Here is a 72,089-nt window from a genome sequence, read left to right as displayed (position 1 = left end):
GGGGGACATTTCTGGTTTTCTTTTTTTTCTCTTTTTTCTCATTCATTACATAAAAAGTGGGATTTTCCTCATTGAGTGCACTGTAGGCCGATTCTGCAACTGCTTTAGGTTAAAGGGATAGTTCGGGATTTTTGACATGAATCTGTATGGCATCCCCATCAATAGTGTCGTGCAAACACACTGACTTACCCACAGCATCCTGTGAGTCCAGTTCTTGTCCAGTTTTGGTCCAGATGAAAGTAGTCCGGCAAGTTTGTTGGGGTCACGAAAGTAAAACGTTTTTCGTCTCAAAACAGTATGTGTTCAAAAGAGTGATATATTTGCATCACAAAACCGTTGCCAAATAAAAAGTCAGACCTCGAAATTGCTTGGCACTATTTTCTCTCCCTTCTTATCACTGCGCGCTGCCGGCTTCATCCAGCTGCGGCTCCAGCTTCAAGGATAAGCTGGAGCCGCATAAGTAGGAGTCCCGGCGGGTGGTTTGTATTCGATTCGTTTATATCCCGACCTTGTCAGCTGTCAGATTTATGTTCATGGACCCGGTAAGCTGGTAAATAATTTTTTTTTTTTTTTCTTTACCAAATTCTAACAGAAAACGAGAGCGCCTGAAAGGGAAAACCGAGCCGAGCCGCCTCACGGCTGTAATGCAAATTGCTTTCCTCCTCAGTATACAAGTGCGCTTCCATGGCAGGGAAAAAGAAACTACCACTGCTGCCTATGTAGTGCCCTATTTATACGTATAAATAGGGCACTACATAGGCAGCAGTGGTAGTTTCTTTTTCCCTGCCATGGAAGCGCACTTGTATACTGAGGAGGAAAGCAATTTGCATTACAGCCGTGAGGCGGCTCGGCTCGGTTTTCCCTTTCGGGCGCTCTCGTTTTCTGTTAGAATTTGGTAAAGAAAAAAATATATATATTATTTACCAGCTTACCAGGTCCATGAACATAAATCTGACAGCTGACAAGGTCGGGATATTAACGAATCTAATACAAACCACCCGCCGGGACTCCTACTTATGCGGCTCCAGCTTATCCTTGAAGCTGGAGCCGCAGCTGGATGAAGCCGGCAGCGCGCAGTGATAAGAAGGGAGAGAAAATAGTGCCAAGCGATTTCGAGGTCTGACTTTTTATTTGGCAACGGTTTTGTGATGCAAATATATCACTCTTTTGAACACATACTGTTTTGAGACGAAAAACGTTTTACTTTCGTGACCCCAACAAACTTGCCGGACTACTTTCGTCTGGACCAAAACTGGACAAGAACTGGACTCACAGGATGCTGTCAGGGGTAAGTCAGTGTGTTTGCACGACACTATTGATGGGGATGCCATACAGATTCATGTCAAAAATCCCGAACTATCCCTTTAACATTAATTAAAGACAATGTGAAAATCTCTGGTATGGGTACATAGTTTAGATTTATAGACTCTTAAATTGTAGGCTAGCTGAAATAGATGTTTTTGACCCATCAGAGTAAATATCTCATCTTATCTCATTATCTCTAGCCGCTTTATCCTGTTCTACAGGGTTGCAGGTAGCTGACTACGGGCGAAAGGCAGAGTACACCCTGGACAAGTCACCAGGTCATCACAGGGCTGACACATAGACACAGACAACCATTCGCACTCACATTCACACCTACGGTCAATTTAGAGTCACCAGTTAACCTAACCTACATGTCTTTGGACTGTGGGGGAAAACGGAGCACCCGGAGGAAACCCACATGGACAGGGGCGCAGATAGGATTTTTGAACTGGGGGGGACTGAGCTGTCAGCAAATGATTCCATTTTGTGTATATATGTATGTGTGCGTGTATATATATATATACACACACACAACCGTTCAAAAGTTTGGGGTCACTTTGAAATGTCCTTATTTTTGAAAGAAAAGCACTGTTCTTTTCAATGAAGATCACTTTAAACTAATCAGAAATCCACTCTATACATCGCTAATGTGGTAAATGACTATTCTAGCTGCAAATGTCTGGTTTTTGGTGCAATATCTCCATAGGTGTATAGAGGCCCATTTCCAGCAACTATCACTCCAGTGTTCTAATGGTACAATGTGTTTGCTCATTGCCTCAGAAGGCTAATGGATGATTAGAAAACCCTTGTACAATCATGTTAGCACAGCTGAAAACAGTTTAGCTCTTTAGAGAAGCTATAAAACTGACCTTCCTTTGAGCAGATTGAGTTTCTGGAGCATCACATTTGTGGGGTCGATTAAATGCTCAAAATGGCCAGAAAAATGTCTTGACTATATTTTCTATTCATTTTACAACTTATGGTGGTCAATAAAAGTGTGACTTTTCATGGAAAACACAAAATTGTCTGGGTGACCCCAAACTTTTGAACGGTAGTGTGTATACATGTTATTTCACCTCCCTCACTGCCATCACCAGGAACTACCTGCAGGCCAGGACAATGATAACATTTTAACATAGCCTATGGAAATCCAAAGTTTACACATTATCATCACGCACAGAAATTGCAAAACTGCAAAACTAGTTTTAAAACCGCTAAGTTCCAACTGTTAAACATAGCGAGAGGCTGGGCTACGTGTGTGTGTGTAAAGTGTAAACCAGTGCATCCTGACTTTCTAAGTATGCTTGTGTGTTGCGTGAGCGGCAGTCAGTCAACAACTCTTCGCAAAGTTTCCTTATGAAACAATATGCTCGCTGAAATTATGGCAGGGAACGCCAGATTAAACATTAAAACTGCCTTCTGAGCACTGTATCTACAGGCTACCACCGAAAGGAGGTGGCTACCAGAAAGGCATCTCTACTCTGTACGATTTTACTTTCACTACGACATTACTTTGAACAGACTATCAAAAAATTGCAAGGTGATATGATAAAGTAAGGCACAGTTTACTTACAGTCGTTGTTTTTTTTTTTGAAAAAACGATGCAATCGTTTTCTGCCTTTTGGCACCCTTCATCATGCCGTGTTGGGGTCCTGAACTAGGAGGCACTGTCCCCGATATGCCTGTCAAACTCGTTGTGGGTAACCATAGCAACCAAGCTCGAGCTCGCAACCTGTGCAGTCTGCGCAGTTGCAACTACACTGCTGTGCACCTCAATAAACCGAATGGTAATTAGTCTTTTGATTTTTCCGTGAGGTTTGACTTATGCAAAGAAAGACAGCATAGACGTTTTTTCCTCCTTATAAGTGGGGGGGACCGAACGAGGTGAATTTAAATCTGGGTGGGACGAATCCCCTCCGTCCCCCCTCTATCTGTGCCCGTGCACATGGACAACATGCAAACTCCACACAGAAAGGCCCTTGTCGGCCATGTGGCTCAAACCCGGACCTTCTTGCTGTGAGGCGACCATGTTAACCACTACACCACCGTGCAGCCAGTTTTGCTTCTTATTTTTAATTTTTTTTTCTTTCTGAGGACTCCTCATTATTCTTCTTCATGGCTAGAGATCTGTACTAAGAAATTCTGATTTGAAACATATCATTGTACATAGTGTGTCTTGGGGCGGTACGGTGGTGTAGTGGTTAGCGCTGTCGCCTCACAGCAAGAAGGTCCGGGTTCAAGCCCCATGACCGATGAGAGCCTTTCTGTGCATGTTCTCCCTGTGTCCGTGTGGGTTTCCTCTGGGTGCTCCGGTTTCCCCCACAGTCCAAAGACGTGCAGGTTAGGTTAACTGGTGACTCTAAATTGACTGTAGGTGTGAGTGTGAGTGTGAATGGTTGTCTGTGTCTATGTGTCAGCCCTGTGATGACCTGGCGACTTGTCCAGGGTGTACCCCACCTTTCACCCGTAGTCAGCTGGGATAGGCTCCAGCTTGCCTGCGACCCTGTAGAACAGGATAAAGCGGCTAGAGATAATGAGATGAGATGAGACAGTGTGTCTTTCCTGATTTCTGATTCTGTCTGGTTTCATGTTGAGGCTCTGGTGGAATTGGAATAAGGGGACTGTACAGCCCAGCAAGCTATTTATAGTGGAAATTGACTGACTCCTTGCTTTGACTGACTGTGTAATTTGGAAGACTAATGTATAATTAACTTTTATATGCAGCACAACAGCAAAAAAACAGAAATGCAGTCTTTGTTTATTTGTCTCTATTTTGGACCACTTGCTTGATTGCAGATTCGTAAGCCATTGATGTGTATGAGACTTGAAATGCATGATTTGCTTCAGTAAACCCTAATGTAGAACCATTATGGACTGAAATTAGCATTCAACAACTAGCATTACCAAGGCTTTGAATATGTTTAAACTAGCACCTGAGAGTTACCATATGCTTGCATTTCACTTCTCTCACAAGGTGCATTCATCAATTCCCAATCCCATTTAGTGTGTTGAGCTTGGCATGTCAACCCCAGCTTCAAAATTAGATTAAGTGAAAATACCTCTAAAACCATGACTGGAATAATACAAAAAGACTTTCACGCTTTCCTTATTCACTTACCCAGCTAAATCCTGAACCTGCAGTGAATTTGTAGTGCTAGTGCTCCTTTTTCGTTTAAATATTTGAAGTCAAGAGCAATGCAGTAAAATGTGCGTACAAAGGGATGTTCTTGGGCAAAAAGATGAACCTGCTTCAGATCTTCTACCAATATATGATGCAATATTACTCAAGAATGGTAAATGCATGATATGCACTAGAGATACACCAATACCAGTACTGGTACTGGTCTCATATCATGCTCATTTACTCCTACTCATGCACCAATGCCAACATCCAATACCATGTTCTACTGTGTGACATACATATGCCTGGTGTACATTGTTGTGCTAATGAGCAGATGCCAAGAAATGCCAGCGATCTGGATATACTTCATGATGAATGATGGCAATCAAAACAAAGCCGACTGCAGACTGTGCTCTGTGAAAATATCCAAGCAGGAACATCATCATCTCCCTGCAATGCAAGTGACCTGATAAAGCATCTTAAATGTAAAAATCAGCATGCTCAATCAATGCTACAGCAAACATTAGTTTATTGAGAACCGATCGTGTTAGATGAGTGAAAATAACGGCACATGCCCAGTATGATGTTCTTGATGAACTTCCATGACAGAGCCTTGACAACAAAGGATTCAGATGCAAATAAAATGATCAAAATTCACAGCTGTACAGAAACATTGCAATCCAAGATGACAAATGTACCTAATCAGCTACCTAACATTGTAAAAAACAAGGCTAGAGCCAAAGAGTGCATTGTTTATGACAACCAATGAATGGACTTGCATTCAATCATCAGTGACTGCAGAAACTGGTCCTGCATAAGATAGATTTCCAAACTTTGGCTCCAAATGAAAACAAACTGTCTCAGCCATTTAAGGCATACTTTGTCTTCAGTGGCTGCCAGGTCACTCACCCTGTGCCAGTCAGAAGCAGGGTGCCATCTCTGCATCTTCTCTACCACTATACTCCTGGTGACAGCTGTTCCCTCGCAGACTGCTGATACTCAGCATTCTGTAGTCCTTTAACACACACACAAAAAACAAAACAATACTGTGTGCCCCTGAGTCATAACTTTGGCATGCATGTCACATTCCATCTCCTTCACTCTGCATCCCTTCCTCAGCATCACACAGGCAGCCACACTCATGAGTGGACATGATTTGATTCTGGGACTGTAGTTGGTGCAGCTCTGATCACATGAACATGTGATCCTCAGTGAGTCCAAAGGTCATTTGTGACCCTGTCTCTCACAGGAACAAGAAAAAAGCCCAATTTTCACTTCTCTGACAATTTAGAAAGTGCAGTTCTAACCTAGAAGGCTAGAAGTAATTTCCTCTGGACAAATTGTCCCACTGCTTAGTGTGTATGGAAGTGCATTCAGCAATTCATTCCAGACAAAGATGGCTTCCTCGGTAGGCAAAGTGTCTTATTTTTGCCAAATTTGAAGACATCCAGTTGAGTAATCCATTCACTAGTCTAAGTGCTGTGAGGACTTTGACAAGTCAGAGTGGTGGAAGAAAGAATGAGGCAGAAAGTAAGGAGATGTAGACAGATGAGAAACAAAGCAGGCTAAATGTGCCTTTTTAGTCGAAATGACTGAGTCCGTACTGGTCTTTTCAACTCCGGCCTCCTTCCCCTTATTCAACTTTGGCCATTTCCAACTCCAGCCTCAGTAGCCTTTGAAACGACTCAGCAGGAGATGACATATCCCCCCTGGCCCCCACATGAAATACCACTCCAAATTTTCCTATGTTGAATTGGTTGCCATGGAAATATGGAAAAAAAATCACAGAAATCCCAAAATGTCAAAAGGCACAACTCCTCTAGTCACTTAACATACTGTAACTGTCAGGTTTCATAAAAAAAAAAATCCTAATAGTTTGAGTTATGCTCTGGAAACTAAAATGATTACAGACGGACAGAGCGATAGCTATAAACCCACCCATTATATGCCAGGGGGATAAAAATGAGCTGGGTTGCATCACTCTACACTAAGTGAATGGGGTCAGGAAGTGACATTCAACTTATGGTTCCAAAAGTGCTCTTTGACACATCCATCCATTACCACTTATCCTGTGCAGGGTCGCATGCAAGCTGAAGCATATCCCAGCTGACTATGGGCAAGAGACATCCAGTTGACCCTGGATAAATACACCCTGGACATCCAGTACATCCTGGATAAGTCACCAGATCATCATAGGGCTGGCACATAGAGACAAACAACCATTCACACCTACAGTCAATTTAGAGTAGCCAGTTAATCTAACCTGCATGCCTTTTGGGGAAACTGGAGCACCCAGAGAAAACCCACACAGACACAGGAAGAACATGCAAACTCCACACAGAAAGACCCCAGTCGGCCACTGGGCTTGAACCCAGAACTTTCTTGCTGTGAGACGACAGTGCTAACCACTACACCACTGTGCCACCCACAAGCCAACCCTGTTCAGCTTGTTCTTAGCAGCACATTCTGGCTCATTTGTAGATGCTACAGATGCTGCTGGAGTCTAAAATGGCATTTAAAAGGAAAAAAAACCCTTCAAAATACTGCTGGAGACATCACATCACATCACATCACATTCTCCATCCATTATGAAGCTATTCCACATGAGAACATTGAGAGTTTCCACAGCTTGTCCACATGAGTACATTGTAAGAATGTTTATGCCATTAAATAATGTAATATGATGTATAGAATTCTTATTTTGCACATGTATTGCACCAATTATTTACTTTTGTCATTAACAGTGCAGGCTAAACACCACTGAAGCAAGAAATGTAATGTGTAGCCTGCGTGTTACTGTTAACTGAAGTGCACTTTGACCTGTTCTTTGGTGCACAAATCAAACAGGTTGCAAATAGTGATGTCTTTAAACTTTTGGTTTAGTTATGGAAAAGAGGACTAGTCAACCACTCTTTGAGTTACTGGTTGACGAGTTAAAAATAGTGTTTGTTGATCTCAAGTTCAAAAGAACAATAATGTTAAGTCAGAATCTGATGATGTATTAATGTTAAAAAACAGAATGGTTTCAAAGAGAAATGCAAAATCTTTTCTTGTCATGTTATAACAAAAAAGAAAAGGCTTGTCTGTTCCATAGACTATCAGCTCATGTACGACTAGTACGAGTCGTACATGAGCTGATAGTCGACGAGGCGTGTAGCGACAATTTGGCTATAAGCCATGTACAATGAGATTGAGTGGAATAACTGTTTTATTCTATCCACATTCATTGGATTTTGAGAAACAGAGCATTTGAGTAGTTGAGTAGCCAATCAGAGTGCACGATTGCTCATATTCAGTGAATGTGGATAGAATAAGAATAGATATCCACTGGTCTTGATATCTATTGTACATATGAGCGGCACGGTGGCATAGTGGTTAGCACTGTTGCTTCACAGCAACAGTTCTGGGTTCGAGGCCAGTGGCCGGAGGGGGCCTGTCAGTGTACAGTTTGCATGTGTTCTCCATGTCTGTGTGGGTTTCCTCTAGGTGTTCCAGTTTCCCCCACAGTCCAAAGACATGCAGGTTAGGCTAATTGGTGGTTCTAAATTAACCATAAGTGTGAATGTGAGTGTGAATGGTTGTTTGTCTTTATGTGTCAGCCCTGCGATGATCTGGTGACTTGTCCAGGGTGTACCCCGCCTCTCGCCCATAGTCAGCTGGGATAGGCTCCAGCTTGCCCGCGACCCTGCACAGGATAAGCGGTTATGGATAATGGATGGAATGGATATGGGCAGCATGATGGAGCAGTCGGTACCTCAGCATTGCCATCTCACAGCTCCAGGGTACCCGGGTTGATCTGTAGCTTTAACTCTTGATTTCTTTTGAAGTGTCTCAACTGCATGTAATTAATACTCATTGATTCTATGCATTGTATGCAGTATCTTGAAATAAGTGGCAAGCTCTATTTTTAGCACATCTGGAAATGTAGTGCAACCGACAACTAATATACAGTAACTAGCTCTATAATTGTGTTTCCTGACAGCCATCAAGCACTGCTCTGGAGCCACCTACCTGGTCCTAATGAACCCTCCATACCTTCTATGAGCTCCACAATTTTCCCCAGAGTTTATGATACAGTATCTAAATCATTGACAGCAGGTTTATGCAAAATGATTAAATGGAACATGACTGTATGAATGTGAATTCATTTTTTTCTTCTTTCCAGTCAGTTTAGGGAAAATATTCTGATGGGTCTTGCATGGATCATCGCACTTTGGCTTATGTCTCACCTTGCACAGCACACAGTAACCTGGGTATTACATCATCAAAGTGACTGCTGGAGTGGGTGTTTGGAGCCATCATCTCTGCCAGACGATTTTGTCGTTGTGTCTCTCAGGCACACAAATATCCCACCTGCTTCCTCCTTTCAGCACTTTAGTCTTTGGGCCTTGATAGGATCGATATTTTACTCTCATAAAAGAAAGTCTGGAGTTTAGTGATAATAAAGAAAAATACTTCAAGATGAACTTACCCGTCTACTTTTAAATGACAGATTTTCCTCCTCTGTCACCTGGTTACCGAGGGAACCATGCTTTTCTTTTCTTTTTCTTTTTTTTTCTCCTCTATGTCTCCAACCTCAGGATGAATAATGCAAATCACCAGACTGAGGTCATTAAGACCAAACTGAACACCGCTGCCTTGTTGATTATCAGATTAGATATAAACGATATGAACTAAGATGTCATTAGTAGCGCTAAGCCTGCAAACGTCCAGATCGATTTTTGTGCAGTCCTCTTTAGAGATTTTTAAATATACACAGTGTTGTGATAGGTCCCAGAGGCAGTTCAGCCAGTATTAGGTCTAATTCAGTCTTTCCCTTCCTGAAAAACAAAACATGGTTGACAATTGACAGCTGGGTGACAATTAAAGAGGACAGATATTGGTAGTCCCCAGTGAGTGGGAGAATGTTGTTGGCTCTCACATGGCTTATTATATTCCCAGACACCTGGAAAGGACTTAGGGAGCAAATATTCAGTTAAAGACTTGAATGTTTGGCTTTATTATATTTCCTCTCAGATGGTGAGCTGTTCATTATTTATTTGGCTGTAAAAGATTTTTTTTCCCTCTGATTTGTTGGCCTTTTTTACTATTTGAAGTGTTTTATAATAATAATAATAATAATAATAATAATAACTAGAGAGGTACTGTGCCAAGGGCACAGTGGTATCTCATTTCCACACCTGAGGACAAAGGTCAAGGCCACAGAACTGAGAGAAATGAGGCCACTTGTCTGGAATCTGATGACAAAGGGGAAAGGATATAATACTTCCATGGTTAATAATATTAACTAATTTCCTATCTTTCACCAATTTCTTGATGCAGGCCAGTGAAAAATGTGCAGATCATTGATCTGACCTGTCAAGATCACTCCAGGGCAAAGCCAATGTTCCCAAATGAGAGTCCATATATGACTTCCTATTCATAGTTAATAGTAACTATGGCCTTATCTTGCTCCATTTTTGAGATATAGGCCATTGAAAATATATTACCTAATATTGACCTAGGTTAAAGGTCAAAAGAGTAAAACTATAAATATTCATTAAAACATGTTTTTCTATGGCAAAGGAGCAAGGATAGCTCAAAGACCATGAAAAATAGACAAAACTCTGATTTTTTGCTATAGAGTCACCAAATTGACAAGTTCAAGGTCATATCACTCAGTGAAAATAGGTCAAATTGCTTGACCGATGCGAAATATTTTGAAGCCCTCCAAACAGGTTCTCCGTACCCAATTTGGTGAAAATTCATGAAAAAATGAGGGAGGAGTAGCGATTTAATGCATAAGTAACCTTTGACCTAATTCTGGCAAAGGGTCAAGGTCAAAGGTCAAATGAATGCAAAAAAGTATTAAGGTATAAGTGACATGAAAGTATTTTGTCTAGTTTGTCCTGGTATTGTACCAGATGGTCCCATTCATAGCCATTCTTGAAATGTTTATGACATCATGTGATGTCATGAATGATATGGAGATCACAGATGGTCACTATCTATAGGCACACCAATTTTCATCCAGATATCTTGAAAATTGAGCAAGAAATGACCCTTGTCTAACTACTACTACAATGTGTACACTAAACCTAAGCAATTTCAAGATCCCATTTCCAATAATAATAATAATAATAATAACAGTGTGTAGAGGAATAGAACTGCCAGATTGTCAGTGCATGGCAGAACCTGACCAGGGTGCATACAAGTACCTTGGAATCCTTGAGTTAGATAACGTCCTGCACAGCCAGATGAAGAACAACATCAGCAAAACGTACCTGAAGAGACTGAAGCTTCTCTTAGGATCAAAACAAAATCTCATTCCTGCTATTAATGTATGGGCAGTAGCAGTTATTCAATACAGTGCGGCTATTGTGAGATGGACGCAGGCCGAGATTGATGAGCTCAATTGGACAATGCGAAAGACAATGACCATGAACAGGTGCTCCACCCAAAGGCAAATATACTGTGGCTGTACATGAAGATAGAGAGGGGTGGGCAGGGTTTGATCAGTGTCAAAGAGTGCATTGAGAGCGAGAGGCGCAACTTGGCAGAGCATCTGACCAAAAGTGATGAGAAGCTGCTGAAGTTTGTTGCTGAGCAAGAGGCAGTGAGCAGGCAAGATGTTGAAAGGGCAGAAGATTTTAAAACCCAAGTAGCCAAGGAGAAGGAAGAGATGAAATTGCATGGACAGTTCCACAGATACACTGTGGAATAAAAGGAGGCAGAGTTTTCATGGCTTTGGTTAAGCAAAGGTGATTTGAATAAAACTACGGAGTGCTTAATAATGGCTGCACAGGACCAAGCACTTAACACAAAGTCAGTACAATGTGCCATATACCACACAAGTACGACTAACCTATGTCATTTATATGGAGAAGGAGTGGAAAATGTCATCCACATTGTGAGTGCATGTAAGTGCCTGGTACAGAAAGAGTACAAACGATGGCATGATAAGGTATGCTTTAATCTCCACTGTCTTCTATGTAGACAAGATGGGTATGAGGTTGGTGAGAAGTGGTGTGAGCACACACCACAGAAAGTGATGGATGATAAGGGTAAAGCGAAGATTCTGTCGGATTTCGATTTTCAGACAGATCGAGTACTTGAACACTGTAGGCCTGACTTGGTGCCTTACAAGAACAAGCAGCAAGAATGTCTGATTATAGATGTAGCTATCCCAAGTGATCATAATATAGCAGCCAAGGAGATTGAGAAAATAATGAAGTATGCAGAACTTAAGGTGGCGATCTCATGGGATTACCAGAGTCGAAGGTTAAGGTCATCCTTGTAATCATTGGGGCTTTGGGATCAGTCCTGAAGAAATGGAAGACCTATCTTGATATGCTTGATGTTAAATATGACATAAAAACCTTGCAAAAGTCAGCACTGGTTGGAACAGCACACATATTGTGGAAAGTGCTGTCTGTCTGAGGTCCTTGTTGTGACTTGACAGACGGCAGAAAATACCAGGACAAACTGACGAACCTAAAAAATTATGCACTGCGCAATGTAGTAATAATAATAATAATAATGGCGCCACGGTGGTGTAGTGGTTAGCACTGTCGCCTCACAGCAAGAAGGTCCTGGGTTCGAGCCCCGGGGCCGGCGAGGGCCTTTCTGTGTGGAGTTTGAATGTTCTCCCCGTGTCCGCGTGGGTTTCCTCCGGGTGCTCTGGTTTCCCCCACAGTCCAAAGACATGCAGGTTAGGTTAACTGGTGACTCTAAATTGACCGTAGGTGTGAGTGTGAATGGTTGTCTGTGTCTATGTGTCAGCCCTGTGATGACCTGGCGACTTGTCCAGGGTGTACCCCGCCTTTTGCCCGTAGTCAGCTGGGATAGGCTCCAGCTTGCCTGTGACCCTGTAGAAGGATAAAGCGGCCTGAGATAATGAGATGAGATAATAATACCTCATGGATAATCAACTTCCATTTTTTAATATATAAAATTTTCTGTCATTCTGATTCTCTGCATTGAAACATCTTTATCCCACAACACTGTTGAATTCTCGATTGCTCACAAGTTCTTGATTACTTTTTCATAACAGTTGCTCTGATAATCCTTCTGGCTGCAAATCAAAACACAAGTTATACACAGTATTAATTCCCTTGTTGAGGCTACTGCCTCATAGAGGCGAAGCGAGGCAGTAGCTACGATATCATCATGTTGTAAGAATGAGTGGAACAATAGCGCACTGTGCATGCACATACACATCTTCTTTTGGTTGCTCCTGATTAGGGGTCACCACAGCGGATCTTTCGCCTCCATTGCTCCCTGTCTTCCACATCCTTCTACACTGAGTGCAGAATTATTAGGCAAGTTGTATTTTTGAGGATTAGTTTTATTATTGAACAACAACTATGTTCTCAATCAACCAAAAAGACTCATAAATATCAAAGCTGAATATGTATGGAAATTAGAGTGGGGCGTTTTTAGTTTTGGCCATTTTAGGAGAATATGTATGTGTTCAGGTAACTTTCACTGTGCAGAATTATTAGGCAACTTAATAAAAACCAAATATGTAGCCATTTCACTTATTTATTTTCACCAGGTACACTGATATGACAACTCCAGATTTGCAAATAAACATATCTGACATTCAAACACAAAACAAAAACAAATCAGTGACCAATATAGCCACCGTTCTTCATGAGGACACTCAAAAGCCTTCCATCCATAGATTCTGTCAATTTCTTTACCTGTTCATGACCAACATTGTGTGCAGCAGCAACCACAGCCTCCCAGACGCTGTTCAGAGAGGTGTACTGTTTTCCCTCTTTGTAGACCTCACTTTTTATAATGGACCACAGGTTCTCTATGGGGTTTAGGTCAGGTGAACAAGGGGGCCATGTCATTATTTTTTCACCTTTCAGACCTTTACTGGCTAGCCACGCAGTGGAGTATTTGGACGCATGAGATGGAGCATTATCCTGCATGAAAATCATGTTCTTCTTGAAAGATGCTGACTTTTTCCTATACCACTGCTTGAAGAAGGTTTCTTCCAGGAACTGGCAGTAGGTCTGGGAGTTGAGCTTGAGTCCATCCTCAACTCGAAAAGGTCCAACAAGCTCGTCTTTGATGATACCAGCCCATAGCAGTACTCCACCTCCACCTTGCTGGCGTCTGAGTCGGAGTGGAGCTCTGTGCCCATTACTGATCCAGCCACAGGCCCATCCATCTGGTCCATCAAGAGTCACTCTCATCTCATCAGACCACAGCACCTTAGAAAAATCAGTCTTAAGATATTTCTTGGCCCAGTCTTGACGTTTTATCTTGTGTGCCTTACTCAGTGGTGGTTGTTTTTCAGCCTTCCTTACCTTGGCCATGTCCCTCAGTATTGCACACCTTGTACTCTTTGACACTCCAGGAATGTTGCAACTCTGGAATATGGCAGAACTGGATGCTAATGGCTGCTTGTTAGCTTCATGCTTGATTTTCCGCAGATCATGTGCAGTTATTTTGTGCCTTTTTTTTTCCCCACACGCTTCTTTCGACCCTGTTGACTATTTGCAATGAAACGCTTGATTGTTTGGTGATCATGTTTCAACATCTTCGCAATTTCAAGAGTGCTGCATCCGTCTGCAAGACATCTCACAATTTTATACTTTTCAAAGTCTGTCAGATCTCTCTTCTGACCCATTTTGCCAGAGGAAAAGAGGTTGCCTAATAATTATGCACACCTGATATAGGGTGTTGATGTCATTAGACCACACCCCCTCTCATTACACAGATCCACAGCACCTGATATACTTAATTGGTAGTAGGCTTTCAAGCCTAAACAGCTTGGAGTGGGACAACATGCATTAAAAGGATGTTGTGGTCAAAATACTCACTTGCCTAATAATTCTGCACTCAGTGTATACCACACTTGCTACTTTCATGTCCTCTCTCACCACATCCATGTATCTCCTCTTTGGCCTTCCTCGTTTTCATTTGCCTGGCAGCTCCATCCTCAACATTCTCCTTCCAACATGCTCTGCATCTCTTCTCAGGATGTGCCCATACCATCTCAGTCTCATCTCTCTTAGCTTAATTCCCAAGCTCTCCACATGTGCTGTCCCTCTGATGTACTCGTTCCTTATCCTGTCCAACCTTGTCACTCCCATCGCAAACCTTAACATCCTCAACTCTGCCACCTCCAACTTTGCCTCCTGTCTCTTCGTTAAGGGTACTGTCTCCAATCCATACATCACAGCTGGTCTCACTATGGTCTTATACATCTTACCTTTCACTTTTGCTGGGACTTTCCTATCACAAATGACTCCCAAAAGCCTTCTCCAACTGCTCCACCCTGCCTGCACTCTCTTTCTCACCTCACCATCGCAGCCCCCATTTTCCTGCACAGTTGACCCCAGGTACTTGAATTCACCAACTTTCTTTATGTCTACTCCTTGCATCTTCACTACACTCTCATCCCCATTCTCATTGATGCACATGTATTCTGTTTTGCTACTGCTCACCTTCATTCCTCTTCGTTCCAATGCATACCTCCATCTCTCCAAACCCAGCTCAACCTCTTTTCTACTTTCACCACATATCACAATATCATCTGCAAACATCATGTTCCATGGTGACTCTTGCCTCACTTTGTCCGCCAAGCTGTCCATCACTATGGCAAACAAAAAAGGACTTAAAGCAGATCCTTGATGGAGTCCCACCTTCACCTTGAACCATTCAGTCGTTCCAACTGCACACCTCACTGCTGTTTCACTGTTCTCATACATGTCTTGCACCACTCTAATATACTTCTTATTCACTCCACACTTTCCCATACAATACCATAACTCATCTCTCGGCACTCTATCGTATGCCTTCTCCAGGTCTACAAACACACAATGTAGCTTTCTCTGGCCTTCCCTGTACTTCTCAATTAACATTCTTAAAGCAAAAATTGCATCCGACGTGCTCTTCCTTAGCATAAACCCGTACTGCTGTTCACAGATTGCTACCTCTCTTCTCAATCTCGCCTCTAATACCCTTTCCCATAGCTTCATGGTGTGGCTCATCAATTTTATCCCTCTGTAATTACTGCAGCTCTGTACATCTCCCTTATTCTTGTATATTGGGACAAGCACACTCTTTCTCCATTCATTTGGCATTTTCTCATTCTCTAGGATCTTATTAAACAATCTCGTTAGGAACTCCACAGCCGTCTCACCCAAACATCTCCAAGCCTCAATCGGGATACCATCTGGTCTGACTGCTTTCCCAGTCTTCATTCTTTTCATGGCTGCCCTCACCTCATCCTTACTAACCAACTCTTCCTGATTTGCTGTCTCCAACGAATCTGACCTTTTCTCTCTTGGATTCTCCTCATTTAATAAATCCTCAAAGTACTCTTTCCATCTTCTTAATACACTCTCTTTGTCAGCACATTTCCATTTACATCTTTCATCACTCTTACCTGCTGTACATCCCTCACTTCCTAGTTTCTCTGCCTAGCTAGTCTTTACAGGTCTTTCTCCTTCTTTGGTCTCCAGTCTTTCGTATAACTCCTGGTATGCATCTGCTTTTGCCTTCGCTACCGCTCTTTTTGCCTTCTGTCTCATCTCTCTGTATAACTGCCTGCTTTCCTCATCTCTCTGATCATCCCAATTCTTCTTTGCTAGCCTCTTTTATAATTTCCTGCACTTCTTTGTTCCACCACCATGTCTCCTTGTCTTCCTTCCTCCTTCCCGATGACCACCCTAGCACCTTCCTTGCTGCCTCTCTTACTAGTATAGCAGTAGTATCCCAATCTTCTGGCAGACTTCCATTACCACTTGATGCTTGTCTCATTTCTTCCCTAAACTCCTTCTGATGTTCAACCTCTTTTAGTTTCCACCACTTAATCTTTGGCTTCACGATTTCACACTTCCTCTTTTTCACTTTCAAGCTCATCCTGCACATGACCGCTCGATGTTGTCTAGCTACACTCTCCCCTGCCATCACTTTACAGTCTCCAGTCTCCTTCAGGTTACCCCTTCTGCAGAGTATGTAGTCCACCTGTGTAGATCTTCCTCCACTCTTAAATGTCACCCTGTGCTGCTCTTTCTTCTCAAAGTATATTTTGACTATTGCCAAATTCATCCTCTTTGAAAAATCAACCACCATTTGCCCTTCCACATTTCTCTCTCTCACACCATATCTGCCCATCATGTCCTCATCTCCTCTGTTTCCCTCGCCAACATGTCCATTGAAATCTGCTCCTATCAGCATGTGCTCCTCCCTCGGTATATATTCATCCATCTTTTCCTAGAAATACTCTTTCTCTTCATTCTCACATCCAACCTGTGGGGCATACGCGCACACAACATGTGCTCATTAGTACTAAATAATGCTTCTAAAACAATTCATGAACAAGTGCTTTCTTACGACTTTGAAAGTAGATATAGTTCACAGCACTGTATTTTGAACAAAACACAGTCAACAAAATTGGTAACCAAAATACTACAAGCCCTGATGCTGCTCACAACTTGGTGATGCTTGCAAGAGATGAGGCGAGTAGAATTGATAACATGTATATATGCTATTGTAGTATGTTGAGCAGGTGGGTGGAGCACAGAAGCACGGCAGGCCAGAACTGAGTTTTCAAAAACTCTTTTATTTAGCTTTTCAGCTTTTACTGACATTCTCCCAGTCACACACGCGCACATACACTCAAGCGTTCTGGTTGGGGAGAGAGCTCCCTTCCTTTGCTCTCTCTCTCCTTATATAGGGCACGGTCACTGGGGAAGACACACAAACACAGGTTAACAGACATCAGGTGCAGTGATTCTGCCACTTACCTTCCCTGACTCCGCCCTCCGGTCACAGACCAATGCTTGACCACGCCCCTGCTGCCACAGCTATATTTACTGTATGGACATGGGATCAGAAAAGTATTTTATTTATAAGCAGTAGCCACATGTACCCATAGGGTACCTATTTTTTTTTTAATTTGTGCTCATTTCTATACTAAAGGTTAATTCAGAGGAACTTGTATGGAGGCACGCCACGTAATCTAGGACTAATAATGAATGAATGAATAAAAAATACGATTTAAAAAAATTGTACAATCACTGATATGGTGAAATTTGGAGATTTATTGAAAAATACACTCACCGGCCACTTTATTAGGAACACCCATTCACCTGCTGTTTTATGTTGTTATTGCTTATAAGAGAGGTCAGAGGAGAATGGCCAGATTGGTTTGAGCTTTTTTTCTCAAGAAGGATATAGCAACTCATAGCAACTCTTTACAGCTGTGGTGAGCAGGAAAGCATCTCAGCATGCAACAGCAGAAGAGCACATTGGGTTCCACTCCTGCCAGCCAAGAACAGGAATCTTAGAATCAAGAACAAGGTTGTATTAAAGTGGTCAGTAAGTGTACTTTTACTTAGTGAGGAGGAAATAGTCTCCAGTGTCTTCAGTAAAACTTTTTGGTTTCCTTGTAACATGACAAGCTGTGATAATAATCAACACAAGTGATAACAGGCGCTGACTTGTTTCGTGGATATTCCACAACATTAGATGTGACTATAAATGGATAAAAAAGTACCATGTACTGTTCATTAATAAATACAAAACTGTAATCTTTGCTAAATTGGTGTGGTATTAGAAGGTGGGATATTCTGAACATGCGGTTATACAACCCGGATTCCAAAAAAGTTGGGACAAAGTACAAATTGTAAATAAAAATGGAATGCAATAATTTACAAATCTCAAAAACTGATATTGTATTCACAATAGAACATAGACAACATATCAACTGTCGAAAGTGAGACATTTTGAAATTTCATGCCAAATATTGGCTCATTTGAAATTTCATGACAGCAACACATCATCTCAAAAAAGTTGGGACAGGGGCAATAAGAGGCTGGAAAAGTTAAAGGTACAAAAAAGGAACAGCTGGAGGACCAAATTGCAACTCATTAGGACAACTGGCAATAGGTCATTAACATGACTGGGTATAAAAAGAGCATCTTGGAGTGGCAGCGGCTCTCAGAAGTAAAGATGGCAAGAGGATCACCAATCCCCCTAATTCTGCGCCGACAAATAGTGGAGCAATATCAGAAAGGAGTTCGACAGTGTAAAATTGCAAAGAGTTTGAACATATCATCATTTACAGTGCATGATATCATCAAAAGATTCAGAGAATCTGGAAGAATCTCTGTGTGTAAGGGTCAAGGCCGGAAAACCATACTGGGTGCCCGTGATCTTCGGGCCCTTAGACGGCACTGCATCACATACAGGCATGCTTCTGTATTGGAAATCACAAAATGGGCTCAGGAATATTTCCAGAGAACATTATCTGTGAACACAATTCACCGTGCCATCCGCCGTTGCCAGCTAAAACTCTATAGTTCAAAGAAGAAGCCATATTTAAACATGATCCAGAAGCGCAGACATTTTCTCTGGGCCAAGGCTCATTTAAAATGGACTGTGGCAAAGTGGAAAACTGTTCTGTGGTCAGACGAATCAAAATTTGAAGTTCTTTATGGAAATCAGGGACGTTGTGTCATTCGGACTAAAGAGGAGAAGGACGACCCAAGTTGTTATCAGCGCTCAGTTCAGAAGCCTGCATCTCTGATGGTATGGGGTTGCATTAGTGCGTGTGGCATGGGCAGCTTACACATCTGGAAAGACACCATCAATGCTGAAAGGTATATCCAGGTTCTAGAGCAACATATGCTCCCATCCAGACGACGCCTCTTTCAGGGAAGACCTTGCATTTTCCAATATGACAATGCCAAACCACATACTGCATCAATTACAGCATCATGGCTGGTAGAAGAAGGGTCCGGGTACTGAACTGGCCAGCCTGCAGTCCAGATCTTTCACCCATAGAAAACATTTGGCGCATCATAAAACGGAAGATACGACAAAAAAGACCTAAGACAGTTGAGCAACTAGAATCCTACATTAGACAAGAATGGGTTAACATTCCTATCCCTTAACTTGAGCAACTTGTCTCCTCAGTCCCCAGATGTTTACAGACTGTTGTAAAGAGAAAAGGGGATGTCTCACAGTGGTAAACATGGCCTTGTCCCAACTTTTTTGAGATGTGTTGTTGTCATGAAATTTAAAAATCACCTAATTTTTCTCTTTAAATGATACATTTTCTCAGTTTAAACATTTGATATGTCATCTATGTTCTATTCTGAATAAAATATGGAATTTTAAAACTTCCACATCATTGCATTCCGTTTTTATTTATAATTTGTACTTTGTCCCAACTTTTTTGGAATCGGGGTTGTAGAAAAAAAAAATCACTTTAGGGTGGTAGTAACAGTCACAGTAGCAGTAACTCTGGCTTTTTGTACCAGGCAACATCCCACCACCCTGTTATTGATTATTTTCCTATAACAGCACTCCCTGCTCTGTTTTATTTCTTACTTCAATTTAAGAAGGCATAGGCTGCAAAGTAGAAGGAGAAACACTGAATATTGCTTGAGTAACAAGTATGTAATTGCTTGCAACATGGTTTCAATATCATTTTATTGATCCATTCCTGAAAGAACCCTCATTTTCTAGCCACAGCACTTTCACTTCAGTAAAATTCAGTAAATTATCCCCAGCTTTAAGACATGCTCACCCTGCACCCTACTCTCTCTCTCTCTCTCTCTCTCTCTCTCTCTCTTTCTCTTTGCATAGAATGCAAAAACCAAGTTATCCGCAGAGTTCTATAATTAATCACTTACTGTCAAGCACAAATAAACAGCGCTAAAAACATGCCAAGTTTTTCAGGGCCTCTCCTGCTCGCCATCTCTACTTAGGATGATTCCTCTTTCCTAACATCTCCTCTCTCTCCTCACTTGCTAGCTCACTGCATAATGAGAAATTATTTATAATTTTCTGTTGAAGATCTGTATATTCTTTTATTCATCAGTTCAAGCAGCTAGTAAAGCAAGTCTTTCCTTTCCAATTACACTTTTGCTGCAAAACACAAGTCTCGTATGAATTAGTTGGTCAACAGCAAACAAAGTTTGCCCAGATGCACTGATTAGCACTTTTGCTATGATTATTTCATCATCTTTTGTTATTTCAGAACAATAAAGCAATACACCCGATGAACAACTCAACAATTCAAGGTGGGATCAAAGCACGAGAGATTATATTTAACAGAGTCACTCATTAGACACTTCAGAGGCTTCCATCTTCCACTGAGGGTGCTGAGGAACTTTTACTCCTGTACCATCAAGAACATCCTGACAGGAAATATCTCCACTTGGTTTGGGAACAGCACGAAGCAGGACAGATGGGCTCCCCAGAGAGTGGTGCAATCATCCACACCAAGCTCCCTGACCTGGAATCTATTTACACCAAGCGGTACCAGACCGAGGCCAGGAAGAAAATGAAAGACCTCTGCCACCCCAACCATGGACTTTTCTCTCTGTTGAGGTCAGGGAATCGCTTTCGCTCCCTCAAGGCCAATATGAAGAGAATGAGGAGGAGCTTCTTCCCTCAGGCCATTTGGGCTCTTAATCAGGACAATTGCTGGGTTTCACGTGACATCACATTGGCCTCATTAGTTATTCAAAACTTTAGCTGGTGGTCTACCAAAGCTGAGTTGACAAAGCGTTTGTATGAAGAAGGTGCATTGCTCACATGAAAAATGCCTTACTCTTGCATTGTTTTAGGTTGTTCGATTCGATCAAACCATGAAACTGATAAAAGTTTCTTCAGGGTTCCCCGTGAACTGATAAAAAAAGGGTGAACGAACACACGAGTTCACAAAAAGACATTGAGAAAGGTGACTTTTAAACCTCTCACTAAAATCGAAGGGAGCCGAGTCGAAGCATGCTTGAGTTTGCAGTGATCACTTCGTGAAAGGTTTGTATATCCCTCTCAGCTATGTCGTTAGTGTTTTCCAAGTACTTTTCTTGCTATGTGTCGTTATTTTACAGTACTTTTTTTAGTCATGAAGCGCTAAAGTCCCCCGCTGTTTCTTTTGGCCCTTTTCCACTACCCTTTTTCAGCTCACTTCAGCTCGCTTCAGCTCACTTCAGCCCGACACGGCTCGCGTTTCGACTACCAAAAACCAGCACGACTCAGCTCGTTTCAGCCCTGCTTAGCCCCTAAAACTCGCACCGTTTTGGAGTGGGGCTGAAGCGAGCCAAGCCGTGCCGACTGAGGTTGGGGGCGTGAGCAGACACTCCCCTGTGCACTGATTGGTGAGGAGGCGTGTCCTCACATGCCCACACACGCCCCGCGAGCGCGCTGGGATCTGTAAACACCGCAAACCCGGAAGAAGAATAATTACGAATTGCGAGAATTTCTGAAGCCTTATGCGCCTCGCCTCATCTATACGCTCTTGCCAGTATCTGTTGGCGTTGTCGGTGACAACAAGCCACAGCACCAAGACCAGCAACACTAACGACTCCATGTCATCCATGTTTATTGTTTACTATTCGGGTCGTGAGACTACCGCTTAAAAGATCACTGAATCAGTGACATACAGAGCATCGTGGACGAGTTCGCGGAGTGCAAGGCTCGTCGTATGCCCTTCAAATAACAAACAATAACAAACAATAACAGTAACAATCATGAACAATAAAGGACAACAACGGACAACCACTAGGTATCGTCACCACGTCACCCTCATCCCCCCATCTCTTACACCTCTTAATTTTATCTAACTTAAGTCATTGGCTGCCCATCGCTAGTGATGATGACTGCTTCATTAGGATGTGCAGAAACAGAGATGGGCCATGAGGCCCGCACCAGAACTCCTCTCCTAATGAACCGCTTTGCACAGTAAGGTAAGATAAACAATGTCTCTCTCTCTCTCTCTCTCTCTCTCTCTATATATATATATATATATATATATATATATATATATATATATTCATTCATTATCTCTAGCCGCTTTATCCTTCTACAGGGTCGCAGGCAAGCTGGAGCCTATCCCAGCTGACTACAGGAGAAAGGCGGGGTACACCCTGGACAAGTTGTCAGGTCATCACAGGGCTGACACATAGACACAGACAACCATTCACACCTGTGGTCAATTTAGAGTCACCAGTTAACCTAACCTGCATGTCTTTGGACTGTGGGGGAAACTGGAGCACCTGGAGGAAACCCACGCGGACACGGGGAGAACATGCAAACTCCGCACAGAAAAGCCCTCGTCGGCCACGGGGCTCAAACCCGGACCTTCTTGCTGTGAGGCGACAGCGCTAACCACTACACCACCGTGCCACCCCATATATATATATATATATATATATATATATATATATATATATATATATATTCTACAGTGTATATTGTGTATATTCTGCAGCGCACTCCATCATCACGTTCTTATTTTCTTTTTATTCTATTTATAACATAGTATTTTACTCCTCTTTTTTTTTCTATCACTCCCCCTCAACTATCCTCATGACCTATGGAGCATTGCAATAAGCTTTTCACTGCATGCCATACTGTAAATGATTGTGTATGTGACAAATACATAAGTTTTTTGAAAATTTGAATATATGGACTTTTACAAATTCTCGAATTATGAAATGTCATAAATCAATGGCATTTGCTATATAATGATGATACTGACTAGTGGCCTAGTGGTAGCATGTCCACCTCTCGATCGGGAGATCGTAAGTTCTATTCACGGTCGGGTCATACCAAAGACCATCATAAAAATGGTACCTACTGCCATCTGGCAAGGCACGCTGCAATACAGATGTGCATGGGGAGTTAAACTCTCGTGGTTACCAGAGGACTAGCCCCCCACTGTAACCCTAGCTATGTAATAGGCGAGAGGCCGAGGGCTATGGAAACGGAGATCGACGCCGCCCGATGCGCCACATACAGGTTGGGCCTGGTTAGTACTTGAGTGGGAGACTGCCTAGGAATACCAGGTACTGTAAGGCGTGGGAAGGACTTTAACTTTTTTAATATAACGATGATTATAAATGATAAAATGTTCTCATATTTTGTATAAATATCCATAGAATTTGCAATAACAAGCATGAACATGAATAATGCAATAATACAATGGGACTTTAGGGAATGGGTCAAAGTTAGTGTGTCCAGCTTTTCTACAGCCTCATGTGTATGAAATCCCAGGACATTTGATGTGCCTTATTTGAATTTTGCCTGAGATCAATTGCAGCAAAACATAAAGACGTATTTTCTCGGATCACACATAGTGATATATTGTGATTTTAAAATAAGAAGCTAAATCGAACTGAATGAAAGCAGATAACACATTAAAATGTAAGTATCCTTCAAATTACCTCATTCTTTTTCACAGCTACTCTATAAGAACTACGAAATGCACATTCAGTATCTTGAACATTCAATGTCCTGTCAGTCCCTTCCTCCTGCTCCACGGAATCATTTCCTGAGGCTTGCCGCAGGTCCTGCGAGTCCAGCATCTCTTCTGGAACTTGGATGTATGCTATTAATTTCATAATAACACAGCATCTTGCACAGCCATATTTTTCCACCTAATGTGGCGTTAGCAACGACGGACATGAATTGCAAAATGTCTGTGAAGGATAGGAGGCTTAGCTGACATGGTCTTGCAGAATAGTGATTTTTCAGCTCGTTCAGCCTCTCCTGGGAAATGTCATGTTACTGTGTTTGATGAGAGAAAGATGACTGAGGGATTTTATCCACCAGTGAATTCACACGGGCATAAAGGTCTATAGGAATATAGGAATCGAGCTTGGGGACTGCAAAATTGCAGCTCAGAAATATCACCCCGCGTCTTTAACTAGCACCAGCTGGTGTGGACTTATTCTGACCCCAGCATATGGTTAAATTTCGTGACCCCTAGAGGTGGAGTTTCTTTATTGAATATAGCGAATGCTCAGCTTCATGTTTAGTTTTTCCTTGTAGAAACATTATCTTTAAAGTGACACTGAAGAGCTGCTTTGAGGTGCCTGACAAGCCTGAAATTCACAGTCAGAATTGATTCATTTGTCTTCATGAAGCACTTTATCCTGGGAAGGATAATGGTGCATATTCTGGGAACAGTGATCATGAGGGGGAATAAACTCTGAATGGGATGTTATTCCATCACAGGGCACCATGCTTTCATATTGTAGGGGGCTGTGAGAAAACTGGATAGCCTTGAAACACCCCACACAGACATGGAAGAGCATGGGGCAACTCCAGATAGACACGAAACAGAGCTTTGGCTCAAACCAAGGGACCCTGTAGCTATGGCATTGCAATGTTACCCACTGTACCACCATTGTACACTAAGGAACCCTTCCTGATACTGGAGCATGTGCACAGATACACTGCAGCATCTATATCGTTTCCAAGTTGCACTGTAATGTTTAACGATTTCATGCCCAGCAATGTTAAACTGCCTGACAAGCTCTGTTTCTATTTAAAATGTTCTACTGTTGTCATTGTCATCATGATCCACTTCTCAATTCAAAAGCCCTGACCAAACACCCGAAAATATTACTGAAAGTACATAGCGTTTAAGACACAGTGCCACATGGTACACTACTGTATTGCCTCTCCAAGTAGTATTTAGGTTGGCATTGCACCACACGAATGTGTGGTGGCCATTTTGCATATGCATATGTGTAGTTAACAGCAAGTATAAATCAGTTTTAAGAGATCAGCGACAGAACTCAATCAACTAATATAGCATAATAGCTAGTTTACATGAGCTAAAAGTCAAACTCTTGTTGAAGGTGTAATGTTCTACATCATCACCTAGAAGGTCATTCTATGATTGCGGAGCTATTTGGTCCTTTTAAAAATGACATTTCAGCATTGAATCTCAGAAAATATTAATTTAACCACTCACGAAATGTGTTAAACCATCTCAGATAAGGTTTCTTGTGGGTATTTTGCTTTTATATGAGTAACAGGGTTGAAAGTAATCATTGATTGGAGTTTCATAGAATTAGAAATTCACAAAATGTGGTTCAAAAGCATCCATGTGAACAGTGTGAGAATATTAGGACCATTCTAAGGATTTACATGAAACATGTATTATTAGTAGTAGTAGGAGGAGGAGGATATACTATAATTGGCATAAAGGTATTATACTTGTGACGTGATCTAATCAAACATTCATATTGGAAAAAAATTGAATGAGAGAAGTTAGTTACTTTTTCTTCCTTTCATCCTTAGGAAATTCAGGAGATGCAACTTCCTGTTCAGTGTGGAACTTGTGGAATATTCCAGACATTCCCTAGCAGTGAAATTGTTCAGATGACAGGGTTGAGCAAATGTTCTGGGACACTAAAATGTACATTTTCATCATCTGCAGTATAATGGATGATACGTTAAAGGGATTTGCATATTAACCCAAAAATATATTAGTTCTGAAGTATTTTCAAGATTCACAATAAAGTCAGTAATATAATTATAATACTAAAAAACGTGAGTACAGCAGTGGTGTTATTATTACTTCGAAACACTACTCAATACGTATCATATCATGCATTATTCTATCCACATTCACTGGATATGAGCAATCACACGCTCTGATTGGCTACTCTACTACAAAAATATCAGTTCATATACTGTGAGTAGAGAAAAACAAAGTGGCGGAACATGTTGCTGAAACAAACAAGGACGAAATAAAAATTCTACTCGAAAACACAACAAAATATGGAATAAAAGTATTTGATGGTAAGTGTTTTTTTTCAAGAATTATTATTGCATTTTTTTCACAAATTGCTACTGTTATTTAGCCTGTTTGTTTACAATCTAAGTGGAAATTATTTTGTCGGACATTTTGTATGAAGTTTTTATTTATCGAATTTGTAATGAATAACAATAAAAAGGCTCTGTTTCTCAAAATCCAGTGAAAGCGAATATGATAAAACAGTTATTCCACTCAATCTCGTCATACATGGCTTGTAGCCTATTCAGCACTATGTGCCTCATCGGCTATCAGCTCATGTATGACTCGATTTTGTGGAATAACTGTGAATTATGGGACACATATGCAAATGTAGTTAGGGCAGAAGATTTCTAATTTATTAGCACTGATGACATGGAGGCAGATGGTCTGTGCTGTTCATGACAAAATATGAAATAATCAGATGATGCCAAGAATAAGTTACAGTGGCGCTTGAAAGTTTGTGAACCCTTTAGAATTTTCTATATTTCTGCATAAATATGACCTAAAACATCATCAGATTTTCACACAAGTCCTAAAAGTAGATAAAGAGAACCCAGTTAAACAAATGAGACAAAAATATTATACTTGGTCATTTATTTATTGAGGAAAATGATCCAATATTACATATCTGTGAGTGGCAAAAATATGTGAACCTCGAGGATTAGCAGTTAATTTGAAAGTGAAATTAGAGTCAGGTGTTTTAAATCAATGGGATGACAATCAGGTGTGAGTGGGTACCCTGTTTTATTTAAATAACAGGGATCTATCAAAGTCTGATCTTCACAACACATGTTTGTGGAAGTGTATCATGGCATGAACAAAGGAGCTTTCTGAGGACCTCAGAAAAAGCGTTGTTAATGCTCATCAGGCTGGTAAAGGTTACAAAACCATCCCTAAGGAGTTTGGACTCCACCAATCCACAGTCAGACAGATTGTGTACAAATGGAGGAAATTCAAGACCGTTGTTACCCTCCCCAGGAGTGGTCGACCAACAAAGATCACTCCAAGAGCAAGGCATGTAATAGTCAGCATGGTCACACAGGACCCCATGGTCCTTCTAAGCAACTGAAGGCCTCTCTCACATTGGCTAATGTTAATATTCATGAGTCCACCATCAGGAGAAAACTGAACAACAATGGTGTGCATGGCAGGGTTGCAAGGAGAAAGCCACTGTGCTCCAAAAAGAACATTGCTGCTCATCTGCAGTTTGCTAAAGATCACATGGACAAGCCCAAAGGCTATTGGAAAAATGTTTTGTGGACGGATGAGACCAAAATAGAACTTTTTGGTTTAAATGAGAAGCGTTATGTTTGGAGAAAGGAAAAGACTACATTCCAACATAAGAACCTTATCCCATCTCTGAAATATGGTGGTAGTAGTATCATGGTTTGGGCCTGTTTTGCTGCATCTGGGCCAGGACAGCCTGCCATCATTGATGGAACAATGAATTTTGAATTATACCAGCAAATTTTAAAGCTAAATGCCAGGACATCTGTCCATGAACTGAATCTCAAGAGAAGGTGTGTCATGCACACAAGTTGTTCACAAGTCGCTCTACCAAAGAATGGTTAAGAAGAATAAAGTGAATGTTTTGGAATGGCCAAGTCAAAGTCCTGACCTTAATCCAATGGAAATGTTGTGGAAGGACCTGAAGCGAGCAGTTCATTTGAGCAAACCCATCAACATCCCAGAGTTGAAGCTGTTCTGTATGGAGGAATGGGCTAAAATTCCTTCAAGCCGGTGTGCAGGACTGATCAACAGTTACTGGAAATGTTTAGTTGCAGTTATTGCTGCACAAGGGGGTCACACCAGATACTAAAAGCAAAGGTTCACATACTTTTGCCACTCACAGATATGTAATATTGGATCATTTTCCTCAATAAATAAATGACCAAGTATAATATTTTTTGTCTCATTTGTTTAACTGGGTTCTCTTTATCTACTTTTGGGACTTGTGTGAAAATCTGATGTTGTTTTAGGTCATATTTATGCAGAAATATAGAAAATTCTAAAGAGTTCACAAACTTTCAAGCACCACTGTATCAATTCATGTCACAAGGCTACAACTGGGTGTCAGAAAATCCTCCAACAAAATGGGTAGGTTTCCCAAAAGCATTGCAGCAAAAAGATCATTGTTAAATGGTAGAGCGAGCAGCACAATGAACACTCTCTCTCCTAGTTAAGATGGTCTTAGTGTTGAGAGGCTTTTGGGAAACCCAACGCAACTGATGATGAAGTATGAAATAAATACTTAATTGCATGGCAGCCTTATTATATCTCATCTCATCTCATTATCTCTAGCCGCTTTATCCTTCTACAGGGTCGCAGGCAAGCTGGAGCCTATCCCAGCTGACTACGGGCGAAAGGCGGGGTACACCCTGGACAAGTCGCCAGGTCATCACAGGGCTGACACAGACAACCATTCACACTCACATTCACACCTACGGTCAATTTAGAGTCACCAGTTAACCTAACCTGCATGTCTTTGGACTGTGGGGGAAACCGGAGCACCCGGAGGAAACCCACGCGGACACGGGGAGAACATGCAAACTCCACACAGAAAGGCCCTCGCCGGCCCCGGGGCTCGAACCCAGGACCTTCTTGCTGTGAGGCGACAGCGCTAACCACTACACCACCGTGCCGCCCCGCCTTATTATATTATTTATATTATTTAGGATCTTTGATTACAAGGCTTGGGGGGAACAGTCAGATTTTTTTTTTTTTTTACTAAAATCGTGATGAAATACAATTTGAGTGCCTATGTTGGATAAAATGACTTGTTTCTCACTTAAGATACAAATCCAAGATACAAGTGACTCAAGATACAGGCTTGAGGAGTGTGATAATTCAGCCCTAAAGCATCTAATACATGCTAATAACCTGACACTATGCATAAAGTACAATCGTATGGGCCCATTCCAAACCTTATCCTAATGGTTTGCTATTAAGCTGGCTATTAAAAGTATGAGCACTCTGTATGTCAGCGATCAAACATATACAAATATTTTAAAGGACAACTCTTAAAGGCCAGAGTGCTCTACGATGATCATTTAGTTTAATTACCATGATTGCCATGGCCAAAAGTTGACTAAATGATATCACTTAGCAACAAGGAATGGCAATTTAGTCCATTTAACTCCCTGTTGAACAAATCTATGCAGCATTATTGAACTTTCTAGAAAATCAGTGAAGGTTATATATCATCATCATCATAGAATTTATGAGCCACAGTGCTGCCCTCTAGATTTATAATAGCCATTGCAGGATGAGGGTGGAGTACGGAAGGGCATGTTTAGTATGCCAGAAATCAATCAAGGTTGCCTTAAAGCATTCATGGTCAAGGGGGAAAAAAACAGGCTAGAGAAATCATTTGCAAAAACTCAAACGAAAATTTCTACTGAGAAAATGCTTCTTGTTTTACTGTCATTCAGTGTGATTATTTATATACTTTACATAAGAGGACGATTAAGTGTGACACCTGACATTAAACTTCATCTTATGTGAGTGCCAAGCTCAAGGGAGAAGTAGTGAGAGAGTAAATTGCCCAATTAGATGGTGGGACACACTTAAGGCAGACAAGTAGGACACTCAAGGGTTTGCATTGCTGCTCAGAGGCATAAATGGGAGCTTGGTGAAATTGTGTGTTGTGTTTTAAGTATATAGCTAATAACCAAGCATGGCTTATGTGGTTTCATTACACCTCCATGGAGACAGCAAGCTGAGTGACAGATGCAAGTCATTTAGATACAGTATGTCATGACAGATTTGATAAACTGTAGCTGAAAGTCTGGTCTGAGCATATGTTGCATTTTCTGCCTTGGGTTTGTGAACATTTTTTGGAAGTTTTAAAAAGAAAATGTTTATGCTCTTGTTCTGGGTCTACGCAATTCAATTGTAAACTGTTATGCACTGTATAGAGCATTGGTGAACCGTTACTATTAGAGCTGGGACTACAGCTCAGCCAAAACTTAGCCAGACACACCAAAAGGGTAAAATATTTTGCAAGGGATTAGCAGCAGGCTGCCAGGTAGCTCCGCTGTGTGTAGTTGTTGATTTTAGAAGTAACTCAGTAAAAAGTTAAAAATACTGAATAGAAAAATACTGGGGTGAGCGTGCGTGGAAGAAGAGTTTGGAGACAGAAATCTTAGATTCTTGGTCGTTGGCCTGTGCTACTCGCTCTCGATAGCACTGGCTTGACCACTTTATTAGCATTTGCGAACACTACTGATGAGTGCTACATCGGCTGGAAGGTGACTTCACTGCCGCGCTAACAGCACCGACTCACGGTTAAGCTAACATTGGCATTCGAGAAGGCTGAGGGCGATAAATTTTTGGTCCCATCTACTATAAATCAAAATCTGATTGGTTAATTCATCTTTCACTTCCTACATAAACATACACTGCCATGGCCTTCTGTCCCAGCAATAAAGTCCTAACCAATGAGTAAGCCAGCTCGAAACTCTTCTCAGCCTAGAGACAACAAACAAAAAAAATCTCACTGGATAACTCAATTTTAATGTTTTTAGGACAGTGACCCTTTCATTTCTGAAGAAATTTGATAGAAAATGAGGCCGAATTAGTATCTGAAGAGAATAATTATTATGAAAGAAGATAAATATAATGTTTGAAATGTTGATATGTTTGGGCCTTCTCTGAAGGCCTAGAAAGCCATGATGGTTCCCCTCTGGTATACAGTATATGAGGCATCTGAGAAGACAGTGCTGCTGCTGAATTTTAAAATGTATCTCTTGATGCTGAACTAGAAGTTCAGAAAGTCAAGTCAGACTCCATCCAACTCCTTCTACTTGGGGTGGAGTTAAACAAAATGGTGTGTTTCAGGCTGTATACATAAGTGTGTTTGTTGTTCCATGTTGTACAGTATACTGTGGGTTAGGTTGAAGGATTATGCTTGAACATGCAATTGATTCAGGTCCAGATCCACCCCCTAAACTTTTGGTTCTGCAGAAAGGACTGTCTTAAAGATTAAAATTTTTCTGCCGATAATATACTTTGAGGCGGCACAGTGGTGTAGTGGTTAGCACTGTCACCTCACAGCAAGAAGGTCATGGATTCGAGCCCAGCAAACGATGAGGGCCTTTCTGTGTGGAGTTTGCATGTTCTCCCCGTGTCTGCGTGGGTTTCCCCCACAGTCCAAAGATATGCAGGTTAGGCTAATTGGTGGCTCTAAATTGATCATAGGTGTGAATGTGAGTGTGAATGGTTGTTTGTCTCTATGTGTCAGTCCTGTGATGACCTGGCGACTTGTCCAGGGTGTACCCCACCTCTCACCCATAGTCAGCTGGGTGAGTTGCAGAGCTGCAACTCTGCACAGGATAAGCAGCTACAGATAATGGATGGATGGATAATATACTTTGACACACATAAATGCTATATTATTATTACCATTATTACCTATTACCATAGGTGTGAATGTGAGTGTGAATGGTTGTCTGTGTCTATGTGTCAGCCCTGTGATGACTTGGTGACTTGTCCAGGGTGTACCCCACCTCTCACCCATAGTCAGCTGGGTGAGTTGCAGAGCTGCAACTCTGCACAGGATAAGCAGCTACAGATAATGGATGGATGGATAATATACTTTGACACACATAAATGCTATATTATTATTACCATTATTACCTATTACCATAAGTGTGAATGTGAGTGTGAATGGTTGTCTGTGTCTATGTGTCAGCCCTGTGATGACCTGGTGACTTGTCCAGGGTGTACCCCGCCTCTCATCCATAGTCAGCTGGGATAGGCTCCAGCATGCCTGCGACTCTGCACAGGATAAGCAGCTACAGGTAATGGATGGATGGATGGATAATATACTTTGACACACATAAATGCTATATTATTATTATTATTATTATTATTATTATTATTATTAAGTTTAACTTGTATTGCACCGTTCTCGCACCCAAGGTTGCTTTACAATTACAAAACAAACAGGGGAAAAAATAGTCCACCAAAAGAGAGTCAGGATGTAAATTCAGTGGCATAGCTGTCCACAGTCCCACCAAAAGGCATATGAAGACATGTTCCAAACTGCCTGCACAGTCGCCGCAACACCACCGGGCAACATCGCTTGGAACACCGCGCCATGGATTCACAAAGCAATCACAGAAGCACTGCTGCACAGAGTGCTGGACAACCATGATGTTAAAGAGAGCGACAAGCTAATTCTAGTCCATGGCAAATAGAACAGACATCATCCATGGCAGACCAAGGCCTGAAGGAAACCCACGCCCAAAACTGGGTGTGGATCAATGCCACAAACCATACAAACGCAAAAAGAAAAAAAGTGAAAAAAGCTCTGGGGAGGGGCGGCACGGTGGTGTAGTGGTTAGCACTGTCGCCTCACAGCAAGAAGGTCCGGGTTTGAGCCCCGTGGCTGGCGAGGGCCTTTCTGTGCGGAGTTTGCATGTTCTCCCCGTGTCCGCGTGGGTTTCCTCTGGGTGCTCCAGTTTCCCCCACAGTCCAAAGACATGCAGGTTAGGTTAACTGGTGACTCTAAATTGACCGTAGGTGTGAATGTGAGTGTGAATGGTTGTCTGTGTCTATGTGTCAGCCCTGTGATGACCTGGCGACTTGTCCAGGGTGTACCCCGCCTTTCGCCCATAGTCAGCTGGGATAGGCTCCAGCTTGCCTGCAACCCTGTAGAAGGATAAAGCGGCTAGAGATAATGAGATGAGATGAAGCTCTGGGGAGAAGCAGCAGTTAAAATGTGCACAACATACTCTCAAAACAATGTGGAAATGTTTTTATTTAGTCCACTTTCTAACTGTGCCATGACTCTCAGGCTTTCAAGATTTCCTCCTTAGTTTTGTCTAAGGAGTCAGTTGAACAAAAACACAGTTCACACAGTTATAACAGAGTGTGCTTTTATAAGAAAATAATTAACAACAATGTTACTGTTACCATCCTCAGGGCTTTTCCTATAAGAGTAACATGCAAGTGCTTTATTCCTTTTCCATCCATTTTGGCATATCACTGCAGTGACGTGGCTGCTCTCATAGCTTCAGCCGTCAAAGTGTCTAAGGAACATTACAGTCGTGGTTTCCCGTTGCCTTCTACTGGATTATTATAGAGGTTTTCTCCTCTCAACCATTCATACACAAACATTCACACCTATGGACAATTTAAAGCCATAAATTAACCTAACCTGCATGTTTTTGGACTGTGGGGGAAAACGGAGCGCCCGGAGGAAACCCACACATTCACGGGGAGAACATGCAAACTCCACACAAAAAGGCCCTCACCGGCCACTGAGCTCAAACCCAGAACCTTCTTACTCTGAGGTGACAGTGCTAACTACTTACACCACCATATTCCTTTTAGGCTACACTAATTTGCCAATGCCAGCCTTTTTTTTTTTAATATACAGAAAGACACATCAATTTTTATTTTTACTTTTGGTTTACAGTTTCTGTTATGGGCGGCACGGTGGTGTAATGGTTAGTGCTGTCGCCTCACAGCAAGAAGGTCCGGGTTCGAGCCCCATGGTCGACGAGGGCCTTTCTGTGTGGAGTTTGCATGTTCTCCCCGTGTCCGCATGGGTTTCCTCCGGGTGTTCCGGTTTCCCCCACAGTCCAAAGACATGCAGGCTAGGTTAACTGGTGACTCTAAATTGACCGTAGGTGTGAATGTGAGTGTGAATGGTTGTCTGTGTCTATGTGTCAGCCCTGTGATGACCTGGCGACTTGTCCAGGGTGTACCCCGCCTTTCGCCCGTAGTCAGCTGTGATAGGCTCCAGCTTGCCTGCAACCCTGTAGAACAGGATAAAGCGTCTAGAGATAATGAGATAATGAGATGAGTTTCTGTTATCACTTGCAATAATGCTAATAGTAATAATAAGAAGAAGAAAAAGAAGAAACATTTCCTTCCAGAAACTTCACCATATCAATCATTAAACATGTACACATCTCACAGTGTAACTTGTAGTAGAGCCCTGCAGTAAAAAACAATTAATCAATATCTCCTAACCAATAAGAATCAAGGCAATTCAGCAGCGCTGTGCTATACAAGGTGACTGATTACCAGAGGTGGACAAAGTACCCAACTTCATTACTTAAGTCAAAGTACAGATCCCACTGGTCAAATGTTATTCTGATACAAGTGAAAGTTCTCCAGTCAAATTTTTACTTCAGGTAAAGTACTGAAGTACTGTTAGGGACCAACCCAGTCTGAACGGTCCTTATTTCTCGAGACCCCGATGCCTTCGTGCCCCTCGGATCCGGGACGAAATACCGCAAAAGAAACAGACCAGGAAAACCAGAAAGGTTTCACAGCCAGTTTATTCACAGTCACTTCGTCGAAATGAAAACATTTTTGAAAACATTTTATAGCATCCATTTATCTCTGTGTTTATATTTTGTCTACATATGTATGCAAATGTGTATATGTTGTGTGTGTGTGTGTGTGTGTGTAATGTGTCTGTGTGTGAGCGTGTGTGTTATGTGTGTGCATCTGTGTAGGAATGTGTGTGTGTTATGTGTGTGCGTGTGGGATGTCAGCCTATGACATCAGCTATGTTCGTCTCCTCACTTCCGTGCAATTGAGGGGACCTTGATCTGGAAATAATAATAATAATCTCCATCAGTGTGTGTGTATAAATCTTGAATCAATCATAACATAATCACATATTTCTGATCATATGACATGATAGCAAGGTACAGACAGATTTTAAAGGTCTCTGCTTACGTACACCCCTTCAGGTCAGATATAACATAGGGCATGGAATTTTTAAACACAGATAATATGTCTAGTCTATGAAGTCTTAGTCAAAGAAAAATACATCAGAAATTAATGCCAAATTAAACAGAAATAGTTTAACGGATCTAAAAGCTAAAATATTAAAATCATAATTTCTTAACACATGAATGTGTGCTAAGTCAGCAAATTACATCTTGATTTCATCAATATGTAGTAAGACAATCATAAGCAAAATAACAAATAAAAATATGTCTAACAATGTTAAAACAAAGAATGTTATAAGAAAGTAAACAAAAAATAAGAACAAACAAACAAGAAAGTCATACGAAACATAAGAAAAATGAGAATATGTCTGGCAAACCAACTAACAGGATTCAGAATTAAACTCATAACAAAAACTAAAAACTAAATTAGTTTAATGCTTTTAAACTAAAACCTTAGAATCATAAAGTCTTAACAATCCTAAATTATATTCTGTAATTATAAAACTAACTTAAAACTATAAAACTAACATTAATCACTAAATGCAGCTTTAATTCTACCATTACAGATTCAGATTCAACATTAAAGTGTGTGTGGGTCGATCTGACATCAAAACAGACCTTGGCGTTGTTCAGACACATCTCTGATCAAAAATACACATTTCATATCAAAATAAACAAAATGTTCCCAAACAATGTCCAGCCGAGACATAAGGTCATTTCAACTAATAATATAATTTTGTCACAAAATAATTTGCTAACTTCTTGGCCAAGAATTAATACTTATATAAACCTACATATAATAAAACCTAACAAGTACTTACTTTTAAAAATACTTAAGTATTAAAAGTACATTTTCTGTCAACTAATTGTTGTATTATTGCCACAATGCTTACAAAACCTAATGCTGTTACCAAAGACAGAAATGTGAATTCACAAAATGAATGCATGCTGTGCCATCATGGTGGTTTAACGTTAAGCTAGCTAGGCAGTGAAACTACACCTGACATGCTAGCAAACTCTTTTCAAATTCAAAATCATATTGGGTAGCTAATGTTACTAGAAAAGAAAGGTCTCTACATTCTGTTTATTTGGCAAGATTATGCTAAAAGATATTTCTGAAAGGACTTCAGATCAGTTAACATTATTCATATTAGTGCAACTCCGTTTGTACATGCTAACTAACAGTGTCCAAGTTAACTAGCTATATGTAAACGTTAGCCATGGACAAGGTGATGGCAACTTGGCAGGCGTAAAGGCTGCATAGCTATTGCAATGTTATCACTAGCTCTAAAAGCACAGACAACTTTGTTGAATGAATCTTTATTCCTTTCAGAAAACTGAAACATGAGTTCTAGATATGGCCATGAGTGCATGCATTCCCCAGAAGAACCACCTCCTTCCATTCTGCCATCAACTGATTGTGTTCAAATAACACTGCTGAGAAAATATTTGAACTTGATTTTATCCAGTCTATGGACGTGACGTGACCCTAGTGGTTGCTGATAGGCTGTCTCGGTGTCACCTGTGAAAAAACATCATGTTTTAGAAAAGAAAAGAAAAAAACATCCACTTTCAAAGCTGCTTCATAGTAACAAGGACCTTGACAGAAATGTAGTGGGGTGAAAAGTACAATATTTGTCTTTCAAATGTAGTGAAGTTAAATTCATAAGTTTCCAAAAAAAATACTCAAGTAAATGTATGTGGCAGCGGGGGCGTGGTCAAGCACCGGTCTGTGACAGGAGGGCGGAGCCAGGGAAGGTGAGTGGCAGAATCACTTCACCTGACGGTAATTAACCTGTGTTTTGTGTGTTTTCCCAGTAACCGTGCCCTATTTAAGGAGGCAGAGGGAGAGCAGAGGGGAGCTCATCCCGGGACAAGAACACAATGTGTGTGTATGTGTGTGACGCGATCAGATTAATAACTGGCAAAAAGACTGAAAAGTCTGGGAATAAAAAGCCTTGTTATATCTGAAGCATTGTCCTGCCGTCCTCTGTGCTCCACCCACACTTCAAAGAGATTTACAGTGGTGCCGAAACCCAGGAAGGTGGAGCACCAACCTTGCAGCCCCATGGAATCCTCCCCGTTCGCCGACCTGGTCCACGCCCTCGCCACGGCTCAGCAAAGCCAGCACCAGGCGCTCGTCACGCTCCGAAAGGAGCAAGAGCGGCGCTTCGAAGCCCCGGTGCTGGCCCAGCAGGAAGATCGGGAGGCGTTCTGGCATCTCCTCGCGTCGGCGGGGTCCACCAGCGCCCCGGCCGCAGGCCCGTCTCCCCTCACCGTGACCAAGATGGGCCTGCAGGACGACCCCGAGGCATTTCTCACCTTGTTTGAGCAGGTCGCCGAAGCCTCGCGGTGGCCGATGGAGCAGCGCGCGGTGCGCCTCCTCCCCCTCCTGACGGGAGAGGCGCAGCTGGCCGCGCTACAGCTCCCCGCCAACCGCCGGCTGGCCTACGCAGACCTTCGCTGGGCCGTCCTCCAGTGCGTGGAGCGCATGTCAGAACAACAGCACCAGCGCTTCCACGCGCTGCAATTGGAGGAAGTCGACCGGCCGTTCGCGTTTGGCCAGCAGCTCCAGGACGCCTGCTGGCGGTGGCTGAGGGCTGACGATCGCGACGCCGAGGGAATCATCGATCAGGTGGCGCTGGAGCAGTTCATCGCACGCTTACCAGCCGGAACCACGGAGTGGGTCCAGTGCCACCGCCCGGCGTCGCTGGATCAGGCAGTAGGACTGGCAGAGGATCATTTGGCGACTGATCTGGCGGTAGGACGGCCGACGATGTCTTCTCTTCTCTCCTCTTCTCTCTCTCTTTCTCCCCTCCCTTCTGTGTCCCGTCCTCGCCCCATTCCCCCACCACGGAGGCGGGGGCCGGCTCCACCCCAGCCGGCCCGCCGCACCCGTGGTGCCCTCCCGTTTCTCCCTTCTGTGTCTGTCTCTCCCCCCCCCTCAGGTGAGTGAGCCCCAGAGCACAGGTGCAGAGGGAAGGCCCGGGCCGGTTTGCTGGCGCTGTGGGGAGCCGGGCCATCTGCAACAACAGTGCGCAGCAATGGAGGTGGGCGCGGTGGTACGGATCCCCGATGCGCCAGAAGCTGCCCTCGATCGGGCCGGAGCGTATTGCATACCGGTGAGTGTCCAAGGGGCTACATATCAGGTGTTGGTGGATTCTGGTTGCAATCAGACCTCGATCCGCCAAAGCCTGGTGCAAGACGAGGCATTGGGGGGAGCACAGGGGGTGAAGGTGTTGTGTGTGCACGGGGATGTTCACAGCTACCCTTTGGTGTCGGTCCACATATATTTCAGAGGGGAAAAATCTATAGTGAAGGCGGCGGTTAATCCTCGCCTTACCCAATCTTTAATTTTGGGGACTGATTGGCCGGGATTTCGGGGTTTAATGATGCACCTAGTAAAGAGTGGGTCCTGCCATTTGACAGAGGGAGGTCCCGGTGTCGCTTTGGCTGGAGCTGCTGTCACAGAGCCGTCTATGTCATCTACGCGACAGAGTGAGGAGCCGCCGGCTCCTCCTCTTTCTGTTGGGGAATCACTCGCGGATTTCCCATTAGAACAATCGCGAGACAAGACTCTGCGACATGCGTTTGACCAAGTGAGAGTAATCGATGGTCAAACGCTCCAGCCGAATGCCACCCCGTCCTTCCCCTATTTTTCTATTATGAAGGATAGATTATACCGAGTGACGCAGGACACTCAGACGAAAGAGCGAGTCACACAGCTGTTAATTCCAAAGAGCCGCCGGGAATTGGTATTTCAGGTGGCTCACTTTAATCCCATGGCTGGACACCTAGGGCAGGATAAGACACTAGCCCAGATAATGGCCTGATTCTATTGGCCGGGGATTCGTGGCGACGTCCGTAAGTGGTGTACGGCGTGCCGCGAATGCCAGTTAGTAAATCCAGCGGCCATTCCAAAAGCGCCTTTGCGCCCCCTACCATTAATCGAGACCCCATTCGAAAGAATTGGGATGGATCTCGTCGGGCCATTAGATCGGTCAACACGAGGGTACCGCTTTATATTGGTTCTGGTGGACTATGCAACGCGATACCCGGAAGCGGTGCCTCTTCGCAATATCTCTGCACGCAGTATTGCAGAGGCCCTCTTCCACGTCATCTCCCGGGTTGGAATCCCGAAAGAGATTCTGACTGACCAAGGCACCTCGTTTATGTCACGAACACTGAGCGAACTGTATGGGCTATTGGGTATTAAGCCGATCCGCACCAGCGTTTATCACCCACAAACGGACGGTTTAGTTGAACGGTTCAATCGCACCCTCAAGAATATAATTAAAAAATTCGTAAGTGAGGACGCATGTAACTGGGATAAATGGCTCGAACCCTTGTTATTTGCAGTGCGAGAGGTCCCCCAAGCCTCCACGGGGTTCTCCCAGTTTGAATTATTATACGGGTGTAAGCCGCGCAGCATCTTAGATGTGCTGCGGGAAAATTGGGAGGAGGGACCTTCACAGAGTAAAAACGAAATTCAGTACGTTATGGACCTGCTGTTAGGACTAGGACTGTTTTGGCCTCTAGAGGCCGCTGTTATTTCCTTTTCATGTCGTGTTTATTTTGGCCTCTAGAGGCCGCCACTGTTCCTGTGTTTTGTGTTTGTGTTAATTGCCTAATTATCTTCACCTGTGTCCTTAATTAGTTTGTCTATTTATACCCCTGAGTTCAGTCCTCTTGTCATGGAGTCTTTGTGCTGTTATGTTTATCTCCAGTTTCCTTTGTACTGTGTTTTTTGATCTTCTTAGCTTTTGAATTTTGCACTTTGCTTTTCTTTTGGATTATACTCTTTGGTTTTTTTTTTTTGTCTTTTGTTTTGCCCTGTATATAGTGTATATAGTTTAAATAAACCTTTTGATTCTTTTTCTACTTCCGCCTCACGCCTCTGCATTTGAGTCATCCCCCTGGTGGCCTAGTGGGGGTTTGCTGGATTATCACACCAACGAACCAGGTTCGAATCCCAGCAAAACCCTAACAGAAAGACTCCGTCATGACCGACTCAGCAGAGGCTGCTTCAACTGTCTACCCGGCCAACCTTCAGGGAATTATGGCAGCTTTGACACGCTTCGGAGCGACCATGGACGCTCATGGACGTACGCTCACCAGCCAACGTGAGGCCCTCGCTCGCCACGAGGAACTGCTTCAGCAAATTGGGAAAACCCTGGCACAGCTGACATCTCTGCCTGCATCTCCTGCTCCTGATCCAGTTCCTGCTCCTGATCCAGCTCCCACTCCTGCTCCAGTGCCTCCTGCAATGCTGCCTTCTTCACCTCGCGAACCCAGCCTTCCTGCACCACAGAGGTATGACGGCAAGCACAGTGAGTGCCGAGAGTTCCTTACCCAGTGTCAACTCACCTTTGAGCTTCAGCCTACCACCTACACTACGGATCGCCGCAAGATTGCCTTTGTGATCACCTTATTAGCTGGTAAGGCGCGAGCCTGGGCTACTGCTATCTGGCAAAGACAGGGACCTGAGTGCTTTGATTTCCAGCTGTTTTCTGAAGAGATGCTTCGGGTCTTCGATCAGGCAGACATCAGTACCGACGCAGCCCGAAAGCTCATGTCCATCCGGCAAGGAGGAAGCGTCGCAGATTACGCCATCTCGTTCCGAACACTCGCAGCAGTAAGTGGATGGAACGAGACTGCCCTGGTGTCAGCCTTCCACCATGGTCTGTCTGACCCCATCAAGGACGGTCTGTCCTCTATTGGATGCCCAAGTGACCTCGAAACCCTCATCTCACATGCTATTCGTCTGGACAACAGGATGAGAGAACGCCACCAAGCCTTGAGCCCCCCCAGCCTCCCTACCTCTACCTGGAGACCGTCTACCTCCTTCAGTGACTGTCCAGAACCCATGCAAGTGGGTCGTACTCGCCTCTCCGCATCTGAGAGGGAGCGCAGAAGGAGAGACAAGTGCTGCATCTACTGTGGCAAGCCTGGTCACTTCCGAGCATCATGTCCCGAACTCTTGGGAAAAGGACCGCCCCGTCCAGCCGAGGGAGGGTTGTGACGGGGCCTACTCTCTCTCCCGGACTCCCTGGCCAAGGAATCTACATCCCGGTCTCCATCTCCTGGGGTGAGTCTGTCCACTCTTGTCAAGCTTTGATAGACTCAGGGGCGGCTGGGAACTTTATGGATATTCACTTCGCCCAAAGCATCAATATACCTACTGCACCTCTTGAAGTCCCTCTGTCTGTGTCTGCCCTCGATGGCCAAGCGTTAGGTGATGGAAGAGTCACTCAAGTTACTTCTCCAGTCTTCCTCCAGTCTCAAGGTCACAAGGAAGAAATATCCCTGCACCTGATTCCTTCACCTGAGTTCCCAGTTATTCTAGGCCTTCCTTGGCTTACTCGCCACAACCCTCGCATAGACTGGGTAACTAGCCAGGTTGTGGAATGGGGCCCTGCATGCCATGCCTCTTGTCTGCTCTCTAGCTCTCCTGTGTCTCCTGCCGAGCCCCCTGATCTCACCGAGTTATCTCAAGTTCCCACAGAGTACTGGGATCTCAAGGAGGTATTCAGCAAGAGCAGGGCCGCCGTTCTTCCTCCGCACCGGGCCTACGACTGTGCCATCGACTTGCTCCCTGGGACTACCCCTCCTCGTGGCAGACTGTTTTCACTCTCTCAGCCAGAACGCAAGGCCATGGAGGAATACCTCAAAGATGCCCTGGTCTCTGGGTTTATTCGACCCTCCACTTCACCTGCTGGAGCCGGCTTCTTCTTTGTCGGCAAGAAGGATGGGGAGCTCCGACCATGTATTGATTACAGGGGCCTGAATAAGATCACTGTGCGCAACCGATATCCCCTTCCGCTGATGTCCACAGCTTTCGACCTGCTCCAAGGCGCCACCGTCTTCACCAAGTTGGACCTACGGAACGCATACCACCTCATCCGTATCCGACAGGGAGACGAGTGGAAGACTGCCTTTAACACCCCGTCTGGGCACTACGAATACCAGGTGATGCCCTTCGGACTCACCAACGCACCAGCTGTTTTTCAGTCCCTAATCAACGACGTCTTAAGGGACATGATTAACCTATACGTTTTTGTCTACCTCGACGACATCCTTATCTTTTCCAAGACCGTGCAGGAGCACCGCCACCATGTCCGCCAGGTTCTCCAGAGGCTGCTACAGAACAATCTGTTCGCCAAGGCCCAGAAATGCGAATTTCATGTTCCCGAGGTCTCCTTTCTGGGATTTATTGTACGGACAGGCCAACTCCAAATGGACCCTGCCAAGACCCTGGCCGTCTGGGACTGGCCTACTCCCAAGTCCGTTAAGGAGGTTCAGCGGTTCTTAGGATTCGCTAACTTCTACCGCAAGTTCATCAGGAACTTCAGTTCTGTGGCAGCACCCATGTCAGACCTCACCAAAGGGACAGGTGGATCTTATGGCTGGTCTCCTCAGGCAGAAAAGGCGTTCAAAGACCTCAAGGACCGCTTCTGCACGGCACCCATTCTGGTTCTCCCGGACACCTCCCAACCATTCATCGTGGAGGTGGACGCCTCGGACAGTGGTGTCGGCGCGGTGCTCTCTCAACGTTCGGAAGGAAAGCTGCACCCCTGCGCTTACTTCTCCCACCGCCTGAGTCCTGCTGAGTCCCGGTACGATGTGGGGGATCGAGAACTGCTAGCAGTCAAACTGGCCCTTGAGGAGTGGAGGCACTGGCTGGAGGGAGCACAACATCCATTCCTGGTTTGGACTGACCACAAGAACCTGGAGTACCTCCAGCAAGCCAAGAGACTGAACCCTCGACAGGCTAGGTGGGCCCTGTTTTTCAGTCGGTTTGACTTCACCCTCTCATACCGTCCCGGCTCCAAGAACACCAAACCTGACGCACTGTCCAGACTGTTCTCTGCCACTAACAGGGAGAATGAAGTCGGGCCTATTATCCCTGTGTCCCGGATTGTGGCCCCTGTCCGCTGGGGTATTGAGGAGGCTGTCCGACGAGCCCAACGCCAGGACCCCGGTCCTGGGACGGGGCCACCAGGCCTCTTGTACGTCCCACATCAAGCCCGGGCCAAGGTTCTCCAGTGGGGTCACTCTTCCCCTCTCACCGCCCACCCGGGAGCTCGGAGGACCCTGGACTTCCTGAAAAGACGCTTCTGGTGGCCTAACATGGAGAAGGAAGTAAGGTCATTTGTCCTGTCCTGTGAGGTTTGCACCAGAACCAAGAACCCACGACAGCGTCCCCAGGGTCTCCTGCATCCTCTGACCATTCCCCGGCGTCCCTGGTCCCACGTGGCAGTCGACTTTATCACGGGTCTCCCTGAGTCACAAGGTAACACGGTCATTTTGGTCTTAGTTGACAGATTCTCCAAGGCCTGCCGCTTCATACCACTGTGCAAACTCCCCTCTGCTCTTGAAACTGCGAAACTTTTGTTTAATCATGTCTTCCGAGTCTTTGGTCTTCCACAGGACATCGTCTCAGACCGAGGGCCCCAGTTCTCCTCCCGAGTGTGGCACGGATTCTGCAAGGTCATCGGAGCCACTGCCAGCCTTTCCTCTGGGTTTCACCCACAGTCCAATGGTCAGACGGAGAGGCTCAACCAGGACCTGGAAACCACCCTGCGAGGCCTGGCTATGGATAACCCGACATCGTGGAGCACCTGGCTGCCATGGGCGGAGTACGCCCACAACACCCTGCAGTCATCGGCCACCAAGCTGTCGCCATTCCAGTGCCAATTCGGGTTCCAGCCACCTCTGTTCCCGGACCAGGAGGAGGACGCGGGGGTGCCCTCGGTCAACCAATATGTGAGACGGTGTCGCAAGACCTGGAGCAAGGTCAGGAAGACCCTCATACAGACCTCCAGAACCAACCAGACTCAGGCCAACCGCCATAGAAGACCTGCACACGCTTTCCGCCCTGGGCAGCGTGTTTGGCTGTCCACTAAGGACCTTCCACTGCGGGTGGAGAACCGCAAGCTTGCTCCTCGCTACATTGGCCCCTTCAAGGTGGTGCGCAGGGTGAACCCTGTCTCCTACCGGCTCCAGTTGCCCCGGACTCTGAGGATCAACCCCACTTTCCATGTTTCCCTGTTACGGCCCGTACTGACATCTACGTATGCCCCTGCCCCTAGGAACCCCCCACCCCCCCGCATCTTCCAGGGGCAGACTGTGTTCACTGTGAATCGCCTGCTTGACTCCCGCCGGGTCCGCGGCGGGTTGCAATATCTGGTGGACTGGGAGGGCTATGGTCCTGAGGAGCGCTGCTGGGTTCCTGCTCGGGATGTCCTTGATAAAGAACTATGTCGGGACTTCCATTCGGCCCATCCGGATCGCCCTGGGAACGTCAGGAGACGCTCCTAGAGGGGGGGGTCCTGTTAGGACTAGGACTGTTTTGGCCTCTAGAGGCCGCTGTTATTTCCTTTTCATGTCGTGTTTATTTTGGCCTCTAGAGGCCGCCACTGTTCCTGTGTTTTGTGTTTGTGTTAATTGCCTAATTATCTTCACCTGTGTCCTTAATTAGTTTGTCTATTTATACCCCTGAGTTCAGTCCTCTTGTCATGGAGTCTTTGTGCTGTTATGTTTATCTCCAGTTTCCTTTGTACTGTGTTTTTTGATCTTCTTAGCTTTTGAATTTTGCACTTTGCTTTTCTTTTGGATTATACTCTTTGGTTTTTTTTTTTGTCTTTTGTTTTGCCCTGTATATAGTGTATATAGTTTAAATAAACCTTTTGATTCTTTTTCTACTTCCGCCTCACGCCTCTGCATTTGAGTCATCCCCCTGGTGGCCTAGTGGGGGTTTGCTGGATTATCACACCAACGAACCAGGTTCGAATCCCAGCAAAACCCTAACACCTGCGCGCAAAACTCCACACGCTTACCCACCTAACTCAGGAGAATTTGCGGCAGGCCCAGGAATGGCAAGCCCGCCTGTACAACAAGGGCACGCGCCTTAGAGAGTTCACTCCAGGAGATAAGGTACTCGTACTGTTGCCCACGTCGTGCTCCAAATTAATCGCCAAGTGGCAAGGACCCTTTGAGGTCACACGGCGAGTCGGGGACGTCGACTATGAGGTAAGGCAAACGGACAGGGAGGGGGCGCTACAGATCTACCACCTCAATCTGCTTAAACTCTGGAACGAGGAGGTCCCCGTGGCGTTGGTGTCGGTAGTTCCGGAGAAGGCGGAGCTGGGGCCGGAGGTTCAAAAAGGGACATTGGCATCACGTACCTCTCCGGTCCCCTGTGGAGACCACCTCTCCCCGACCCAACTCACGGAGGTCGCCCAGTTGCAGGCCAAGTTTTCGGATGAGTTCTCGCCCCTGCCCGGTCGCACTAACCTCATAGAACACCACATAGAGATGCCCCCGGGGGTGGTAGTGCGTAGCCGCCCTTACAGGCTCCCCGAACACAAAAAAAAGGTGGTTCGGGAAGAACTTCAGGCCATGCTCGAAATGGGCATCGTCGAGGAGTCCCACAGTGACTGGAGCAGCCCAGTGGTCTTGGTACCCAAGGCCGACGGGTCGGTCCGGTTCTGTGTGGACTATAGAAAAGTCAACGTGGTGTCTAAATTCGACGCATACCCAATGCCTCGTATTGATGAGCTGCTCGATCGACTAGGCACGGCTCACTTTTACTCGACACTGGATTTGACGAAGGGATATTGGCAGATCCCCTTGACTCCATTATCCCGGGAGAAAATGGCCTTTTCCACACCGTTCGGCTTACACCAATTCGTCACCCTTCCGTTTGGGCTGTTTGGGGCGCCCGCTACGTTTCAGCGGCTGATGGACAGGGTCCTCCGGCCCCACGCCACCTATGCAGCCGCATATCTGGACGACATCATCATTTATAGTAATGACTGGCAGCGGCACCTGCAACACCTGAGGGCCATCCTTAGGTCGCTGAGGCGGGCGGGTCTCACTGCCAACCCGAAGAAGTGTGCAATTGGGCGGGTGGAAGTATAGTATCTGGGCTTCCACTTGGGCAGTGGGCAGGTGCGTCCCCAAATTAATAAGACAGCAGCGATTGCGGCCTGCCCGAGGCCCAAGACCAAAAAGGGGGTGAGACAGTTCCTTGGGCTGGCTGGCTACTATCGTAGGTTTATACCTAATTATTCGGACGTCACCAGCCCGCTGACTGACCTCACTAAAAAGGGGGCACCAGATCCGGTCCAGTGGACGGAGCAGTGCCAGCGGGCTTTCTCTGAGGTAAAGGCTGCACTGTGTGGGGGGCCACTTTTACACTCCCCTGACTTCTCTCTCCCTTTTATGTTTCAGACGGATGCGTCGGACAGAGGGCTGGGGGCCGTTTTGTCCCAGCAGGTGGAGGGGGAGGACCGCCCCGTCCTGTACATTAGTAGAAAGCTGTCGGTGCGTGAGGGGCGCTACAGCACTATTGAAAAGGAATGCCTGGCAATCAAGTGGGCAGTCCTCGCCCTCCATTACTACCTGCTGGGGTACCCGTTCACCCTCTGTTCGGACCACGCGCCCCTCCAGTGGCTCCACCGCATGAAAGATGCCAACGCGTGGATCACCCGTTGGTGTCTGGCACTCCAACCCTTCAATTTCAAGGTGGTTCACAGGCCGGGGGCGCAGATGGTAGTGGCAGACTTCCTCTCCCGTCAAGGGTGGGGGGGAGTCGGCTGTGGGCCGGACGGGCGCCCGGCCTGAGTCGGGCGGTGGGGGTATGTGGCAGCGGGGGCGTGGTCAAGCACCGGTCTGTGACAGGAGGGCGGAGCCAGGGAAGGTGAGTGGCAGAATCACTTCACCTGACGGTAATTAACCTGTGTTTTGTGTGTTTTCCCAGTAACCGCGCCCTATTTAAGGAGGCAGAGGGAGAGCAGAGGGGAGCTCATCCCGGGACAAGAACACAATGTGTGTGTATGTGTGTGACGCGAGCAGATTAAGAACTGGCAAAAAGACTGAAAAGTCTGGGAATAAAAAGCCTTTTTATATCTGAAGCGTTGTCCTGCCGTCCTCTGTGCTCCACCCACACTTCAAAGAGCTTTACAATGTACTTCGTTACTGTTCACCTCTGCTGATTACTTACAATATAGGTACTGTGTTATCTTGCTTTAAAAGTGTTGTATCAACAAAAAAAAAGGTTGCTTGGTATACCTGTTTAATTAAAAAAAACAAATTACTGATATAAAAAATGGAATAAAAAGTAAATAAAATTAGAAGAAAATACCCTGTATTGGTTGGGTATTACCTATCAACAATCTGTCTTCAGAGAGATAACTGCTTTGCTGGTAATGCTTGAGTATAGGGTGTTTTTTTTTTTTTTCCCCATTCCTCCAGTCTCATTTTGTGGTGTGTGAAAGTGAATGAGACCCACTGGGAATAAAATGGCCATCCTTTTCAGGAACAATCTGCCCAGCAGGTGACCTCTTTGTGCTCAAAAATACAGCTGTTTGAAAATATAGTGAGAGAAAAGAGCTTGGGAATGAACTTGCAAGCTGCACGCTCATTTAGGTCTTTGGAAATTGGCTGAAAAATGTATCTATATTTTTACAATTTATTTTTATTTCCAATGTATTCTTGAAAATTTCAATACAATGGCTGTAGGGAAAGATATTTGAGCTTGGCTGACTAACCTTGAAGTGATAACGTTTTATCAACAAAATACAGCTTATACAGAACTGGATGACAATGACATTTTTCGATCAGAAGAATTACATGAGCATAAACTCACCGTGACACATCAGCTGTAAAAATAAGAACTTCCATTTGATACAGTTTTGCAATTTTATTGTGTTCAAAGACACTTTATTCATGGACTGGCGACTTTTCTGATATATTCATGGACCCTTTAATGTCCGACCCAATTTTCCTCAACTCCAAAAGAAAGTTAGTTGATGTAAACTCTTGGCTGTGACATCTGATAAAAATATTCATATGAAGATGGTCTTTTTCTTCTCCTATGTGCAGCACTCAGGTCCATCATCGGAGGCCAGCAATTACCATTACCCATCAACCCCTTCCTCAGTGAAGAGAAAGTGGAAGGAAAGTGGCAGGGGGATGGAAGTACAAGTGAACTCTCTTTTCACTCAACCCTCTCCATTTGCACATAGTTGTGAGGGATGAAGAGCTGGTGGGCTGCTTTGCCCCAGTGTCGTGGGCTGTCTGCTGGGAGACACATTTTTAGCACGGCACATTTCAGGCCATTAGCACAGTCAAGAGGAAAGGAAATTAGACAGGAGACGACTAACACTCCACCTTGGCTTGCCCTCTTTGTCTGTGCTGTCTTAGCAGCTTCAGTCTGGACAGGTTCAGAGGAGGATTACTGAAATCATTTTGTTGTGGAGAGTACCTGCCGTAGGCTTTGAGCTGTGAATGATTATCTGTCTTTCTGATGGATGACTATGAATAGGAAAATGGTGACTTTTAGCGTCTTTGATGTGGCATCTTTTTAAAAAAAAAAAAAATCTTTCCAAATGCCACTCATGAATAACTTTTATTGCTTATTATACTTTAATAATGTTGGTGGAATATTTAACAAAGTTCAGTAATTAAATGGTGGTGGTGTAACTTTTCTAAAGTCAGATTATAAGTTTTTATAGTTGGATCCTACTTTGCATACAACAATGCCTGTCTCTCTCAATTAAGAAGTCTTCCCTTCACCCAGAGATACCTCATTTATTATTCGACCTTTCCGCTCTCCTGCACTCTGTCAACATGGCAAAATAGTGCAATCTCTCAGCAAAAGGTCCAGTCATCTATCTCTGCATCTTCTCCATGCTCTAAGGCAGGGGTTTATAGGCTGTGCAGACACTGTCAGAATCCTCCACTCCTGAATATCAAGCAGAAAATTGGCTAACTATTTATAGATAAAAGGATTTTTTTTCCTCTTGCACTGGATATGCAGGTAAACCCTGGGTCACTTTGATCCCAGTCGACTTTATTCAGGTCAGACGGAAAAGGCTTACTGAGGATCATCTGGGAACAAATAAATAAATAAACTAGGCAACCCTAATTATCCAAAAGCACCAAGCTGTGCCATGATCTCAAAATGGCATATAACAAAAAAAAGCAGTCTTTCAGACAAGCCATTTTTTTCCCGTGCATGTGTTAACCTAATGAGGTCTGGTATAAAAGATCTTAAATATTGCTCAGAAATGTACAATCATTTACATAATACTTATTAATTCACAGTGGTTGCTATAGAGACTTCTTTTAAACTGTGTCATGTCCCAAAGAGTTGATTGCAAATTCACTTATAGATTCTTCTTTTTCTTCTACTTCTTCTAAAAAATATTTATTTAGTTATTGTGTGTGTGTGTGTGTGTGTGTGTGTGTGTGTGTGTGTGTGTGTGTTTTCTCTCTGCATTATAAACAAGTGCTGCATGGAGTATTTGTTCAACCCCAATTCAAGAACTTTTGGGAAGCTGTGTGAAACATCAATAAAAACAGAATGTGATAATTTGAAAATCATAGAAACCCTATATTTCATCGAAAATCATAGAAAGATAACATAGCAAATGTTGAAACTGAGAAATGTTGTTGTTATTATTATTATTATTATTATTATTAATAATTTATTATTATTATTATTTTTTTATATGTGCTCATTTTGAATTTGATGCCACTGACACCTTTCAAAAAAAGTTGGGACAGGGACATGCTTACCACTGTATTAAATCACCTACTTTTAACAACACTTTGTTAATATTTGTGAACTGTGGAGGCTAATGGCTGTAGTCCTGAAAGCAAAATGATGTCCCAGTTTTTCCTGATATTCAATATCAGTTGCTCAACAGTTCAGAGTCTCATCTCATCTCATCTCATTATCTCTAGCCGCTTTATCCTTCTACAGGGTCGCAGGCAAGCTGGAGCCTATCCCAGTTGACTACGGGCGAAAGGCGGGGCACACCCTGGACAAGCCGCCAGGTCATCACAGGGCTGACACATAGACACAGACAACCATTCACACTCACATTCACACCTACGCTCAATTTAGAGTCACCAGTTAACCTAACCTGCATGTCTTTGGACTGTGGGGGAAACCGGAGCACCCGGAGGAAACCCACGCGGACATGGGGAGAACATGCAAACTCTACACAGAAAGGCCCTCGCCGGCCACGGGGATCGAACCCAGGACCTTCTTGCTGTGAGGCGACAGCGCTAACCACTACACCACCGTGCCGCTCCAGTTCAGAGTCTCTGATGTCATATTTCGCACTTCATAATGCGCCAAATGTTTTCAATAGGAGACAGATCTGGACTGCAAGCAGGCCAGTCTAGTACCCTGACTCTTTTACTACACAGCTATGCAGCAGTAATACGTACAGAATGTGGTTTGGCATTGTCTTGCTGAAAGAAGGAAGGCCTTATCTGAAAAAGATTTTGTCTGGATAGCATCATATTGCTCTGAAACATGTATATCATTCAGCATTAATGATGCCTTCACAGATGTACAAGCTACCCATGTCATGTGCATTAATGCACCCTCAAACCATCACAGATGCTGGCTTTTAAACTGTGCACTGATAACAAGCCGGATGCTCCCTCTCCTCTTTAGCCTGGAGGATGTGGTGTCCATGATTTCGAAAAGGAATTTCCAATTTTGGTTCGTCAGACCTCGGGACAATTTTACACTTCACCTCAGTCCATCATAAAAGAGCTCATGCCCAGAGAAGGTGGTGGTGTTTCTGGACATTTTTTTTTTTTTTATATCTGATTTTAATTTGCATTTGTAGATGTAGTAACAAACTGTTTTCACAGACGATGGTTTTCAGAAGTGTTCCTGAGCCCATACAATGATTTACATGACAGAATCGTGTGTTTTAATGCAGATTGCAGGAAGGCCAGTTTAGCACCCCGTTCAGCATCACAGGCATCTAAATGTTTGTTTTTGGCCTTGTCCCTCGTATCCAGAGATTACTCCAGATTCTCTGAATCTTTTATGTACCACAGAGAATGCGATCCCAAATTCTTTGTAATTTTACATTGAGGAATGTTATTCTTAAATTGTTGCACAATTTGTCTTTTACAGAGTGGTGAACCATCACTATCTTTACTTCTGAGAGACTCCACCTCTCTGGGATGCTCTTTTTATACCCAGTCATGTTACTCACCTGTTGCTAAGTAACCTAATTAGGTGTTTTGTTTTGTTTTTTTTTTTGGGGGGGAGAACATTACACAACTTTTCCTATCTTTTGGTGCCCCTGTCCCAATTTTGTGCTGGCATCAAATTCAAAATGAGCACAGTAAGATTTCTCATTTCCATGATTTGCAATTTGTCATTCTCTTTTTATTTACAGTTTACACAGCATTCTAACCTTTTTTTTGGAAACAGGGCTGTATTTCATTAATTTGCTCTTCAAGTTTTCAGACCAAAATTTAAAAAAAAAAAAAAAAAAACTGGTTGTCACAGTCATACTTCCTTATATGATGTGATCTATATAAATAACCAATTTTCTCAAACTTAGATGATTCATCCTTTATATGAAGTGCTTATAGACCCCTTCGCAGTACACGTCATTCATACGTAAGAGGAAATTGCGCGCGCAGCCTGGACTCAAAAAAGACTCGGCGATGCCTATGGCCCTTTTCCACTACCCTTTTTCAGCTTGCTTCAGCTCACTTCAGCCTGACACGGCTCGCGTTTCGACTACCTCAGAGCGGCGCGACTCAGCACCCAAAACTCACACGGTTTTGGAGTAGGGCTGAAGAGAGCCAAACCGAGCCGAGTGGGGCTAGGGGCATGAGGAGACACTCCCCTGTGCACTGATTGGTGAGGAGGAGTGTCCTCACACGCCCACACACGCCCCACGCGCACGCTGGGATCTGTAAACACCGTAAACCCGGAAGAAGAAGAATTACGAATTACGAGAATTTCTGAAGCCTTATGCGCCTCGCCTCATCTATACGCTCTTGCCAGTATCTGTTGGTGTTGTCGGTAACAACAAGCCACAGCACCAAGACCAGCAACACTAACGACTCCATGTCCTCCATGTTTATTGTTTACTATCCGGGTCGTGAGACTACCGCTTAAAAGGTCACTGATGTCACTGTTTGCACCACCTAACGACATCACGTGACGTCCACCCACTTTCGCTAACTCCACCCAATGTGTCCACCCACTTCCAGCCAGCATGGTTCAGCGCGGTTGTAGTCGAAATGCAACTCCAACAGCCCCACTCAGCTCGACTCAGCCCAACTCAGCACGGCACGGCTCAGCCCAACTCAGCCGCGTTGGTAGTGGAAAAGCGGCACTAGTTGTTGTGTTGTCGGGTGTCAGAATCGTAGCAGTGATGGGGTTAAAATGTACTTAATTCCAGCAGGATCTCACCCATTCCAAAAAAATCGCCGACGTCTATGACTACAAGCCATCAAACGTGTAGACTTGGATGAAAGCACTATGCGCGGGTTTGCAGTGCCCACTTCATCACAGGTAAGATCAGGCTATTTATTAAATATTTCTTCTTTATTCTTTCTAGTCTTTGTTTATTGATGTAGCAAAATACTTTGGTAACGTTTGTCTGATTAGCTGGGTCATAGTTACACAATGTAATGAATATTGTTAATATGTTAACTTAGCTTTGCATGCAATTTTGTTTGTAGGAGAGGTCTCGCTTGACTCAAGCAGTCCAGATTTTGTGCCATCATTATTTGTTTATGCCGAAAATCACAATTTTAAAGCAAGGATGGAAAGGTAAAATTGTGTGCCCTCACTCTAAATGCCAACTTACGTTGACTGCTCTAACCTAGCTCCCGCCCCGTTCAGTTTCATTTCTGGTCTCTGCCTCTCGCTTTTTACGCAGCTCTGATTTCTCTTAGCTGCACTCTTTACACTATCATTCCTTTCATGCCATTACCTCCTGCAAATTGCTGTTTAGTGTTGGTATTTGCTGTTGTAGCTAAAGCCACATTGCCATCACATCACTGGCATAATTTGATTAAAACAAAATGAATATGAATGTCCCATTGTGAATCAAGTTGTACATGCCCGCACATAACATAATCATATGCGTCTAAAGACTTGTAGGCAAAGTTTTTCGTGGGTGTACACTGAAGTCTTGTCAATAAGGAGTATATATCTGGCCATTGTATACCAGGGAACTTACTAACATCGTCCGTCCACTCTTTAATTAAATACGGATCCGGTAGGCGATGTCCACTTGTTAGAGTTAACTTATTTATGTAGCATTCTTGATCTTGTAACGACAATTGTTTGGCATAATCTGACAGCTCATAATGCCAGTCTATGGGCAGCGCCATTGTTTCTGAGTCCAGGCTGCGCACGCATCCTGGCAACGGTCGGTTTGTTTACAAACATGCGAAGGGGTCTATACATTCACTAAAGCATGGAGTAAACATTCTTTTACTAATTAAAACTACTATTCATCTGATGAACAAAAAAAGACCAAAAAATTTGGTTTTGAGCAGAAATGTGGAATTCAATCATTCATTCATTCTTTTTTTTTCTTGTAGCCTACTTTACGTCCTTGCGTTGGCTAAGGAGACAATTTAACTAACACAGCAATAAAAAAAAAAGCCAGCTTTACGAAAAATGTCTAAAACCTTGCAAGCTAAGATTCCCCTCCCCCCAATTTGATCAAGTTGCAGGATCGTTACAGTAAAAGCCATAGTGAAACAGATTCTGCCTTATCAATTCAGTTTGTAATCAGATATCAGCTTTCAAAATGTACCCAGTGCTCTTGCTCCATCATATCATCCTCAAGACATAGAAGAGCTCTTCCACAGTCTGTACAGATGACACTGGACAGAGTTTTAAAATCTTTATATGACCTTATAAAAACAAGACATTTAGTCTACAAACCAGAGTTGATTATATGAATCGGTGACTATGTCAGCACTCATGTTCGCATGAACAGAGATCAGCTGAGTGAAGAGACCATGGGCGTAGCGGATGCAGGGTACGCAGGGGACATGTCCCCCGCACTTCCCGTATTTGTGCCCTCTGTCTCCCGCACTTTTTACAGCCATTACAACCACTCAATTAATTTTTAACATGTGGAAATGCATTTTTCTGAGCCGCCTCTAAACGCATCATGAGCAGGCAGAGCTGAGGTGGCAAACAAACCCCACTGCCGTGTGTGATCAGAGACGCTTTAGAAAATATTGTGTGTTTATCTTTGGTGTGATTCAGATCTGGGCAGTGCTTCTGTATGTTCAGCAAACCAGCCAAGAGGCTAAAGACTTTAGACAGTTTTTTCCAAACAAACCATGTAAGTTGAGTAATGCTGTTGAATGTAGATAATGTTTAGCTAAAAGATGACAAATAAATGTCAATTTAGTTAGTTAAGCTAGCTAGCTAACTTAGAGGCGGTAGTAACTAGTTACATTTACTCCGTTACAGTTACTTGAGTAACTTTTTGGATAAATTGTACTCTTAAGAGTTGTTTTGTTGTAAAATACGTTTTACTTGAGTAATCTCATCTCATCTCATTATCTCTAGCCGCTTTATCCTGTTCTACAGGGTCGCAGGCAAGCTGGAGCCTATCCCAGCTGACTACAGGTGAAAGGCAGGGTACACCCTGGACAAGTCGCCAGGTCATCACAGGGCTGACACAGAGACACAGACAACCATTCACACTCACGTTCACACCTACGGTCAATTTAGAGTCACCAGTTAACCTAACCTGCATGTCTTTGGACTGTGGGGGAAACCGGAGCACCCGGAGGAAACCCATGTGGACACGGGGAGAACATGCAAACTCCACATAGAAAGGCCCTCATCGGCCACGGGGCTCGAACCCGGACCTTCTTGCTGTGAGGCGACAGTGCTAACCACTACGCCACCGTGCCGCCTACTTGAGTAATATTATTCTAAAGTAACAATACTCTTACTTGAGTAACGTTGCTATTTTGGCTACTCTAAGATTACTCACTTCTGGGTAGAAAATAAGAATATAAATGTATTTGTGTTCCTTTGACTGTTATTTTTGTAAAGATTTAATTTATTTTGTGGTAGTTAAAGTGCATGAATTTGCTGATTATTATTACTGTATTCCTAATTCTATTTCAAAATGTTGCTTTCCACATATTTTTTAATCTTTATTGCCACAATAGAAAGAGCAGGGTGAGAGAGGAGACAGTGGACCAGAGGCCAATAGGGATGATTATGCAGGGTCACAGGTGAGAAGAGAATATAACTAGTTATGTCACTACTACTATTCTTAATTCTATTTATACATTTTACTTTGCATATTTACTATCTAAATTATTGTAGGAGAAATTGTAGGAGAAATTGTAACTGGCTAAAGAAATGTACATAGGATAATTATCTGGCTGTAGATGCTCCAGGGTCATTCTATGTCAACTCAACCAGAGTTTGGCAGCTTTAGAGTTTGACTTTAGATTTTGATAGTATCATTTTAAAGAACTAAAGTCGGTTCCCTGGTGCTGTGCTGTTTGTGGTTATGTGGTTCTTTAGCTGCTAAGGAGAGGTGCAATTGAATGTGAGAGGATGATAAATCACTCAACAGACCTCTGAACAATTTGTCCCCCTCACTTCTAAAATGATGGCTACGCCCCTGGAAGAGACGATGATGATGATTCTCGTATTTACCTGCTAGTGATTTTTACATCATATGATTAGACAGAGACTAATATAGATTATGCTAATAATCAAAGAAAGAACTCATTTCACATTGGAAACTGATAATAAAGTCCTTATAGGCAAGCCTTACCACACAGCAGCCATCTTGGTAATGCACAAGGGCAGTTATTTCAGGCTAACAAGATCAGGGCTCTATCTAAATGAATGGTGAGAGAGCCATAACTGCACTTTCAATGGCCACTGGGACACTGCATGTATGGAATCACCAGTCAAATCTGATTTCATCAAAGCTTTTTTTCCCCCCACAGGTTATACTTCTACTATGCAGTTCGGCCTTTTGGGGAGAGGGGTGGGATTTATCATTTTTATAATTTATTCTTAAAGTGCATTTCATAAAATCTCAATGTCCTTCAAATATAAGAAGAATATTTTGAATTACCATGTGTTAAGAGCCTGGCACCATGATGTCAGGCTCATAACATGGCAAACTGAATAGTGAGAGTAATATAAGATAATATCAAATATTTAAAAATATTTAAAAATTATCACAAGGAAAAGTAATTTATTTATCAAATAAAAATGTCTTAAGTTTTGCTTTAAAAGTGTCAATGGGTGGAGTGTTTCTTATACCTTGTACCTTGGTCCTGTAACCCTACCCAGGGTTGTGAGGGCTCTGCTTGAGTGAGTGGTTCACCAGCTTTCTCCACTATATGTGGTCTTGGGCAATTCTTTGTGTTTCTGCAAAGGTCTTCTTGGTCCATTCACTGATGTTGTCTGCCCACTTTTTTCTCTGTCTGCCCTGCATCCTTACACCATTGACTGTTCCTTGAAGGATAGTCATTGACAGCCCATATGATCTTGTAATGTGTCCATACCAATTTACCTTTCTTCTTTTCACTGTTGTCAGCAGGTCCTTGTACTATCTCATGTGTTGTTTGATGGTTTTGCATATGTCCTCATTTGTGACATGGTCTGTGTACCTTATGCCAAGAATCTTCCTGTAACATTTCATTACTACAGCTTGCATTCTCCTTTGAAGTTCAGCAGTCAGTGTCCAGGACTCACATGCATACAGAAAAATGGAGAGTACTCGAGCATGTACGAGTTTCAATTTGGGTTTAAGGCTGATGTTCTTATCTTTCCAGATGGGTTTTAGTTTGTCTAGGGCTTTAGCTGTTTGTGCTGCTCTTGCCAGGACTTCTGTCTTGGAGCCGTCTTCACTGATTACTGCTCCCAGATATTTGAATTTTTTTACAGTCTCAAGTTTGTGGCTGCTAACTATGATTATTGTTTTGATTGGTTTGATTGGAATGATTTGTGACTATAAGAAATGCCTTTCTGTGTGGAGTTTGCATGTTCTCCCCTTGTCTGTGTGGGTTTCCTCCGGGTGCTCCGGTTTCCCCTAGAGTCCAAAGACATGCAAGTTAGGCTAATTGGTGGCTCTAAATTGACTGTAGGTGTGAATGTGAGTCTGAATGGTTGTTTGTCTCTATGCATTAGCCCTGCTATGATCTGGCAACTTGTCCAGGGTGTACCCCACCTCTCACCCATAGTCAGCTGGGATAGGCTCCAGCTTGCCTGCGGCACTGCACAGGATAAGTGGTTATGGACAGTGGATGGATGGGTGAAGGTAGGGGTACCTACGGTACGGTGCATATAACTTCTACCCAGATTTGATTTCTCACGGGGCTGGAGTGAACTACACCGTCATTGACTGTCTCATTTATATTGTTTGCCAATCACCTGAACTCTGTCCAGGGTAGGAATTTCACGAGGGCCATGGCCCTCGTGCCCTCTCAATTTGGCCTTGTGCCCTTGGAAAAAAATATCTGCCGTAAGGCCACAGTGGCCTTGATGCCCTGCGGTTTTGTAGTCTGCCTCATGGCTGCCAATAGGCTTTAACATCACCTGCAGCTATTGAGAAAAAAATACGTCTTTTGATGACATTCTGGATTCTGATTGGGCAACTCAAACTCATCAGTGGTGGATTGGACTCAAGCCTGGCATGAATCGCTCCGACATGCTATAATGACACCAATCTATCACCAGCCAACCAGGAGACTTAATCAAACGCATCCCCCGCCCACTTATGTCCGCGTCTGAGACGTTGAATTTTCACAGAAGGAGGGAAGAAGTTGACTGAGGTAAGATTGTGTGATAAATTAATGAACGAATAAGATAGGAATTTCAACATATAGGGCTTAAATTTGTTACCGTGAAATAAGCTTTGCTTGTACAGTAACGTTATGTCGTTACAACATTGACCCACTTTTAACATGCCGAGTACCGACTGCAGCTGGTAACAAATGCTAATTAGCTTGCTGTCAAGTTTTTCCTTTGTCAAGCTTTAAGCGTAAGGTCATGGATGTTACTACTGCTTGTTCCTGCCATAATACAGTGGCGCTTGAAAGTTTGTGAACCCTTTATAATTTTCTATATTTCTGCATAAATATGACCTAAAACATCATCAGATTTTCACACGAGTCCTAAAAGTAGATAAAGAGAACCCAGTTAAACAAATGAGACACAAATATCATACTTCGTCATTTATTTATCAAGGAAAATGATCCAATATTACATATCTGTGAATGGCAAAAGTATGTGAACCTCTAGGATTAGCAGTTAATTTGAAAGTGAAATTAGAGTCAGGTGTTTTCAATCAGTGGGATGACAATCAGGTGTGACTGGGCATCCTGTTTTATTTAAAGAACAGGGATCTATCAAAGTCTGATCTTCACAACACATGTTTGTGGAAGTGCATCATGGCACAAACAAAGGAGATTTCTGAGGACCTCAGAAAAAGCATTGTTGATGCTCATCAGGCTGAAAAAGGTTACAAAACCACCAGTAAAGTGTTTGGACTCCACCAATCCACAGTCAGACAGATTGTGTACAAATGGAGGAAATTCAAGACCATTGTTACCCTCCCCAGGAGTGGCAGACCAACAAAGATCACTCCAAGAGCAAGGCGTGTAATAGTCAGCGAGGTCACAAAGGACCCCAGGGTAACTTCTGAGCAACTGAAGGCTTCTTTTACACTGGCTAATGTTAAATGTTCATGAGTCCACCATCAGGAGAACACTGAACAACAATGGTGTGCATGGCAGGGTTGCAAGGAGAAAGCCACTGATCTCCAAAACGAACATTGCTGCTTGTCTGCACTTTGCTAAAGATCATGTGGACAAGCCAGAAGACTGTTGGAAAAATGTTTTGTGGAAAGATGAGACCAAAATAGAACTTGTTGGTTTTAATGAGAAGCATTCTGTTTGGAGAAAGGAAAACACTGCATCTCAACATAAAAACCTTATCCCATCTGTGAAACATGGTGGTGGTGGTGGTATCATGGTTTGGGCCTGTTTTGCTGCATCTGGGCCAGGACGGCTTGCCATCATTGATGGAACAATGAATTCTGAATTATACCAGCGAATTCTAAAGGAAAATGTCAGGACATCTGTCCATGAACTGAATCTCAAGAGAAGGTGGGTCATGCAGCAAGACAATAACCATAAGCACACAAGTCGTTCTACCAAAGAATCGTTAAAGAAGAGTAAAGTTAATGTATTGGAATGGTCAAGTCAAAGTCCTGATCTTAATCCAATCAAAATGTTGTGGAAGGACCTGAAGCAACCAGTTCATGTGAGGAAACCCACCAACATCCCAGAGTTGAAGCTGTTCTGTACGGAGGAATGGGCTAAAATTCCTCCAAGCCGGTGTGCAGGACTGATCAACAGTTACCGGAAACGTTTAGTTGCAGTTATTGCTGCACAAGGGGGTCACACCAGATACTGAAAGCAAAGGTTCACATACTTTTGCCACTCACAAATATGTAATATTGGGTCATTTTCCTCAATAAATAAATGACCAAGGATAATATTTTTGTCTCATTTGTTTAATTGGGTTCTCTTTATCTACTTTTAGGACTTGTGTGAAAATCTGATGATGCTTTAGGTCATATTTATGCAGAAATATAGAAAATTCTAAAGGGTTCACAAACTTTCAAGCACCACTGTATGATACGTGATATGTGCTATTGTCTGTTCATAGCCACTTTTTTAATCTATGCAGTTAGCATTGTTTTGTTACTAGTATTGTACGTTTCTTTTTGCTGTTTAACCGAAGTGTAACTGCGGCCATCTTGATGAGATCACCATCGCAAGAGATTTTCTCTCATTGTTTTTGGTGTCATTACAACATTAACATTTACTTTTATTCATTTTCATATACATTCTAGTATATGTTCCATTTACAGTCAAACATTTTGATGTACTCCAGGCTCAATTTTGATTAATCAAAAATCTGCGTAGTAGTACAGTCTGAAGTTGCTCTTGCACATTCGGTGTCAATTGAACAAAATTATGGGAGGATATAGGTTTAATAAGTTTTACAATTTTTGAAGTGAGTGATGGATTGATAAGTTTAGATGTGTTCAATATTTTCTTATCTTCAGACATAATAGTGTAGGAGATGTTTCTTTACCTGCTTGATAGTTTCGACTGAGACTCCAATCTTCCTCAGAAGAATCATTAGTCCTTAAATTAAATTCATTATAGATGTGAACTTAAAATCATTGTTTTATTTTATGGCCTTGGTGCCCTGGCTTTTGGCCTTCGTGCCCTCAAAAAATTGACAGCACAAAAGGACAAGTGGCCTTGCCCCTAAAATGACGAAATTCCAGACCTGACTCTGTCTATTTCTGTTTTTGCTCATTGCCTGATGTTTTGGATCTGGTTGCCAGCTTGCTTTTAAATAAACTTGTTCAGCTTCTCTATAACTGGGCAGCACAGTGGTGTGGTGGTGGTGAGCACTGTCGCCTCACAGCAAGAAGCTTCTGGGTTCAAACCTCATGGCCAACCAGGGGCCTTTCTGTGTGGAGTTTGCATGTTCTCCCCTGTGTCTGCATGGGTTTCCTCCGGGTGCTCTAGTTTACCTCACAGTTCAAAGACATGCAGATTAGGTAAAATACCCAGCCACTGGGGTTGTACAAGACAAGTACATACTTAGTGCTGGTCCCAAGCCTGGATAGAGTGGGGAGGGTTGCATCATGAAGGGCATCTGGTGTAAAACCTATGCCAAATCAAATGGAACAGACCCATGGTGGCGACGCCTAACATATAGGAGCAGCCAAAAGAAGAAGTTTTTCTATAACTAGGTTAATGTAGACTTCAGCGAGGTATGTTTATGTTGAATTGCAGTAAATTCTTTAAATGCCATTTCATCCCCTTTTTACATTTGAAACTCTTTTAGAACTTTATAGAGTAGAGAATATAAAAATCTTATAGTGTTTCCAGGCTGCAAAACAAATGTTTTATTTGGCAACAATGTCTTCATACATTTGTAAGCCCATTCAACTGTTTGGTCCACTTTTGATTAATAAAACCTCATTTTATGAAGTGTGAATGGAATATCTGGAGATGATAATGAGAATAATAAGAAAGCAAGTCAGCTTGTTTTTAGTATATTGCATGCAATGTTGCACTAATTGACAAAACAAAATGCTGTTTGTAAAAAGAAAAAAAGGGTTCTAAATATGTGTATTAAGTTGTCCTCAGCAAATATTTTACCAAAGGCCCAGAACAATAAAACAAATTGGTACTAACCCTATAACATGAAATGTGGCACCAACTGCTTAATAGTTTGCCTGCTTCCAAAAACCTCATTCAAACTGAGCACAGATGTTTGAAGGGAAAATTATCTCAGGGTGCAGCCGGAGCACAGGCCCTTTGATGCTTTAACCTGTAATACCACAAATGTCTCTCAAACTGCACTGCTAGAAGCCTCCACCTCTACCATGAAAAATGGATTGCTCTAGTTTCCAAGCATCATTTCTTAATGCATATCTCAGATCTGACAGTGCATCAGTAAGTGCATGCATTGGTTGAGAATTGCTGAGCATATTATGACCTTCTCATGTCAAGCAAAGTGTGTCATACCTGGAGTATGTCTTAAAAGCTTGGAAGACCACGAGTCCTGATTTGTCACAACCTGGTATGTAAAGTTCTTATGCCTGATGAGTTGAAGCAGATGAGCATTTAGCCCTTAAGGTTGGTGAAGGAAGAAGACGAAATCCAGTTTTGTCTCACCATGAAACATGACAAGGAGAAGCCCAGTTTCTGCCCTTGTTGGCGACACATCAAGGTGCTTTGACAAATACCGTCCTTGGACAAAGGAGTCAGCACAAATGCAATTGGCGAGAGTTACAGAGTTCTGTTTTTAGTCTAAAAAGATGAATACTGAGAATTCCAAGGGGACTGCACTGCATTAGGACAGTGCATTACTCTAAAACTCTGTGCAAACTTGTTTAAATTTAAAGGAAAACTCCAACCTGAAAATCATTCAATTCAATTCAACTGAAATATTTGTTATTTACATCCATCCATTCATCCATTATCTGTAGCTGCTTATCCTATCCTACAGGGTCGCAGGCAAGCTGGAGCCTATCCCAGCTGACTATGGCCCTGTCCACACGGCAACGGATTCAGGTGAATCCGATACAATTGTTTATCATTTCGGCCTGGCGTCCACATGGCACCGGTGTTTTGGGTGCCCCAAAACGCAATCTTTTGAGAACGGGTTCCAGAGTAGAAAGATCTGGCAACGTTGCCATTGCGAAGTCATCTGGATGAGTAGAACGGATTTGTTTACGATGACGTCACAACCACATGTGCTTCATGCCGGGTAGAAGTGTAACGAACTCGATGCGAGTTGTCAACAAATCCTATAACTTGGTTCATGAAACGCGCTTACAAAATATTTTCACTGTGAATATTTATTGTGTAATGGTGCAAAGTGAGAGAGAGAGAGAGAGAGAGAGAGAATAGCCCTTAGGGCAGAGTCAATCCCGCCAGCAAAAATAGGGAAAAAAAGGAGCGATCTCACCTCTTCAGATGTTGGTTTAAGTCCTACAATACATTCCTCAAAAAGGGCGTAGAAGAACAAATTAATCCATCAACATGTAGCATTCAATTTATTCCAGACCATTAAAGACACCGCCTTCCGTGTAGAATCATACGTCATCCTCGCTGCCATATTGGATGGGTCAAAGCGGAGAATAAAGATGCCTCATTCATGTGCTGCGTTTAACTGTACCAACAGGTTTACCGTCCAAATGAGATCACATGGGATTACCTTTCACAGGTGAGACTGGAAAAATACTTTTCATTGTATTTGGTCATTATAATGTAATTTTACGAACAGATTTTTCTGACTTTGTGGCTAATATGAAGTCTCCCGCATAATAGTTTATGCGCATGCATCCTTACTTCTTCTATTGTTCTGGTGTCTCCGATGGGACCGTCTTACAGCTCCCCTAGAGGTGTGGCATGTGTATTGCATCGTTTTCAGCAAGCGTTGCATTGCCGTATGGACCTAATATTTTACTGATCGTTGCCCATGTGGACGCGATTTTTTTAAAATAACATCTCGTTGCCGTTGTCGTGTGGATGTAGCCTATGGGCGAGAGGCGGGGTACACCCTGGACAAGTCGGCAGGTCATCGCAGGGCTAACACATAGACACAGACAACCATTCACACTCACATTCACACCTACGGTCAATTTAAAGCCACCAATTATCCTAACCTGCATACCTTTGGACTCTGGGGGAAACTGGAGCACCCGGAGGAAACCCACGTGGACATGGGGAGAACATGCAAACTCCACACAGAAAGGCCCTCGCCAGCCGCTGGGCTCGATGTGATCTACAGGTACTTGTTAATTCTGGTGCTAATTAGTTTGTTGGTGCTGTATTTTCATTCTTCCTGAAAGAAGCTTTCACTGGAAAACTTTCCTTTCTTGATCGCCATTTTCCACTGAGGTTCACTGTCACTTTAATAACAAATACAACATACAATTAGTGAAGATGTTAGTGCAAACATTGAACTCCAGTATCAGAATGCAATACTGCGTTAGGGCAGAGACTCTGCTTAGCTAGCTAGCGATCTCTGAGATGATGAGCGTGATGGTGATGGTTTGATGCAGTATTAGCACGAAAGCTTTGGAAGCTAATCTGGGGTGGGTTTCCCAAAAGCCTCTTAAGGCTAAGAGCATCATTAACTGCCTCTTAAGATTCATCGTTAAGCTAACATGGTTTTCCGAAACAACATCGTAGCCAAAGTAATACTTTAGTTCGCTCTTAACTTACAATAGACCTGGATCATTCTTTCACAACACAGAATGCGATGCGCTGCCAAGGGACTGTTACGGTCAGTGGGCGGAAACTGGTGTTTCCAGTGTTTCCCCGCCTCCGGTGTTTCCAAACTGGTGTTGAAACTGAATCTACTGCTGGTGTTCAGTTAGTTTTCTAGTATGTTGCAAGGACATTGAGTTCATTATTAAATAAATGTGTGCAAAACATTTTTAATATGGATATTGAAATGTCACACTGACATCACCACGTTTTAATCAAATTTAACTCCATTAGGCAAGTGATGATCTCATTTAGTGTCATAAATGAGACAAACTGCTACACCTGTAACATTCTGTGTGTGTGTGTGTGTGTGTGTGTACAGTATATATAGTTCGGTTTTGATCTGTCTGTACCAAAGAAGGTTGAATTGACAAAGTTTGATCTAGGAATGTTGAGCTCTGCCACCTAAGAGATTCTGCCTCAAACAGTCACTGACACATCCCAAACATATATTTCTATCATTGCCAACTTGGCATTGTGGATAACAGTTGAAATAATCATGATTGCATGTTTGGGTAACAGTGAAATGAGCAGGCAAGGGGGAATTACCACATTATATATATATAATGTTTAACAATGATACAATATTTAAACATCTTTCGATTACGTTCATTATGTCTTATATTAAATATAGTTAGTTTTTTTTTTTTTCTTTTTTATCAGACATCTAATTTTTGGGTTTGTTTACCTGACATGTTTCGACGTACAACTTCCGTCTTCCTCAGAGTGTCACCGGATGTTAATTGGTGACGCATCTTTTATCAGCTGCTGTTTCTGAAGGCGTGGCCTTCCTGTCTGGTTTGACAGGTCGGTCACGCCTTATACTGTCTGTTCGTCCCCTGCAAGATGTCACTCCAGGTATGGGAGAGCATGTATGCTCCCTCATCCCGGTTGATGGTCCTCGGGCTTCGCTTACGGATCTCCATGGCCTCCCTGATCCAGCGCTGATGTTTCGCAGGAGTGACATCTTGCAGGGGACGAACAGACAGTATAAGGCGTGACCGACCTGTCAAAACAGACAGGAAGGCCACGCCTTCAGAAACAGCAGCTGATAAAAGATGCGTCACCAATTAACATCCAGTGACACTCTGAGGAAGACGGAAGTTGTACGTCGAAACATGTCAGGTAAACAAACCCAAAAATTAGATGTCTGAAAAAAAGAAAAAAAAAAAACTAACAATATTTAAACATATTTTAACACTTTAGATTTCATTGGCTTTTGGTTAAAAATGAACATCATGTGACCTCATTGACTGGATTTACCAACTACTAATGCCTTCAGCAACTACTAATGCCTTTACCGAGGATGCACATTGCAAAGAAACTCTTAGTAATGTTGCTCTTAAGACTCCTTCTTACAAGTGAGTTCAGGAAAACGATGTACAGAGACAATGTTCATTGCTTAAAGTGCGTATCACGGGTAAATTCAGGAGCAAGATCAATGTAATTCTCCTATTTTATATTAAACTTTGGTCAAATATCTGTAACATTCTGCATTTTTTTTTACCTTGTGCAATACCAGAAAAATTCAGTTGAAATCAAGCCATTTGAGGCGAATTGGTCTGCCTCTGAAAAAACTTGCCATTTGAATTTCCTGGCAAACATTGATTTTCGTGACGTCATCTGTGGGACGCCTCCTTCTGAATCCTACGCCAGCGCTGGTTTGTTTATGAGAAAACGACCTGGTGGTTTTCTGCAAATTTCTTCAATGTTATCACGTAATTATGAAAATGGTTAACAGATGTATCGTAGGAGGGTGTAGCAACACCAATCTTGATGGGATTAGTACTCATCGTTTTCCAAAAGACCGGACAATGAGAGAGAAATGGGAGCGCTTGGTCTACACAGGCTGTGCACTGAAACCGTGCAAAGCTTGAGCAGCCTGCTGGCGCTTCCGCAGGTAATGTCACGAATCTGGCTCCAGACTCCCTTGGGATTTTTCCAGACGCATTTTGTTTTTTGTTTTTTTTTCTGCTGTAGACAGATGGCCTTGTGCAAAATTACCCTTCTGGATGAGTGTGTAAAGGGACATCTCATCTCATCTCATTATCTCTAGCCGCTTTATCCTGTTCTACAGGGTCGCAGGCAAGCTGGAGCCTATCCCAGCTGACTACGGGCGAAAGGTGGGGTACACCCTGGACAAGTCGCCAGGTCATCACAGGGCGTAAAGGGACATACTTTCATATAAAAAAAAAAAAAAAAACACGAAATTGGTCCAGAATATGCACTTCAAGATCGTCTTTAAACTCGCTCTTTCGCCCTAAAGTACAGCATTATCAGGAAACCCATCCCTATTTAGTAGAGTGTCCCAATGGTGGAGGTGAATGAGTTGGATAGACGGAAGGACTAAAGCACTGCATCATCACTCTCTTTAGGTAAAGATGAAGCAAGGGCTAAGTCCCAATGGCATTAGGATTAGCATGTAGTGAAATGGCATTGGAGATAAAGCAGGAAGCATTTGACCGAAATAAAAATAGATTCACTTTAAACTAAAAAAGTCAACTCAGAATTCCACAACAAAATAAATCTTGGCTGACACTGAAGACCACTTTTAATTATAAAGATTAATTTGCAAGTTGTTCAGGATGGATTTTTCCTTTCATACATTTTTACCCTATGAAAGATTTCAAACGTTTCATACCGTATGACTTTGTGCACACAAAAATCAAACAGAATCCCTTATCAGAAATTGTCTGAATAGTGCTTGAGATTGGGTTTTTAATCCCATAATGCTCTCGCTAAGCTTCTTTAGTGTACTGTACATTCAAAACTAAGATCACGGACTTGACACCCTTTTTTTAGTAACTCTCAGGAAACCCAGTCAGACATTTGGTGGAGCCTTAATTCCATTTCTCCCCGTCTTAATGCAGATGAAGCCCAAAGCATGCTGCATCAGCTAAATAGAAGTGACAACACTGACACTCAAGCCACCCAGCAGGCCACCACGGGCTGCCGCCAGCTATTTATTACATGAGCTGACAGAAAACGCAAGCACTAGACCTCAACACAATGTGGCTAGGCAGGCTTGGAGACTCAGTGGGGCTCCAGGGAGGATGCTGGGGCAGGATGTTATTGAATATATGCAAGACAGAAAGGCTTTTAAAAGCCTGCTGAACTTACAGACCCTACCCCCTGCAGGCTCAAAGCAGACCTCAGTGCAAATGGCTGCTTTTTTGCCGTTAGATTTACGTGTTGAGTCATGAGTTATGAGTCACTGCACAATGGAAGATTATAGTAGTTTATCCTGCAGGTCTGTTGAATTCTCAATTCTGATTCATCAGATGGTGTTGATCGATTTTCTCTAATAGCAGCACTGAAAGTAGTGCAAATCACAGGTTTGTATCATTCAAATGCATTATGGTTTCTATCGTAACAGCTCATATACAGTGGCTTAAATGCTGAATGTTCCAAATAATCTAAGGCTATATAAAAATATTGGGGTATCGTGTTGTTTGTTTGTTTTTAAAAACATTTCAAAAATCATCCTTGATATCATTTAGCTGAGAAATGTTTATTTAACGGGCGGCACAGTGGTGTAGTGGTTAACGCCTGTCGCCTCACAGCAAGAAGGTCCGAGTTCGAGCCCCGTGGCCGGCGAGGGCCTTTCTGTGCGGAGTTTGCATGTTCTCCCCGTGTCTGCGTGGGTTTCCTCCAGGTGCTCCAGTTTCCCCCACAGTCCAAAGACATGCAGGTTAGGTTAACTGGTGACTCTAAATTGACCGTAGGTGTGAATGGTTGTCTGTGTCTATGTGTCAGCCATGTGACGGCTTGGCGACTTGTCCAGGGTGTACCCCGCCTTTCGCCCGTAGTCAGCTGGGATAGGCTCCAGCTTGCCTGCGACCCTGTAGAACAGGATAAAGCGGCTAGAGATAATGAGATGAGATGAGATGTTTATTTAACATTATCGGAGGAGTCTACAGTGTCACCACTTTGTAACAAACTGTAATATTAAGTTTTCCACTATGGCAAAGTTTTAAGGCTTGAAGGCATTTATTTAACATTAATGAAAAGAATGTTGTCTTTCAGTGCTTTTGAAAGCTCAGTAGAAATCTCCAGGGCAGAAGATTTTGTTCTTTGTGGTTTCTTGGCAACAAGATGTTTCTTTTTCTTATTAACTTCAAGGGGGAAAAAAGAGGCTGGTGAGGAAACAACTGTTTATCGCTGTTATAACATAAGCAGAACTAATTTCTTGTCTCGTGGATGTTTCACAACATTAAATATAACTATTAATGAAGAACAGTACAATGTGTGGTTGATTTAATAAATTAAAAATGGTCATTCTTGGCAAATTGTTATGGTGTAAGAGAAATAAAACACTCGGAGAAGTGCTGTTCGTGGTCATCGTCACTGCCAAACCTGATCCAGGCTTGAGGCAAACCATGTTTACTTGACTTGGCCAGTGGTGGGTTTCCCAAAAGCCTCTTAACACAAACAGCATCTTAACTAGAAGAGAGAGTGTTCATTGTGCTGCTCACTCTACCATTTAGCAATGATCTTTGTGTGACAATGCTTTTGGGAAACTCGGCACAGATTTGCAGCAGTAGGGTGGCCAGGTCCTTTCTGTGGATTCACACACACATTCACACCTACCGGTATAGGCAATTTAGAGGAGCCAGTTAGACTAAATGCATGTCTTTGGACTGTGAAGTAAACTGGATCACCTGGAGGAAACCCACACAAACACAAGGAGAACATGCAAACTCCACACAGAAAGGCCGCCGCTGGCCACTGGCCTTGAACCCAGAACCTTCTTGCTGTGAGGAACCAGTGCTAACCATTACACCACCATGCCACCCAAAGTGCTGTTATTGGAAAATAATCTCCTACCGGATGGCACCAGTAAGTCAGTTTTGTGTGTGATACTGGAGACTCCTTTTATAAATGCTATATAAATGCGTCCTTATAGAAACAGTCAGCATATGAATTGTTAGACAATTGGTGTTTGAAAAAATATATATAAATTAATAACATTTATTTATCCATTGGTGGTGTAGTGGTTACCCATTCTCCCCGTGTCCACGTGGGTTTCCTCCGGGTGTTCCGGTTTCCCCCAGTCCAAAGACATGCAGGTTAGGCTAATTGGTGGCTCTAAATTGACTATAGGTGTGAATGTGAATGGTTGTTTGTCTCTACTGTATGTGTCAGCCCTGCAATAATCTGGAAACTTGTCCAGGGTGTACCCCGCCTCTCACCCATAGTCAGCTGGGATAGCCTCCAGCTTGCCTGCGACCCTGCACAGGATAAGTGGTTATGGATAATGGATGGATGTTTATCCATTTATTATTACCTTTTGATTATTGTGCAGAACTCACCATTCAATTCCCTGTAAATGAGTTATGATAGAAATGATAATGTGTTAGAAATCGCTCAAACCTATCATTTGAATTGCAGCTGGAATGACTGCCAAAGCCGTTGTGATAGAAGCGTGTTGTGGTATAAATATTTAATAGCAACAAAATAATTTAATAGCAACAAGATATTGACAAAATCCTTTAAGTATTTTACATTTGCTCACTCAGATGATGGGTTTAACCAAAGCAAATTACAAGTGAACAGTTGATCAGCAGCCCAAAGCCTTAAAGCTCATAGACAATGGTTTTAATTTTATGCACATTTGAAACTTTATATGTTAAAAAACCCTCTGTAATTTTCTTCTCGTCCCAAGAAGTATTGTTAATAAGTAATAATTAAAATAAGTTTGCGCGGATCGCGGCGAATTTCTGTTCAGCTATTTTCGTGACTGCTTAGCACATGATATCATTCAAGCCAAATAAACCGCTTGAGTTGAGTCCACTTCCGTTTACTTACATTGCCGTTCAGCTTGAGTGCAGACGTGTGTTCAGGAATTTCCAAAGAAAAACCATGCCTTATTGTTGTGCAGTGAACTGTAACAACGGGACCGGTTCAGGAAGAAGTTTTTACCTTTTTCCGAGAGAGGAGAAGAGGCAGAGAGAGTGGATTGGCTTTTTCCGGAAGAGGAGAAGAGGTGGAGTGAGAGGATTGGCTTTTTCCAAAAAAGGAGAAGAGGCGGAGCGAGTGGGTTGGCTTTTTCCGAAAGAGGAGAAGAGGTGGAGCGAGAGGGTTGGCTTTTTCCAAAAAAGGAGAAGAGGCGGAGCGAGTGGGTTGGCTTTTTCTGGAAGAGGAGATGAGGCGGAGAGAGTGGATTGTGCGCTTGAAACAAAATCAAGCAGTCAAAGAAGAAGTGGAGCAGCAACGCTCAAGCAAAAAGGAGAAGATTGGAGGTAAATATTTTTACTTTTGCTTGCAATTGACAAGTCAAGAATCCTGAGGGATCCTGTACAATCATCGTGGAAATGAGACTAAGGGATATTTCCTCGCTTAGAGTAGGCTATAAATAGTATAATGCTGTGGATGGCAGGCTAATGTGGTGTACCAGCGCACTGTCAAGTAATCGTTACCTATATCCACTAGGGAGGGCATTTTAATTATTCCTCAAAAGGGCTCTTATTTAGTATTATGACGAAAGTAGGAATTTATCATAACTACCAGAATAAATTGTTTGGGCACGAGTCTTGTTGAGGTCCGGCATCACCGCAATCAGAGTTGGCCGAGTCACTGTCCAATTCCAAGGCTGCACGGTCAAACCAGTGAGCCACATTCACTGATTGCTTCACAACAGCCATAGGTTCATATATATATATATATATATATATATATATATATATATATATATATATATATATGGTTTCACCTCTCGATATTCAATTTGGAGAGTTCCTTCAGAAATTGGGCAAAACAGTATATTTTAACCGTTTTATTCAATTTTAGGGTGCAAATTAGACACTAGGAAGATTGAATTCGCTTTTTGGGTCGTTCTTCTTGACACTAAAGTTCATATTCTACATTTCACCTCCGACCATTGTCTATGACCTTTAAGCACTGAGTCACCAGTCCTTGACTTTCAATATCATACTTCATGCTTATTAACTGATACTGACATAGTGATCAGACTACATGGTCTCATCCTTCTAAATACCAACACACTTTTGTGAAAATCCTGTTGTCAATTATCTATCTATCTATCTATCTATCTATCTATCTATCTATCTATCTATCTATCTATTGATCGATCGATCGATCGATTGGTCGATCTATCATACATACATACATACATACATACATACATACATACATGCGGTTAGGTTAACATGGGGTAGCCATGGCCTGAGGTTGGGCTGAAGTGCCCTTGAGCAAGGCACCTAATCCACAACTGCTCCCTGGGCGCTGTAGCATAGCTGCCCACTGCTCTGGGTATGTGTGTGTGCTCATTGCTCACTTGTGTGTGCATGTATGTGTTCACTGCTTCAGATGGGTTAAATGCAGAGGTTAAATTCCACTGTGTGCTTAAGTCTTGTATGGTGTTACACACTGTACACCCCCCCCCCCCACACACACACACACATTTATATTACATAGTGGACATACGGGTCCACTGTCCTCCTCCTGTCTGGGCCTGCTGTTAGTGTGTGTGTGTGTGTGTGTGTGTGTGTGTGTGTGTGTGTGTGTGTGTGTGTGTGTGTGTGTGTGAGAGAGAGAGAGAGTTTTGTGTTTCTGCCCCTGCCATTCAAGCACCGACACCTATTTGCTCTCACATTCCTACACATTTTACCCTCTGTCTTGCGGGAACCAAGACAGAAGTTCCCATTAATTGGGGGCGGGACACAATAAATATAGCTTTTCCAATGTGGCTCCTTATCACAATTGATCAAGATGGCCAAAAGATTCTCTGCTCAGATGGACTTGAAAATGATTTTGGAAGAGAGAGAAGCTTTTGATGATGATGTCGAGGAAGACGTTTCAAAACATGAGGATCACGTTTCTGAAAATTCAGAGTCTGACAGTGACTTTGAAGAAGAGGATGAGATGGAGCATCAGCCAGTCCCAAACCGAAGACGAGCATGGGGATGATGTGTTGTATAGACTGACAATGGTTACTGTATGTGTTCAGCTTGTGTTGTGTAAACTGAACCGACTGGGTTAAATTTCTAATGAAACTCAATTAAATAAAAATCAATTGTTATGAAAAACCTTGCTTCATTTGTAAATTTGAAGATAAACATCTTTTTTTCCACTCATAACTCGACTGTAATTGATTTTCTTTTTGTAAAATTACATTTTATTAAAAAACAAACAAAAAACGAGAGGCACTTTTTTTTAAATAAATGTCATCTAACAAAGGTAAAGGGCAAATATTAACCATATATGCTGTTTATGTTGCTTGTAATTGGGGTGAAGTAAACATCTGTTAAGTATTTAATGTAAAATTGTTTGTGTTGAATTTAAAGCACCAAAATGCAGCGGGTCCACCAGACCCACGAACACTGGCTGAGTAACAAAAATACAAACACCACACAAGGGTTAAGTCTGTGCTTGAGTGTATGTGTGACAAATAAAGGCTTCTTAGCTTGGCTGCTTCTTCTTCTTCTTCTTCTTCTTCTTCTTCTTCTTCTTCTTTGCCTTTTTTCTTTAGCTAAACCACTTTCTTCAGCCTGAGGAGACTGGAGACTATAACAGCAGACAGTGGTTCAACTTGATCTTACAAATGCTTGACTATTATCAATAACACAAGCAATCAGTGTCCACTTCCAAAACTTATTAGTCTCCCAACATTGGCCCTTGCTGTGAGGACAGCTCTGGGTCTCAGTCCCCAACCAAAGTGGAAATAATTTGATTCTGGTTGAGGAAAACTTTCAGAATACAGATAAGAACCTTTTTGTTGTTGTTA

This window comes from Neoarius graeffei, chromosome 8, assembly GCF_027579695.1.
Source record: "Neoarius graeffei isolate fNeoGra1 chromosome 8, fNeoGra1.pri, whole genome shotgun sequence".
Lineage (NCBI taxonomy): Eukaryota > Metazoa > Chordata > Actinopteri > Siluriformes > Ariidae > Neoarius > Neoarius graeffei.
The sequence above is the reverse complement of the archived record's forward strand: the minus strand, read 5'-3'. Positions refer to the sequence as shown.